This window comes from Acanthopagrus latus, chromosome 1 (assembly GCF_904848185.1).
Source record: "Acanthopagrus latus isolate v.2019 chromosome 1, fAcaLat1.1, whole genome shotgun sequence".
Lineage (NCBI taxonomy): Eukaryota > Metazoa > Chordata > Actinopteri > Spariformes > Sparidae > Acanthopagrus > Acanthopagrus latus.
The window spans coordinates 31,600,665-31,651,386 of NC_051039.1; the positions used below are offsets into that span (position 1 = coordinate 31,600,665).

Here is a 50,722-nt window from a genome sequence, read left to right on the forward strand (position 1 = left end):
GTAACTACATTCATTTCAAAACTTTAATTCAGTTTTTTTTATTGTGCGTGAAAAGAACTGTAGACAAAGTGACAATAATTAGACATAAGTGTGTAAAACTGACACTTATATCTAAATTGAAAAGCCAAAAGGTAGACAGAAAAAACACATCCTTGGTCTGAAAAGGTCACTACACTAGTCAAAAAGCAAGAGTATATCCAGACTATATCTATGCATAAAACATTAGGAATACACAAAATTCTTTACCTATTGTTTTTACAGGGGTTTGTGTGGTAAATCAGAACTCCACTAACACTTTACATTGAAGATTAAGCATGATAAGAAAAACTTGTGCTATGACTCATTTTGAAAATTTGAGTGGATTTGTGCTTTCCTCGGTTAGCATTTTAGGCGCTGTAAAGGAAATGATAACATCCCAGTGTGGCCATTTAAAGGTAAATACTTTCACCAAAGACAGTGCATGTTCAATGAACTGCATATGTAATTTGTCCTCACAACCAAAGGTTGCAGCTGCTTATTTTCTCCTGCTTGAAGGATTTATATTGTAGGAGAAAATCATCAGAAAAATGACTTTGTAGTGCTTTGAACAGAATCTGTTATTGTGCATACTATCTGCCACAGAAACAAAGATTACACAGAACAAGAACAGAAAAACAAAGAACAACACCTTGCTTAGTTACAAATGACAGTATAGGCCATTCGCTCAAAAACCTAAAGCAGCACGTTAAACATACATTAAGAACTGTTCTCTCCATCAAGTCCTTTTTACTCCAATAAGCCTCAGCTGCTCACCTGCCCTGGCTACAAAGCCAGCAGAAGTATCTACCTCACCCCGTGCTCCAGTAAAGGTCACGGTCCAGCTGAACAGCCCCAAAATGTTTGGGCGCCAGCCATGCGTAGGAGCCCACAGTTGATGCTATTTCAGTGAGCTTTTCTCTCTCAGTCATTTCCTGCATGGAAGATATTTCCCACTAGCGACCACTCAGGCACAGGAATACATTTTTGGTGGTGAGGGCAAATGTACAACAGATTAGTGGGGGTAACACTCTTCAGTTGTGCTCTTTACTGTCACTGTCCAGGTATTATATTACATGATAAGCCTTAAAGTTTAGTGAAACTGTACTTTATGATACCAAAACCTCATTGTACAATATCACTATGATAAATATTGCACGATACGATATTGATCACAATAATAAAAAACAAATAAAAAGATGACTTCAGTAATGTCCTGATGTGTACAGCATCTTTTATGCTTATACAATTTTATTTTACTTTTGAACTTGAGTTACCTCTGCTTTACTCCTATAGTGAAATAAAAGTTGGTGGTCATGACCTAAGCATGTGCAAAAGTAGCCATGAATTGTCTTTGGTGATGAACAATTGGAGTATGTACACTTACAATGCAATAATCCGGCTAACGACCAGGGCCAGAAAAATCTCTGTCAGCGTCACTGACACGTTATGATCTATTAACTGTATGTTCAGTGTTTGGCTGGTGTTAATGGGTTTATATTGTGCGTTTTTCTCACAGTGGGTTTGTAAAAACAAACAGCCAGTGGAGGAGCTGATACAGCGTGCTGTGAGATGTAGTTTCCCTGCTGGTAAACACATGGTTGGTTAGGTAGGGCAGACAGGCCAGCCATCCAGAGAGCTGGCTCTGGAGAATGAGTGAGAGCAGGGGGGGTTGTTGTGTTTACGCACAAAACTGCAGCTCCAACACCACCGAAAACAGAAATTACCAGATATACTGTTTGAGTTAACAGTTTGTGTGAAGCATACAGAATGCAAATAACAAAGCCAACTAGTGTCTCTCTCTCCCTCCCTCTCTCTCTGTCTCTCTCTCTCTCTCTCTCACACACACACACACACACACACACACACACACACACACACACACACACACACACACACACACACACACACACACGGAAAGCATGTTAGTGGACAGATAAGCTGCCTTTGTTGGCCGGCTGACACTTAGATACCATTAATTAGACTGGGCCCAGGGAAACAAGTCAATGACCTAATGGCTAATGTGTGTTTGGATCTGGGTATGTGTGTCTGTGTGCAAGAATGTGCAACTGTGTTTCTCCCTTTTATGTAAATCTCAGAGAGGAACTGAATTTAGTTTGGACATGAATCTGTCTGTAGGCAATCATTTACTGTAACTGTCATTTTACAGTTTGTAAGTATGTTCTACCTCAAGTGCAATATGTAAAACTTAAAATGTAAAAAAACTCAAATTAAAATTGACAACAATAACCAACTGAATGTGGAGAATTAACAGTTGCCATTATGTCAAAGACTTCTGCCTATTGTGTGACAGAGATAGTTAGTATGCGATATAGTTAGCCCGTCTCATAAAACCACTCAGTGCCTCACGAGTCGAGAGTCAGATAGTAGCTATGACAGTAACTAATAGCTCAGGTTTCCCACTGTATAGTTTGAGTTTAGAGAATTGTTTGAGTGGTCAGTTTGCTTCATTCCACAAGCTCCCTCAGCTTTTTTAATATAAAAAAAATAAACAAAATAAACTCACAAATTGTCAAGAAAGGAAATAGTCTTAACAGCTATTTACCAGACTAACATAAGTTTAAAATCCTCGTTAACTCATCTTAAAAACACACACCTTTAAAACTCAACAGAAGCTCCATTAAAATCACCAAAATCTTAGTTTGGCTTCCCTCTGTTCAAACAATCACCAACTCTGAGTTGGTCCAAATAAATCCCTAAGTCAGTTGGATGAGAAAATATTCTGGCCCTGTCTGATGTTTCTCCCCACTGCCTGCTGCTAAATGCCTGATCCCCCTCTTGCTCCATTGCCACTTCATTCTTCTCCTGTCTCCACCCTAGCCCAATGGCTTAATTTACCTGGGAGTTAGAAGCGTGATTGGTGTGGCTGCAGTTTACCTTGGTACTGCATTTCTTGTCATCACACTGGCTTCCGTTGATCTCACAGAGGCTGTGTTCGATAATGTTCCAGCAGTGTTCACCGACAGACTACTGAGCCGGTTCCATTTCTTAGACACAACCAATGCAACCTCCAGCTCTGGCGCTCATTATGGCACTGTGCCCCTCCAAGCTTTACTCACGGGTTCCCCCCTGCCCTCTGCCTGAAAAGTTCCTTTTCCTGGTGGGTTGAAAGCATCTGTGCTACAGGTGTAAACACCCCCCCATTGGTGGACAGCTAACTGGGCTAACTGGCCAGCAACAGCAATCATGAAAGAATAAAAAGTATACAGTTAGGAGCAGTAAGCTGTTATTCTGGTGAATCGCTACACCCCCGCCCCCCCCCCCTCTTGTTTGGAGTTTGAATTCAACATGTGTCTATATACTTTCAACCTTTAGAACTCAATGTTCAACGCTGTAATGATTTGACAGACAATACAACAGATGAAAGTTAATAAACATTAAGTTAATATGTTGTTGTGGTAAGTTTAGCTGCTGTTCTCTCTCCCTGCATTTCTACAGCTCTCAGTTACATAAACAACAAATCCTTGACTCAACATTGACCTCTTGGTTAGGCAATTAATTGTGCACACACACACACACACACACACACACACACACACACAAACATTTATTCACAGCACATCCAAGGACTAATAGCTCAGACCCCACACAAACAGCAGGTCAAGGTTCTGCGTGTGTGCGTGTGTGTGTTTGTGTGTTCATCCCTCAATGTTTGTGTGTGTTCCCTAATTGGAATGCTATGCTATGGTCGTGCAAATCACAGTCCTCTAAGGAATTTGGGCTGATATGAAAATAATTGCTCCTCTTTGGCTTGGTCAGACATTGTAACCAGTCGAGTGTTTTTGCAGTCAAAAATGTAACACAATATGCTCCAATGTTTATGCTCAAACTTGTTTTAACCTGTACAGGCTGTTTTTTTACATCTTGTGCTTAAAGCGATATTCCAGTGTAACTTTAATCCATGGTCACACCAGGGAAGCCCTGCAAGTCGATTACCGAGTGCAGTAGAGTTCCGCAGCTCAAGGATGAAAATGTATGATTATCACTCCAAGGAAATGCAATCAAAGTTCATGTGTGTCTTGACTACCAGTTCATAACAGTTATTATCGAGAGCAGACAGGGAAAAGAACTAAACTGAGCAATTCTAACCACACTCGGTAATCAACTCGCAGGGACTTCTCCACAACAGTATGCTGCGGCAGGAGAGTGGTGAGTTGTGTTCACTTTACAATAGCAATCCGGCTAAGCTAGTGGAGGTTTGATGCCTCGAACTATGTGCTGAGACCCTATTTGTAGTGTTGCTGAAGTTTGGTGCTGTTCTGAGCATTATTTGTGGCTTTTTGATGGCGGTTTCTTGTTGGAGGCATATACTGCAATGTATTTTTGTCGTGCGGTCATTTCTGAGTTTGCTAAAACTACGTAAACATGGACCAGGTTGAAATAGAGTTTGTCAGTTCATTGTGACATTTGCTCTGCCATCAGATGTGTTATCAGGCTTCCGTGACCACCCACCAAGGAGCACGCAAAACCCTGGTAACAACCCTGCTGAAGTTTGAGGTGTCTGAAGTTGGAATGACAAAACAGATCTTGGCTGTCAGTAGATTTATTATGGGCTATGTACAGGTTCATAGGACACGATGCCAAAAGTACTTTCAAGATAATAAGGCTTTAGAGACACCAACACGGGCCTTGCAAACAGTTTTAATTAGGGATGAAACGATACACCGAATTTAACAACATCGCATGTCAGTGATGCTGAGAGAGATTGTTGTGCACCTGGTCATCTGCCGGACAACAAGATGGAGGGAGATCAGTGGGACCCGCGACTGAGTGCCTGTTCTTGGCTGTCCCGGCTACCTTTATTATACAAAATCAGATGGACCTCAAGTAAAATGTAAAAATAAATTGTACGTAAATAATAAATGTTATACACATCATATTTATTAAAAGGACATTGTTCAAGCCTTTTTTATCTTTATTTTTTTTAAAATAGCTGCTCCATTTCAGCTCCACTGGTGTAGACAGGAGTGTGTGTCTTTTGCTATGTCTCAATTCAGGGTCTGCATCCTTCGAAGGACCCGGCCTTTGTGGTCTTCAAAGGCAAGTCCTTCAGAGAGACCTTCAAAGACCACATCAACCATTGTCAAATGGGATAGTCTAGCTTTTGGAGCATTTCCTGGTTGGGTCACCAGATGTTTTACCCTTACCTCATGATTTCTGCCGCCCAGGCCTGCAAAAGTGACGATCTACGTCACGTGATATCGCCATTTTCTCACTCTCTTTCTTCTTTTTCAGGTGCGCAAAGAATCTTGGGACCTGTAAGGCCATAAAGAATAGTAGTAGTGTGTCCTCCAAAAAGAGGGGAAAGGAGGATGCATTTGAAGGCTGCATTTGGAGGAGCCTTTAAATTGGGACAGCCTTTGCGCAGGGTAGTGACATAATTGGACTTCAAATGTGGCCTAACAGCACTAGTCTCCTTTTTCTTAAGCCAAAAATCAGGTTTTGCTGACGTTTAGCAGTAGATGTCTGGGAGTGCTAGGTTTACGGTGTGAACAGGAGGGCGCTGAGCACACAGCCCTGGGGGACTGGTGTGTTGTGCTGTGACTACCAATCTGAACTCTCTGGGATCTGCTTGTGAGGAGGCCCAATATCCAGTTGCAGAGTGTTGTACTCAAGCTCAGAGTGTTTAGTTTTCCAATCAGCTTCATGGGTGAGATTGTGTTGAACGCTGAGCTGAAGTCAACAAACAACCCTGACCGTAATGGTGATGTAAATGCTGAATGGTTAATGGACTCGCATTTCTATAGCACTTTCCATTCAGAAACCAGTCCGGCAGGGATGTTGTCTATGATGTGCTGGGGAACCACTGCATCAGGATTGGGGCGAGAGCCAGAGTGTGGTGGTCATTAAGACTAGACACGGCAGACTTCTTAGGTACAGGAACAATAATGGCTGTCTTGAGGCAGGAGGGCATAATCTCCTGAAAGAATTAAAAAAAAAAAAAAAAAAGTTACTAATCACATCAGGTAGCTGATGTTATCAGCTGATAGTTTTACAAATGAAAAATCTAAAGCAGCAGTCTGAGAGGGAATAAAAAATCAAAAGAGTGGATTAAAACTATTTAACTTAAGTAATGCTGACCTTGTCCTTGTATGGCATTTTTTGAGTGTATTTTTCTTTTAAAGCTCATAAACAGCTGCACCTTGTCACCCATGGGAGGAAATGTGGAATGGAAGTGACACGCCAACAACAGGAAAAAAAGCCTAGAATTTGAGGAATTTTCTCAGACATATGGAGGTGTCACAGTGCAGTAAATTGATTCTGTTTGCCATGTGTGACACAATGACTGACATTGGGACCATTAAAAAGAAGAATAGTCTCTGACAAACAACACCTGCTGTGTGTGTGTGTGTGTGTGTGTGTGTGTGTGTGTGTGTGTGTGTGTGTGTGTGTGTGTGTGTTAGAGAGAGAGAGAGAGAGAGAGAGAGAGAGAGAGAGAGAGAGAGAGAGAGAGAAAATGCCTCAAAAACACCTGCTGCCTTTATGACCAGCAAACACATCCTGTGGCCTCTGAAAGACGCAAGTTCAATCCTGCGTACTGTCAGACCACAATAGGATCAAGTTGGATGCTTATAGCCTCAGGCAGAAATAGATTTTGCGACCACCTGCAAACAAGGTGTATAGAAGGAGCAGTTTCCAGTTCAGTCTGAATTGAGCATTTTATTTTTTCCATCACTTCCCAAACTTCATGACTTTAGATTAGTGTTGGATTCATCAGATTCAGGCTATTCTTCTTCTTCCCCACAACAGTCTGAGAAACAGTTAGGGCTGGAAATATTTGAACAGTGACACAGTTTTCATAATTTGGGCTCCGTATGCTACCATAATGAAAAATGAAATAATAGAAATAAAATTGAAGTGCAGACTTTCAGCTTTAGTTTGAGGGTATTTACATTAAAATTGGAGGAAGGGTTTAAGAATTGTAAAAATATTCATACATAGTCATTTCAAGGGACCTAAAGTAATTGGAAAAATGAATATAATCATAAATAAAATGTTCATTCTTAATACCTAGTTGAGAATCCTTTGCAGGGATGACTGCCTGAAGTCTGGAACCAATGGGTATCACCAAACGCTGAGTTACCTCCTTCGTGATGCTCTGCCAAGCAACTGCAGTTGTCTTCTGTTGTTGTTTATTTCCAGGTCTTCCTGTCTTAAGTTCTGTCTTAAGCGAGTGGAATGCATGCTCGATCGGATTGAGATCAGGTGGTTGACTCGGCCGTTGTAGAGTATTCCACTCATTTGCCCTGTAAAACACCTGGTTTGCTTTTCCAGTATGTTTTGGTTAATTGTCCAGCTGCACTGTTTAGCCGTCGAATCAACCTTGCTGAATTTGGCTGAATGTGAGCAGACAGAATGATCCTACTTCAGAATTCATGTGGCTGCTTCTGTGTCTTCTGTGTCTCCTTTCTATTCTTGAGGCTTATGAATGGTTTGCACCTTGTGCTGAAGCCTCTGTATTTTACACTACTTCAGGATTCATGCATACCTAACTAACTATAACTAACCAAACTCTATGAGACCTCCTTCACCTGGGGCAGAGGCTCATTTCCAACCTTTTTTTGAGGCCATGTGTAAAGTTTGCAGGTGACTCTCCTTGATATGTGCTTTGATAAAGTAGATAATACTGCCATGTTTGAATGTCAAACCCACATAAATAATCTTGATGCTGCCTAGACTAAATAATTGATGATATTACTTCAATGGTACTCAGTGAAACATTGTGAATACATGCAAACTGTACAGGAATCTGAGGCAGATAAACTGAATTTGTCTATTTGCTTCAGATGTCAGCTGTTACAGCTGTAGGTGTGTTGTGTGGTTGTTAATCATCTCAAGAACTCAAATGGTCTTACTTCAGTGGCAAGCAATTGACAAAATGTACTTTTTCTATGAGTAATGGATTTTGTTCTTTGCAAAATATCCTAAATTAATCCTAAACTGATTTGAAAATAAAGTATTCACACCCTGAACATGTGGTCGATCTTTTGCTCCTGTCTAAGATGGGATGTGCACTAATGCTTTTAGCTCAGCAGCTACAGTGAAGATTTCAGCTTAAAAAGGGTGTAAAAACTTATTTTCAAACCAGTTTGGGATCTCTGGGCTTCCACAGACATGGATTACAGCAGACCAGTTGAATGGAGTCATTTTATGTCTGTTTCCATTTTAAAACAAGTCTCCAGCTAATTCAATTGTTTAGGAGAATCCTACAATGCTGTTTTGCTGTGAAGTTCTAGAAATGTTGTGTGGACTCCAAAACTTCAACCAACTTTCCATTGATGTAACTGAGAGTAGGTGATGACTGAATTTTCTTTTTTGGGCGAGCCTTTCCTTTAACAACAACTGCATTAATTGTTGGAACAAAGTTGGCCCTGCAGATGTTCTGAATCATAAACTAAGATCTCCAACAGTTCAGTTACATTCCTGCTTCTGTAAAGCAATATCAGAGTGACCTTGGTTGACTTTTGTACATTTTTCCTTTGTTTTCAAGAGTGAACAGCTGGCAAACACAGAGGAAAACAGATGGGAAGAGCTGAACAATTGTCATACATTGCACCATCAGTGACACCACCGTGTTAGCTATATGAGGTAATATGTGGAATATGTTACTTAGCCTCTAGAGTCACCAGGACAAATGAGCTGAGTGGTTCTCTGTGCAACAATGGTTGACAAGGTTTTCTTTGAGTGTGCACATTAGGAATTTCTCAGCTATGAAGCCTTCTCACTATTTATGGAACAATGGGAATCAGCATTAGGGGCTTGGCTTATACAATGTTATCATAGGAAATATCATCGGATACAGACGCAGTATCTCAATGAGTCATATTAGTGTTCCACTTCCGATCAACTTGAATGCACACATATAATTCTTGCGCAGTGTTCTGGTGAGATGAGTCATAAGCACCAGCAACAATAGCATATCCCTCTGCTCCTTTGGTGCATGCCAACGTGAATTATGCTGGGGTTGACTTATGTTTCTTCTCAGAGCTAACATAGAACTGGGGACTGTGATGTTGTCTTCAAAAACAACTCTGATTGGCACAAAGTGGGCCTTCGTTGAGCTGCTTGTGAAGTGTTGTTTGATGTGTGAGCTGGCTTTGAACTACAACAGTGGCACTGAGCTGGTGTGAGTTGATTAGCTCAGTAACAATATTGCCATTCAGGAACTAGCATCAGCTGATTGTGTGCAGTATTTATTTTACCCTGCTGCTAGGTGAAAGACTGGGAAACTATTCCAAAACACTGTCAGTGATTAGGAAACTCAAAATAAGCTGTTGAGGAACAGAAGTGAGTAAATTTAAAAAAAGTATTTTTCTTACACATTTTGAACACCTTAAGGCCTGTACACACAGCCGGCCAAGAAAAGTTTATTAAAGGACATTATGAAGGCTAAAGAAGAAGAAGAACAACAACAAAGCTTTTACCACAATTTATGGACTGTGTCTTTTGCAGAACCAGAACAGACATGCTCATGCGCACTCCATATCCCCAAATCCATCAGAAAGAAGTGTTGTTTTCCTCTCCACGTCTGCCTGCAGTTCAGAGCACATTACCTCTGACTTGCGAAAAGATTAATGATTTTTACAGTCTGCACTGAGATGGCCATCACTATTGGTTATTTAAGTTCAGTGAGGGGCAGTAGCTTGACTCAGATTGTCATATATATATATATATATATATATATATATATATATATATATATATATATATATATATATATATAGATATATATAGATATATATATACTGCCACCTTCTGGCAAAGTGAAATTCCACCTGCATACATTAGTTGCAGTATGACCTGTTCCCTGGGAATTCTTAAACTGTTGAGAACTTGTAAAGCCAAAGACACAGTTGTTGTGATCATAAGTGTACACTTGTAAATAACATGTATATGAGGGCAGTTTTCAGTTCAAATGATTTCTACATCTCTCAGCAGATTTTCTGAAGGCCTATAACGAATTAATGACCGAACCATACTTAATGAATGTTTTTTGTGACAAAATAGTTTTTGTTCCACTCATCCATCACAGAAAACTGAGAGCTGTAGAATCATTGGGCTGCCATAACAAACATGTTCTTTACAAGTGGATGTACTTTTGAACACGACTGTACTCCATTAAAATAAACTATATGCTAACATATAGTTTATATTTTCAAGTTTTTGCTAAAAAAATAATGATTTCCGGTGTGTGCAAAAATGTAATAGCATATTATACAAATCCTGCTTCATAAAACAAGATGATGAACTCATCATCAGCAATGGTAGTCTTATATCATCAGTGGTGGATTATTGATATTTTACTTGGCCTTCTTTCAGTAAATGATTCTGATAATACTTACATTTTAGTAAAATTCTGAACACATGGCTTTTACTTGTTATAGAGTAATATGAAGTTGCTGTGTTTCTGTACTGCTCTTAGTTGTATTTAAAGATATGAACACTGCTTCGAACAACATCTGTAGCCTACATGTTGGCTGTGTTACTGTGTAGCCTACTATTGTTTTACTTTTGCTGATAGTTTCTACCAAGTGCTCTAACTCAAGTACTTTTCTTACAGGTACAACACGGAACTGGTTTTAACTGGTTTTAAAACAGTTTAACAAGTTAAATAAGCAAGCAAGAATATCAATAAGAGGATGTCTATTTCTATATAATTAAAACAGCGATTCTTAACGCCCGTTAGTGGTTCAGATTCAAACCAAGGGTGGATAAATAATAAAACAACTTTCTATTGTGGAATACTGAGGATGAATTGGGCAGTCTCACAGCATGAGTATACGGTATAACGCTCTCCTCATAGTTTCAGGTCTTCAGACTGCGCAACAGCTTTGCGCCTACCCGGAAAAACACAGGCCCACGTGTGGTGGATGTAGCAGCCAGCTGTGTCAACTTCACAGACAGGAATGGTTTCGACCGGAATATGAAATCTTTGCCTTCAAAATAAAATATAGGAGGCCTTCGGTATGGTGACATTTCCAAACAAGGTACTAACTGCAGATGTATCAGTTTAGGACTTTTTAATTTGAGTTTATTTTTTTGTATAAGTAAATCCCTATTGTACAGTAATTTAAGATGCACGACCGTAAATGAAGCTTTTATTGTAAAAGTTTAGAAACGGAAGTAGTTCCGTCCATTTTGAGTTTACTTGTGAGCAGTGTCTTGAGGTTCTTCGCAGCACGCACCCAGAAGCCTCACAAACAAACAGGTAATAACTCTAATTAACAACAAAGAAACATTGATACTGTGCACGTATATTGTAAGTGGAAGCTGTCGGAGAGGAGCCCTGCTGGTCCACAGCTCCTGACTCCACCTCGGAACTCAAAACACTGACGCTGTTACACCTCGTTAGCTTTTGAGCTAGTTAGCCGAGTGATGCTCGCATGGACGTCAATCACACTTAATTACATCTCCTGTAGTCACCTTAATTGGTTCATACTGTGCTTTTACTCATATGTCGCCCATTACTGGCCAGTGCTATTTTTAAAAGAAATACATTTCAATGTGTCCATACGTTAGTTTTCAGAAAGGAACTAAATATGTGTCCATGCTGCTTGCCTTATTTGACCCTGTATTAACAGCAGATTACGTACTCAAACTCAGGGTGCCATGTTTAGTGGTTGATCATTTAACATAACCCCCTGTAAATTGCAGATGGATGAAAAACTATCAGAAGAGAATGGACAGACATTACCAGCGCACAAGGAGGAGGAAGAGGAGATGGAGGTTACCATGACAACGCAACTAGAGTGTCTTGTTGTAACCCCAGACGATGCAGACACCTCATCAAATACTCACACACATGGAGAGGAAGCAGAAGATGTACAGGCGGACTCAACAGCAGCAGCACCGTCTTCAGTCAGTGTGTGTAAGACAGAGGACAGTGATGACGATGACTCTGAGGATTCAGACAGGTATTTCCACAGACACTATGCTGCGATAACAGGCTCGTTGTTTTTAGACCACTCATAGTAATTTTGCTCCATTTCTCATCTTTGTTTTTGATATTAATGAAGTTCTTAACAGGAAGCAGTAATGGAATGGAAACAAACGACTGACTCTGATTCTCTCTCTCTCCTGTCCTCAGTGACAGCTCTTCCTCCTCCTCCTCTTCATCATCCAGCTCTTCCTCTTCTTCACCTTCTCCCCGCATGTTTGGGAATGATGACGATGACGAGGGTTTCAGCCAACCAGCCCCCATCAAAACTAGAGACGAAGTCTTGCTCGAGGTCAGTCTGTGATTGTATTTTTGAGGAGTTGGAAGGTTTTCCATTCAGGGTCTACTTCACCAAACGATATTTACTTCTCATTTTTAAAGGGTAATTCCTCTATTTTTAATCCTGGGTCCTATATTTTCATGTTTTGTTGTGGAAAGGATTCATACTCAGCAAAAGTTCTGGAAACAGTACAGTAGATCACTTCAGCCAGCAACTGCTTCATTACTGCAACATAAACCTGTGGGGCAGCTCCGACGGTCAAGTTATGTCCACTTGATGCTGTCTGACTCTCAGAATAACAACCTCAGCCTGTCATGGACAAAAACAAGCACTTTCAGTGGATGATGAACTGTGACAGTCGGAGTTTCCCCAAAGGTTTACATTTACTAACCACAGTTTAATATACACTTGTGGCCCATCAAATTTTGCATTACTACTGCCCATACATTTCTCTCCAAATTGTCTCTCCGTGTGTCAGAGTCCTGCAGTGACAGTGGGCTGATGTGTAACCAGAGAATACCCCTCCTGCAAGTAAATGGCCAATTACTCTTTGTAGGCAAAGGTGCTGGAATAGGGTAGACTCACAGCAGACAGCATAGTGACCACAGTTTAGAGGCAACACTTTGAGGACATTTTGGTTTTGGTGTTACATACAATGACAAGGGATCAAAAACATCGGACAGAAAAGTTATTGTCAGCAAGCAGTGCTCACCTCGTGTCGCTACAATGTGGAAACACTTCAAAGATGAGCATGCACCTGCACTGCTACAGCCACCCAGCAACATTGCGGTGTGGAAGCCGGAGAGCAGAGCAGGTAACGCCATCAGTGAAGCAGCAGTTTCTCTCTTGTGGCTTCAAGCAAACCTATACTACCGCACCAGAAAAACACAAAAAACACCAGTGCAGTTGGGACCTTCATTGCTAAAGACTTAGTGCCCTTCTTCAGTGTTGATGGATCTGGGTTCTCATCCCCTAATAGACGCAATTGATCCATATTACACTGGCCCCCTATGCATTTCTCAGAGGCCAAGTTATTCCGAACTCTATGAAAAGACACACAAAGCCATAGAAGAGGAACTGGATAAAGCACAGAGCCTTGCAATCACCAAGGATAGTTGAAATTAACTAAATAATTATACAGGAATAGGTAGATAACTGATATTGTGCTTTATATCCTGAATGTAGTAAGTATTGTATTCTTATAATAGGCTGAGCATTAGCCATTTCTGAATGTGTGTTTCTCTCAGATTATATATGGGGTATCAGCTGTGAGCTGTCAGGACAAAAGTGTTTTTTACTTTTGAAATAATGTCATGTCTTGTGGCCTACTGACTTCTGAAACAGATTCTGTTTCCATAAAGAATCTATAATAATAAAGAAAATAATGGTAAAAAAAAGCTCTCTTATACTCAAGAGGTTAACATATTTTCAAGCAGCAAGGTTACCGACTCCGAGCACAGCTGCTACAAAAAAATCTAGGGGAAACACTGTGTTTTAAGAATTTTGGAAGTGCAGGGCAAACTATTTCTTTCTTAGCTGAAGCTGACAATGGGACAAAATAAATGTATAGAGAGACCTAGTGGAGCCGTATATTTTCCTGCTTTTTTGTTCTTTGCCAATCACACCTATGATATGTGTTAAATGATAAAATAAGGTGAATAAAATAAAAAATTAGGGACTTCCTGGATCTGTTTGCTCACTCTTCTTCATTTTTTTGTGTATTATAGAGGTATCGGATCGGGACTCGGTATCAGCAGATACTCATAATCAAATGATTCAGACTCGGGGCACATAAACCTGATAGGGACATCCCTACTTCAAATTGTTTTTATTTTTTCAGAAGTTTATTTATGTGCCATTATCCAACACACCAGAAACCTGAGACACTTAAAGTTGTTGCTATAAAGCTAAATAAAGAGAGAATTTTTGATAATAATATTGTAGATTTTCTTTGTCCTCATACAAAAAAGGCCTACCAAACCAAAACTGTAATCGCACACCGTGGACTAACTGTATCTTTGCACCCCTAGTATGAATCATGTAAACATCAGAACATGTAATTAAAATTTAAAAAGAAAATTTTGCAGAATTCCCCTTGTAGGTTTATAGCCCACCTTTTCTGTGTTTTGTTGCATGTTAAACCATACAAACAAATGTACTTTTACACCACGCTGACATGTTGTGTTTGTTGTAGGAACTGCCCTCGGTGGAGGAGGTATGTATCTCATTACCAGAAGATTCAGAACTCCAGCCTGTGGGAACGGTCTCCAGTATTATACAGCAACTTGGTAAATATACACACACACTTACATTCAGGTCACACTTCAGCTTTTATGGATGGATTTCTAACCTGGAAAAACAAACTGTTATTTGTGTGTCTCCAGTTATCATCCAGTCCCTGAAAGACATGCCAGCTCTGACTGATGATAGTATCCTCTTTAGATCTGATAGGCTGGCTTTGGGAAAGGTGGGTGAACCAGCACAGGCTGTCTGTATGACAACCTTCACCTTTGTCAACTCTGCTTTCCTGCATCAGTTTGTTCTCATCTTGTTGGTATCCACATGTCAGTGTATCTGTTTGTGTTTCAGGTGTTCGATGTGTTTGGCCCAGTGTCCAGTCCACTATATATTTTGCGTTTTAACTCTGAAGACCATATCAACAGCAAGGGGCTGACGGTGGGACTGACAGTTTATTATGCACCAGCCATCAAAGAGTGCACAAAATACATCCTCATTCAGCAGCTCAAACTGTAAGTATTGCATAGAGCACATGCAAGCTTTGTTTGTTAAATAATAGTCTTCTAATTATGATGAACTGATATTTGTTTCTGATCACACCTAACTAATACATTACTTTTTTTCAGCTTAAAAGGATCTGATGCATCCTGGAAGAATGACCAAGAGCCACCAGTGGAGGTAAACACACACACAGAATGAGCAAGACATGGCATCATTGGGTCAGTCTGTGTCAAAATGTTATCATTTACATTTTAGATTTCTGTTTCAAACTTCAAACTACTGTCTGTTTGATGCCAGAAAAATGTACAGAACTTTGAGAACTGCATAGTGTTTGGGTAATTTTCAGATCCTTGAAACGGTCTGAGATGGAAATGATTCAGTATGTTCAGAAACATCAGCTCATTGGGCACCCCGCTGGCTCAGTTGGTGGAGGATACGTCCCATGTGCGACTTGCAAGACTTCTGCAGGACTTCTGTCCTGCAGCGGCCCAGGGTTCGAGTCTGACCGGTGGCCCTTTGCTGTGCATCATTCTTCCGGTCTCTCGACCTTTTTCCTGTCACCTCTCTTTCAGAGCCAAAACATACCTTTAAAAAATTAATAAGAAAGAAAGATCAGTTCCTCACAAAAAGTTAAAACATTAGAACATACTGAAAGCATGTGCCAGACAGAGATATTACAGATGGGAGCACATCAGATACCACAATCTCATAAGAATAAATGGACTTCTGATTGACTCTCCTCTGTACACAGATGTATGTGGAAACGGGATGTCAGGGGTAAAAAAACAATTAACTATGCAATTCTCGAAATCCAGTAAAGACATTTACAGGAATAAATAAATGGCATACACATACAATTTGAAACGAAAATGAAAATATAACTAAAAACTTCTATTGATTCTACTATTTGATTTGACACGGAATTACCCCATGCATGATCAAAGAAAGCTGTGATTGTGAATGGGGACATTTGGTGGAAACCTGCAAAAGCTTTAGTAAATCATGTGGTGACTATTCTCTGTTCTTATAGACTGGATTATTGTTTGTTACATCAGCTTAAGATCAAACCGAGTAAATCTGAAAAAGTGATGGTTTAAGACTCCTCCAATTTTGGAAATTTGATAGGGAATTTGCCCTTCTTTACAAGAGTCACTCTCAGTCAATCTGTCTCTCTTCTCTCTAGGCTTTAGATTATAGTGATGACGAGAAGGAGCAGGAAGCTAAGAGGAAAGTGAAAAACTCCAAAAAGAAGAGGGACAATAACAGTCCAGGTATTCACACACATCCAGCAAATGTATTCTCAATAAACAGCAATGTTGACATGTTTGGATAGTTTTAAGGCGTTAAATTTGAATGGGCCCCCCCCCCCCCCCCCCCCGCACACACACACTTCATCTGCTTTTGTTTCTCTCCAGATAATCCTGACCACATTACCCAGGACACCATGCAGCAGCAGCAGCAGCAGCAGCGTAACATCAGGGTTTTCCCACCAAGACATGCAGGGCCTCCATTCAGGCATCAGAACCCAAGGAATAATTATCCACCATTCCAGCATACACACACTCCACCCAGACAGATACACTCACCATCCAGACACACAAACATTCCTCCCATTTACCTCCCACCTCCCTGCCCTTATCCTCTTCCACCTTTCCCACCACCCAATTTCCCCCTCTACCCCCCTCCTCCCTCTTTCTTCAATCCATCTTTCTCTTCTCCTCTCTGGTCACCAAACTCTGTCCCCTTTTCTAACCTCCCTCCTCCTCCTCCACCCCCACCCCCTCCCCCTCCTCCTCAGTGATGCCCAACACATACCCTCTGTACATGTAGACAGTCAGGCTGGACAGCTGGACAAATCAGTCACATGTACTTATCACTGCCGCTGCTTGTCAGCGGTGTTAATTAGGCTTTGCAATCACTGATTATAACAGAGGTCGTTGACTTTCATAGCTGATGGAGCGACATGCTATGACCAACCACATAACCAGCCTTTGTGTTGTTTTTATGATTTATATATCATTTTGACGATATCAGTTTCTTTTTCCCACAGCTATTGATAATAATCAACCATTTGCACCCCAGTCAGAACCTCCTGATGGAATGTCGTCCCTAATCAAAATGGTAATGGTAATTATCACTTCCATCCTGTTCACACATAGAGATTAATACACCAGAAAAGCAGGCTGCTATTCATTGTGAAGTGAACCTCAAAAACATGTTGGCACCATTCACTGTGACTCAAGACTAAGAAGGTTGAGAAATATTCAGCTTGATGCAAAAGTCTTGGCAACAGGCAGTTGTGCTTGTTTAGATTTCCTCGTAAACAAGCGCACATTCTCCCCGAACGTGTCTGCGTAACAGGACTTTGCACAAAGCTGATCGTCACTGTCAATGGCTTCCTTATTGTTGGTATCATTTTATTAAGCTAGATGGACCCCTACTCAGGGAATGAAATATTTCCTCTTGTGCCAATATCTTCTCATGATTATCTAATGAGGTCGTACCACCTAGTAGTTCCAATTTTGTAAATTAGATGCCCAGCACATAATATTAGGGAGCCTGACATGTAAAGTCTGTGGGCTCTGGTGAACACTTAAATGATGTGTTTGAATTTCACCATGAAGCATGTGTCATTATTTGACAGCAAAGCCAATCAAGAGAATATTTATGCAAAGCTTGATGAGTTCTGATGAGTTCTTGATGAATTCTGTGCATTCTGAGCACATGAATTTATGGCAAATGTTGTATCCAATGAAATCAGTTTGTTGTGCACTAAGAGCAACATGTGATCATTCAGTTTCCTACAAACTTCTGGTCAAATATGTGTATGGTGATGATGTATACACACAGACATACAACTTAAATGCTATTTGAATTCATGTGGTTTTTCTGTTGCTCACCAGTCATGTCAGTTTTTTTGTTTCTTTCATTATAGTTGTCTTAAAAAATGCAGCACAATATGATCTGTTGTCATCCGTATGCTGTTGTTGCCTTCATACAGTCCTGTGTCCAAAAAATGGAAGAGCAATATGGTGGTTTTTAGAAAATTGACTATTGGAAACAACTTTTTAGGATAGATACCAGCAGCCACATGTCTCCAGACCTGATATGATATGAAGGTGAGAGGATGATTGGACTTGAACTGATCTTTTCATTTCACTAACTGAGCTGTGAAACCAGGACATGTCATTGTCTCTCATTTGCAATGCTGTAAATATGTATTTCTTTTACCAGTATGCTTTGTAAATGTCTTCATTCATCTGATGAGCTGTGTCAATGTCAAATAAATGTCTTTATACACGCTGAACAGGCAGTATTTTCAGCCACATTTGTTTGTGTAATGTGTTTTGCTCACACTGTTGTGTGAAGCTTTGTGTTCACACTCCACCACATCCTTTTCTCAACACACTTAATGAAACTGCAGTCTGGCACGAGACTTCCATAACCACAAGCCCAGAATGTTGAAAGAGCATTTTATTTAATCTAAAAGTCTAATTTAAACCATAAACAGAGAAAGCAATCATTATACACAAAATGGTCAAACTGTTAAAAAAAATCTATGTAAAGATTCTCCAATTGCACTAAACAACCATAAACAAATAGTTTGTTACAAAACCAGAAAAAGAATCCCCCTCCCCACAGAGACACACACACAAACAAAAGAATCAAATCCATTTAGTGTTTTTAGGTTGAAACATTCGATGGGGCTGCACTTCCTCTAAACTAGACAGGGGGCAATGACAGGAAAAGAGGCATGTGTTCAAGTGCTGCACAACAGAAGACATCAGAAGAACTTCTCACTGCAGCAACTTCAAAATGTCAGCGTTCTTTCATTCAAGTGAGTCTGATGTCCACATTGAAGTTGGTGAGTATCAGGAATTCCCCAAATCTGAGTGTGCTGCTGTGGAGAGCTCTCCGAAGCCAAGTAAGTAATCTTATGTTATTTCAGGGTGGTATCTACGGGTAAATAGAGATAGAGTAATACAGTTTTTTATCCAGTAGATGTCACCATAAGACTTCTGTTGGTGAATTTAATTTAGATCTGGTGCAAGAGTTCTGAAATGATTTTTTTTTTTTTGTTTCATTCACTTGTCAAACTCTATCAATCCAAAAACACAGTCAATAACCATAAAAAAACCATCATACCCCCTGTAAAAACCTTTAGATTATAGATAGTGCTGCTGAAGTGAAGACTTCTGTCTCAGAGGAAAAACTTTAAGATAGATTGTCAAATTCCATAATTCATGTATATCACTATGAAACCGGCAATAATAGTAATACATTTTCATAAAGACGGTTAGCTTTGTATGGCAAACTTTTTGATGTTTTATGTTCAAATATGCAAATTAGGGAGTTTCCAATCAGCATGAATATTCCACTGTAAAAGAAATGAAATCTGAACAGTGGATGAAGCCAGGTCCAAAGTGTTTGTTTTATTTGTTTTATGTTGTTGACATGTTAGGGTCAAAGCTTTGGACAGAGGGAATTTTGGATCTCTCTTTTATCATTCATCTATGTTACTAAGAAATATCACAGTGAAACTTCCCCAGCAGATATTAATATGATTAAATTTGTATCCATGGTTTTCTCATTTGTATCTTTGTGTTCCAAAGATCTGGTTAAATATGTGCTAATTTGCATCAATATGAAAAACATAAATCTGCACTTTTTAAAGTATACATCAGAAAACTTCATTTTGTTTAGTCGTTGGTTTTATTTTTTCTTTTACACAGATAGACCTCAACTCATTCTTGAGCTCTGGGGTTGATTCCGATGTTTCAGATGTAAAAGTTCTGTTCTCTATATATCAGCCAATAAACAGACACTTTTTAATCTTGATGCTCCCTCAAAAACTTGTGGCAAACATGTAACAAGAGGCCGGATATTTTATGGATAAATGATTAGCTTTGTGACATCGGTGCACCGAAACAAACTATGGTGAATTTCATAATTGTAAATCAAACCAAGAATTTTTTTCTGCATTATAACTTCTAAATTAATATTCTGTATGTGCAGACAGCAATGTGTGTGTAATAGGCCAGTTGAATGATAATATCAGCCAACTGATCTGTTGGTCAGCCTGTAATACCAGATATATTCTTGAACAGGGAAAACATTGAGCTGATAAAGTGTTCTCCCTCTCCCTCCCTGTCTGTGTATGTGTTGTACAGAGTTAAGACATCTCAGCGTGGTTCTGCTGAGCTTTGGCGTGCTGTGTGTTCTTCAAGCGATTCTGAACATCACTCTGAGACTTGCTGTGGGTGAGCCCACAACTAAAGGTAGACTGGCAGACAGCTCTATCAAACATTTTATTGTCTTTTAGCTCATTATTTTGGCTTCACATCCTCTAACTTTATTCTTACTACGCAGCACCAATCACCAGAAAGACAAAGATGACTAAAGAGACACAAAAAGCTATATGGAGTCACAGTGCACACTTGTCATAAGGGTAGAGTTGGGAGGTCAGAAGGGTTAGGGTCAGGGTTGTAAGGTTGGAACAGAGCGGTACGGTGAAGTGTAAAGGTTACATGGCCCTTCAAACAGAGGTTTTAAGAGGCACACTTTAAACTAAGTGTTGCTTCTTTTCTTTATAGGAAACAAAAAACAATCACCACTGGTTTGCCGATGTCTTTGTAGCTAATACTCTAGCTAACATTACATTGTTACTGGTTGTCTGTGCATGGCACTCCTGTATTTTGACATATTTTAATGGTGCATTCCCCTCTTTGATGTTATATAACATCCAAAATATATCTTATGTCCCGCGGTGACGTTGTTGCTCTTGGTACTGCTCCTCTAATATCAGTGCAGACTGCCAAGTCAGGAGCACGGCTTGCTAATGTTGCTCTGTGATTTTGGGATGTGTAAATAGGCAACTGTTCACCATTACAACTTCATTGTTCAAAGAGTAAAAGATAAGTTGTAATTACTGTAAATATGCAGTATTTCAAGTCTATACAATTATATATTGTGTGCACTGTATTTAGAGAGTGTAATATAGTTACTGATGTAGTATAGTACTACCGGGATTAAAATAATAAAATGTATATACAGTAGCAGTATGAACAGTAATTTGATCTGTCCACATGTCCAGTAAATTGCTTGCTGCAAAGAACAACATTCTGGCTGAAATATAAATATGAACTAGTGATATTTAAAGGGCCACTTCACCCAAATGACAAAACACTGTACATATATTTCCCTCATTTACCACTCATGGTCTGTAGCAATGCAGCAACTTTCCACAAGCGATGTGAACAAATTAAAAAAATAAAAGGTATTTCATATTACAAAATGTGTGTATTTTTATGTGAGGTTTAAAAAAAGCTTCCTAATAGCTGTAACTCTGTTCTGCAGTACAATCAGTATAAACTGCTATGAACTCATGCAAGTTTGATTCAGCCACATATTTCACATATCTTTCATGTAGCTTTGAGCCTTGTTGTGCTCACGTGCAGCTTCCTCTTCTCTGTTGCATCATGGCACTGCTCTGTCCACATGTTCAATATTGTGACATGTTGTGTTTGGACATACTGTCTGTGTTTCCGTGTTGAGGTGAGAAACAAGAAATTAGCTGTCCACAGGACTGGATGATGTTTGGCTCCAGTTGTTACTACATTTCCTCACAGAGGAGTAACTGGGACAACAGCCGGCAAGACTGTCTGCAGAGAGAAGCTGACCTCGTCATCATCAACAGCAAGGTGGAACAGGTACCTATATATACCTGTACACCATTGCAAATTGAGAACTTCTACACTTTAGAAGTCAGTAAACAGAAAATTCCAATGTTAGTACAAATGCACACACATTAATAAGCATTCATACACACAAATTCACAGGTGTCAGTGAGATGAGATGGTTGAGGTGAGTATTGACAGGGGTCACACAATACATTGTTAACAGGACTGAAAATGAGAACAGTCAGTGGTTTGAGTTCCCAGCTGCTGAAGGCAGGAAAGGTGATAATGATGAGGTAGATAAATGTGTTTTGCCTCCTAAATGTGTAGAGGTAGGTTGTTACAGAGAACTGGAGGTCTGTGAGTGAAGGTTCTATTGAATCAGGGAACAGCAAACTATCTGGCATTAAGGGAACGCAAAGGTATGAGGAGAAACAAGGCTGGAGATGTATGAGTGCATCAGTCTATTTAAGGCTTTATAGGTTAGGAGGAGGGTATTGAATTTTTGATATAAGTGTATGCGTTATATCTTGAAACTTCTTACATTATGGGAGGACTCTGAATGCTGCGCTTGGACCAATTGAAGTGCTTTTGTTGCTGTTTTAGGTAGACTAGAGTACATTACACTAATCAATTGTAGAGAGTGTGAAGGGTGTACAAGGATTTCAGCATCTGATTTTGTTAAATTATGGCGTACTCTGGCTATTTTATGGAGGTGGAAGAAGGCAGTTCATGTTATATGCTTGATGTGAGGTTCAAATGAAAGAGACTTATCAGAATACTTTCCCTAGGCTTTTTAACTGTATGGGTCTGAGAAACTGTGCAGCTATCAAGGCTAATGGTGAAATCAGTGAAGAATGAGATGAATCTGTCTGGACTATTCTGAGCAATCAGATGCAGGAAATTCTCACACTTCCAGTGCTGGACCTCTGACAGACATGATTAAAGCTCAACCAGCTGGGAGGACTCATAAGATGTCAGGGGAAGATATATTTGTATCATCTGCATAGCAAATGTACATTATGTTGGGTTGTTTGAAGATGTGACCCAAGGGCAGCATATAGACACAGCACAAGAGAGGACCCAGCACTGATCCCTGTGGAACACCAAATCTGACCTCTTAGCAGGAGGACATGATATTATTGTTTGTGACACTTGTGTTGTTTTTTTTTTTCAAATCAAGACCAATAAGAAAGGACAATGTTGTGTTCCACAGTGTCAAAGTCATGTAACAGCAAGACAGATGAGAGATCCATGGTGGCTAGTAGTTCATTCCCAAGGGCATATTTTTATTCAGTGTGACAGTGTGTGTCTATCTGAGGCTGTTGTTTATGAGGATGTTGATTTCTTCCAGGCCTTCCTCACTGGATTCACTATGGCAGCGTGGGTTGGTATGACGGACAGGGAGGAGGAAGGATCTTGGATGTGGGTTGATGGGACACCAGTGAACAAAGACAGGTGAGATTGATGAACATATAGACAATTATCCTCAAATATTCTAGTCTGTTCATGCAAATCTGCTGCCACGTTGATCTGAACAGTGCGCTCAGTCACACAGGATGCTTTGTTCTGTCTGTAGGTTGCAGTGGGCCAAAGGGCAGCCTGATGGAGCATTTGGAGGAGAAGACTGTGGTGATCTTCGCGCAATGATTAACTTCACTGGCTTGAATGATTATAACTGCTTAGCTAGGAGCAGGTGGATCTGTGAAAAAAAAAGTAGAGTAGCTTAACTTGTGTGGATATGTTCATTGCTCCTTCACTTTCCTTTGCTGTCACTAGTCCAGATCTTGTGTTGGTAAAAATAAAAGAAGCACAGAGGGAGCAGCAGGGATGCTTTGTTGATGATGATGTGCTGTCATTAACCAAGTAAGAATATATTAAAAGCTGCTTACTATGTCTTTGAAATGTAGCTGTTCAGTCCATCTATCCATTTTCTGCATCCCACAGGGGAAGGTCATTATAGATCCATATCTGACAGTTATAAGTTTCTCTTGGGTGCTGAGACCATGAGCTGTAAAACAGCATCTGCCCTCAGTCGGACTACAGCAGCGATGTTCATTTATTCCAACCTAATAACTCCCTGCAGATCCCAAGTCTCTACATTGTGAGTGTGACCAGTTGTGTGTGATGACTGACAAACATCATACCATCAAATGAAAAGCAGAAAGTGAGGGGCTGGCGATGTTCTTTCTTTCTTCTGGTTACACTGGTCTTACACTCTAGGTTAATCAGCTTGTTAGGCCACCAGGATTTCTCATTTCCAGACCGGAGCCAGGCCTCGATCAAACTGTCAAAACCAAGCTGTGGTTTTCAAATATAACTGAAGAATCTGTCACTGCTATGACGTTAACTTGCCTCAGATGTTTTCAGAAAAACTTAGTTTAGTGTACTGATTAGCAGAAACCAATGGACCTGGTTGTGTCAGACAATTTATGTCAAAATGTTTGTTCATGCAGCAAGTCTTTTTGTCTGTGAATACTGCACTAACAAGTGAGTATAAGACAATACTGTTGTGGACATTAGTAACAGTGTGCCCAGTCATTCTCATTGCTGCCCTGAGTGTGGTTTCAAAATGACATTTGTCTTCCATTTTTTAGTGGCTGCTAATGATTGGCTTAGATTATTTCAGGGTGACACATTTTGGATATAATAAATATTTGATCCATTGCTCACTGCTTCTTCTTCCACTGCTGCTTATATAACAGGATCTGGTTAATATATATATAATATTTCTTTATCCTCTTGTAACCCACATTTGCAGTAATTTACAGATTTTGTTGAAGTTCAGTTATCTACTCATCATCTACTTTATCCTTCAGTTTACTTGAAACTACCTCTATCCCAAACAAATGTCTTATTGAGCTTTGCCAGACCACAAATGTCCAAAACGCGGCTAGATATCCAAAAACAAAAAAAAAAAACGGATATGCCAAATAATACTGTGAACTACTTATTCCAAGATGATGATAAAGATGAAGAGCTTCATCTGAGAAGCGCAGAGGAGATGTCAAACTAAATCAAGTAAGAGGAAACAGAGTGCCTTCCTTGTTCTTCCTCACTTACTCTACGCCCTCTAGTCCGTCAACTTCTTATCCTTAAGGGCTCCTCTCCATCTCTCCTCCATGGGACTGCCTGCCCTCAAGATCTCTTCTTCATTTTCAAACATCTGTTTCATTCTTATCTGTAGCTAAGAATTATATAACAGCGATGTACAGTGAAAATAATAAATGACATTGTAAAATAAAACCATAAGTAAGTCATACTGGTTAACATCAAATACACTCATGTGGTGCTGGTATTTCCTAATATCACATATGTTAAAGGTTATCTCATCAGATAGCAAATTGGTATCCTGTAAATTATCAGATTTTGAAGCAGAGTGTTATGATACCAAAACTATTACATATTCTGAAACAGAAGACATATATTTACACATTCAAGTCGACAGTTGATGTAAAATAAATGTAAAAATATCTGTTTAAAGGTAAAAAATACAAGTGTTATCAGTAGGATGTACTTAAAATATCTAAAGGAAAAGTACTTATCGAAAAATACAACATTATTACAGTGTTAATATTGTCATGTCATCATCTCTAATCACTTTATGCCTCTGCCAATCCCAGCTGTCTCTGGGTGAAGGCAGGGTACATCCTGAAGAAGTTGCAGCTCATTGCAGCCCCTCACTGATGGCAGCTGCACATCAGGAGCAATTTGGGGTTCAGTATCTTGCTCAAGGACACTTTGACACGCAGCTCAGCTCAGCCCGGGGGGAGCCGGGATCAGAGCCAGCGACCTTCCAGTCACCAGCCGACCTGCTCTATCCGCTGAGCTACAGCCACCCCCACAGTGTTAATATTGACATATTTAATTGTTAAGTAGTATTTATAGTTTAATGTGGTTTCAGATGGTTTACTCCAGTATGCATAATACAAATCTAAGTGATTGGGAGGTAATTTACAGCAGAGGAAATCAGAAAAACACTAAATTATCAAAGGTGAAAGGAAATTCCTTCTCTGAATCTCTACTTGATCTTTGCCTTTGCCTGAAATATTGGATCATTTGAGCACTGTGGGCCTCAAACTGTTGAAATGAAACCGTCTTAAAAAATGTACAGGTGCCCTACTGGCAATGACTGACTGGTAATCTGGAAATTGGGCAGATGCCAGAGGGGCACTCATGGGTCGTTTGGGCCAGCCGACCAATCAGAGAGCAGCCTCAATTGTGTCTCTCAGCCCACTTTCAAGCGTCAGTAACATTCTTGCACTAAATTAAAGCCAAATTTCTCCAATTCCTTCACATTAATAAGAAAAGGAATCTAATCAGTATTAGTAGTAGTATACGCCACATTTGAATATCTAATATCATGGTCATGGTTACCTTTTATAGTCACAAATGTTTGTATCAGTCTGCATTGTTTTGTAGCGAAATTTCTTGTTCAGATGTTCAAAAGCGTGCATGGTTTGAAATAAAACAAATCTACCTGCATTTTTTTATTGATTATTTGTTTGCAAAAGTTAAAATGAAGCGATGCCTTCGGGGAATTTCGAGACTGAATCGAGTAGACTGATTGTCGGAAGACTGAGATGAAGCTAGCAAAAAAATAATCGAGGCATGAAGTGACACAGGGTGGGAGCAGAGAAAAGAGAGAGAAATATAAGAGAGCACTGTTGGATGACAGTGCAAAATTCTGCAAACTGACTGATTCATTTTTAAAATCAAGTGCAGCTTCAGCTAGCACTAGCGCAAATACTGCTAGCACTAATGTTAGCGACACGGTTGAGCCAGGACACCAGGGAGAAAGACAGGACAGTGAGGAATCTGAGCAAGAGTAGGAACAAAGCATGAGCAAGAGGAGGATTAAGAGGTAGACATGGATAACTGTGTGATGGTAAGACATGTTTTTATTATGGAGCGGCTGGCTCTGATGATTTATTCATTTATTTTATGCATTGGGGTTGTGCATTGCTCTGGTGCAGTTGTTTATAGCATGGGAGTTTATGTTATCTATCAACAGTGCGTGTTCTTTACATTTGTCAAAAGTTTGCTTGTTTTTCCTTCCTTCCATCCCCTGGAGTGGAACAGATTAGGGCAAAGAGGAGGATACATAACAAAAGGACCTAATGCCAAAATTCAGGAGTAATACAGTAGATAGTGGAATATCAGTAAGTATGGAGTATCAGCAGTAGATACAGAGTAGCACATAAAGACAGAAATCCATGTTGGAGCGCGCATCACGCACTGTGTGTAGGGCACCAAGTGCTGAGGGGGCACCAAGAATGAGGAGGATATGTCTGCAGACCTGGAAGCTGCAGACTCAAACCCACAGTTCTGGGAGCACAGTTCTAGGGAGGAGATGTCTGCAGACCCGGAGGCTGATGTTCAGAAACAGCAAAGTGTACTTAGCATAGTGTCATTTAACAACGCATATTTTGGTGTTTGCAATGCATAATAAACCCACGACCATCTTTAGTATTGTCATCTCTCTTTTAAAAAGCAAGAAATATGTGTGTGTGTCTGTCTGTGTATGTGTGCCTCAAATATCTCTGCAGATCAGGATCAGACTGATCTGAGAGTTTCAACATGGCTGCTGTGTGGTTCAAGGGTGTGCCACGCCTTTTTGCAAAAATTGCCGTCACGTTTGGTTTGTGTCTGGTGCAGGAAGAAATGGTAAAAACAGTGTTTTGTCACAAAAGTGTCCGCAAGCAGCAAGTTTGGTTGCTGAGGAACAGGAAGTTGTGTGAGGGACGCTGGTGGTGATACCAGACATCGACAGAGATGGCGAGTTTTGAGAGCTGAGAGACTTACAGAGACGTACAGTCACACATGTGAGGTTGTGCTGTAAGTAATGACATCAAACAAGGCAAGGTAGATAGTTTTTAAGATGAAATATAATGGTATAATCCCTGATGTCCCATCTTCAAACACAACCTCATTTGGCCAGCCATGAAAAAGCTACTTCACCTCCCACTTTTCTATTGGAATACATGCTTCCTACAGGCAATGCACTAGTTCAGTAGAATTGTAGGCTACAGTCTCTCACACAAATTAGGTGAGGTGCGGGATGTGCAGTGCGACAGAAACTCAGACTTTTAGTCACTGCTATAGCTAGCTTAGTTACAGCTGAAGTTGACAGAAGCTACATGACAAAATGAACTGGAGTTTTGATTGCAGTTATGTCAGGATGCAAAGGCACGGACGATACACTAGAAAAACATCATGAAGGAATTATGCTTAGTGCACCAAAATGGCTAGCAATGGCACTGAAGAGGATGATAACTGACCTGCTCAAGAGGTCAGTGAGGTTAAAAAGTAAATCACTGGGGGGATGGTGATGGGAACGGGAGTTCTTTTTACTGTACTGAATCTCTAGAATCCATTCATTAAAATGATTTGTTCAAAAGATTTGTTCACCGAATCGTTCAGTGCTCTCCAACTAGTGATGGGAACGGCAGTTTTTTTTACTGAACTGAATCTCTAGAATCCTTCAGTAAAGTGATTTGTTCAAAAGATTCGTTCACCGAATCGTTCAGTGCTCTCCAACTCCCTGAACTGATAAGCAGCCAAACGATCCGTCACTCAGTTAATAATTCAGCCCTGAGGTTCACGTTCACTTACTGAGGGACGGTGTGCAATCATTCGCGGGAGACGCAGCGCTGCTCTGAGTGGTATACATGCACTAAAATTATTACACGGTGAAAGTGTCCTCTGTGCACAGTAAAATCACTTAACATGATGCTACACGGATGTTAGCAACACAACGCTAATTTTAGCCGTACAGTTACTAAACATGAATCATGAGAATCATGAGTGAGAGACACAGCGCCACTTTCACCACACGAGAATCACGTCCTCAGCGTCAGTTCGCTGCCTGCAGTAGGTTCACGAATCATGAACGAATCACAGCGCGAACGTGATTCACGTCCTGGCGTCCCTCGTTCGCGAACAACCTGCTGAAGACATGAATCACGTTCCCGCTGTCACTGAATCAGCGTGAATCAGTAAAAAGCGTGACGTTCGCGACGGCAGCTGCTGAGAATTACATTCGCGAACGTGAGTGACTTTTACTGTGCAGTAAAATCACTTAAGATGATGCTACACGGATGTTAGCAACACAGCAATAATTTTAGCAGTACGGTTACTGAATGTGAATCATCTCCTCTGCCCTGGGTGAGTGACACAGCGCCATTGCCAGCACAGTACCTGGACGAGAATCACGTCCTCACAGTTCTCTGATTGAGTCGCGGCAGTTCTCGGCCAGCATGATCGCGGCTGAGCTCAACCGAACTGAGAAAGGAACAAATCAGTCCATGAAGTGATCCTGTTCACTTCATTCACTTAAAAGATCCGTTCGTTAGAACGACACGTTCGCGACCGACACAACACTAGTGTCGCTGCTCTGAGCTCTGCTGAGTTTACACAAACCTTCTACATTAAACACTACAATACCTTTCACTTCTGGTTATTGATTGATTGAGTCAAACACAGATATGTAGAATTATGTGTTTTTTAATAAAACAAACTGATTTAGATGTTAGCTTAGCGTCGCCATTTCTAATGTTGCATTAGCCAGCTAACCAGCAGTAAGTTACAACATCACAATACACTGTCATGGATGCTAACAAAGCTAGCCTGACAGCTATCAGTGCTAGCAGCGGCTCTGTTGGTAGTTTCCGTTCAGTCAGATAATATGAGGTGTTTACTTACAGGTGAATGAGACGTGATGTAGCAACTTGTTGTTACCTGTTGTGATGAAAACGATGACCTCATACTCCCGCTGCTCGCGAGGACTCGGACTCCCTCGGCGGTTTCCGGCAGTTAGTATCGGGGATTCTAGACCGGAAGTTACACGCGGAAACAACATCATAACATCCGGTTACTTTTCAGAATACAACAATCCGTGTCGATGCCAGCGCAAAAAAAAAAAAAAAAAAAAAAACATTTTGGGTGAACTTATCCTTTGATACATCAATAATTATAATTAATATAAATATATATTTTGATGAGAGTACTTTCACTAAAGTAATATTTTCAATGCAGGACTTTTACTTGTACTCGTGTTTTTACACTGTTGTTTCACTATTTTAATGAAGTAAAGGATCTGAGTATTTCCTCCACAACTGAGAAAATACAACAGAGTAAAAATGGTTTAAATGGTTTTACTTTACATCACTACCTGCAGAAAAAACTTCAACCAGACTGTTAAAACACACAGTGTCAGATTTTCCATAAAGAGCAGCTGGTAACATCCACCACAAGGTGGCGCAGCCTGCACACCAGGCTCCACCTGTGCTGTAATGCATCAGTGTTCAAACAGGCAATCAGGTGCAAATACAACATTACAGGAGGTCTTTCTTACAGTAATAATTCCTCCTGTGTCAGTAAAGATCTCTTCCTTCCATTGATCAGCTGATTGTACGATCCTTCACATAGAAACAATCAAACACAGACAAGTAGATTTATATGGTTTTAATATGACAAACTCATTATAGGTAACACATTATAAAAGTGCAACAGAGAAACCAGACAGTCAAAAGTACATTCAAGAAAATATTCTGAATAAAAAAAGGTAACAGGAGATAAAAAGTTGAAAATTGTCTCTGTTGTGTTCACGATGTCTCCATCATCCACCTCAGACAACAAACTCCTGAGCAGCAGGGAGACTCCTCTCATCTTCTTCTTTTACATTAGATCATCTTTACATTGTTTGCAAAGTCATCTAGTATCATCAGCATGGAAGAAGATATTCACAAGTCAGTTTTAAGCATTAATCTGCTGAAGGTACTTGAAGTTTCAAAAGTAAAAGCACAGGTTCTGCAGTCAAATGACCTCTGAGTAGCTCAAGTCTTACAACATGCTTTAAATTCTCAAGAACAACTAACAAACATGACATTATTATCATTATTATTATTATTCATTTATTTATTTATGTAAGTTGTCAAGGCTGTTTAGTTAATTGTATTTAAGGTTTTAATGCAATTCTTTCTGATATGCCCAAATGTGATTATGGAAGGCCTTCCAGACCCAGATCAGGAACCAGTACCCAGCCCAAGCTCTCTAAGAAGACGAGGGACAACTCCCCATGTTCAATTCAGAGAGAGATCCCCTCTCCACGGACGGCTGGGTGTCCATGTGCATTTGTTCTGGGATGTTTGTTTTACACACTTGAGCGACATTTTTTTTTTTTTTTTCTAATTGAAGAACTACTTCTTAAATTAAAATTGGTGAACCGGAGCACCTGGAGGAAACCAGTTGTTGCTCAAGGAGATCAAATGCACATTATTGACCTGAGTTCCTGAGCTGTTTATTTAATTATATTTAATTTTCATGCTATTCTTTTTGTTATGCCTAATTCTTTTTGTTATGGAGGGCCTTGCAGACCAGTTCAGTTCCTGAGAGTGAATCAAGCCAAACAGAATAACCTCCTGAACCAATTCCTCTTTCTCCTCTGCTTGCTCAGGAGATCTTCCAGCTGGGACTTCATGGAGCTTTCTTTCTCTTCCCACTCCTGCTGCTTATCCTGCAGCGTCCTCCGGAGATCCTCTGTGGCCTGAATGAGGGATGTCTTTTCCTCCTGCCATTCCGCCTGGTGACTCTCCCGCCTCTGTTCAACATTCCTCAGAGCAGCTGCGAGAGTTTTATTCTCGCATTTCTGCTCATCAGGCTGAGCCTGACAGAGAGCTGTAGACTTCTCCGTCTCCTCCAGCAGTGAGAGTTTATCCTTCTGCCAGCAGAGGTGCTCAGTCTCCAGAAGATCTTCTGCCTCTCTCAGGGCAGATGTGATTTTCCTGGTTTCCTCTCTGTGCTCCTCAAGCTGGGCTTGATGGGAAGCCTGAGATCTTTCCACAGCCTCCTTTGCTTCCTCTTGCATATCATGCACAGTCCGCTTGAAGTCCTCTGTGGCCTGAATGAGGGATGTCTTTTCCTCCTGCCATTCCACCTGGTGACTCTCCAGCTTCTGTTCAACAGTCCTCAGAGCAGCTGCGAGGGTTTTATTCTTGCATTTCTGCTCATCCAGCTGAGCCTGACAGAGAGCTGTTAGGTTCTCTGTCTCCTCCAGCAGAGAGAGTTTCTCCTGCAGCCAGCAGAGGTGCTCAGTCTCCAGAAGATCTTCTGCCTCTCTCAGGGCAGATGTGATCTTCCTGGTTTCTTTTCTGTGCTCCTCAAGCTGGGAGACTTTCTCCTTCTGCCAGCAGAGGCGCTCAGTCTCCAGAGAATCTTCTGCCTTTTTAAGGGCAGATGTGATCTTCTCAGTTTCCTGTCTGTGCGCTTTAAGCAGAGAGATTTTCTCCATCTGCCAGCAGAGGTGCTCAGTCTCCAAAAGATCCTCTGTCTCCTCAGAGAGAGGTTCGGATTCCTCCAGGTCCTCAAAGACAGGTTTGGATTGCTCCAGGTCCTCAAAGAGAGGTTCTGGTTCCTCCCAGTCCTCAGAGAGAGGTTCTGGTTCCTCCCAGTCCTCAGAGAGAGGTTCGGGTTCCTCCCAGTCCTCAGAGAGAGGTTCGGGTTCCTCCAGGTCCTCAGAGAGAGGTTCTGGTTCCTCCCAGTCCTCAGAGAGAGGTTCGGGTTCCTCCCAGTCCTCAGAGAGAGGTTCGGGTTCCTCCATCTCGTCCAGTGACTCTCCGGTATTATCGTCGTAGTCTTCGGCCTTCTTGCTCTTCCTTCCTCTCATGGTGACGGTCTGATTAGAAATGATTTGTATGTGTAAGTCAGACCACCTCAAATGTTTGAACATTCTAGAATTCATGACATCACCGGGGCTTTGATATGTCTTCTTTGATTTAATGCTTGGGTGTTCTTCATTCTGTTGCTATAGCAACAATGACACTGTATGTTGTGGTTTACTATAATCTGATGGTGGCTTTTGTCTGTTATGTCAAAGTGTAAATATTTACATTCTGTATTCATCACACACACACACACACACACACACACACACACACACACACACACAGATTTTATTTCTCCTTGTAATAAGCAAACTATCCAGTCTGATCCCAGTTTTGCCAAAAAATGTCAAGCACTTTCAAGTGAGGTTTTAATGAGATAATAACTTTAATCAGGAGCATTTAATTCATCTGTCCTTATTGTCTGTCTTCAGGTAGTAATGCTGAAAAGTCACAGTGTACAAAGAGGATGTGTTAGGAACAATGGATAGAGTCAGTGAGTTTATTATATGAAGAGAATACATATTATTATTATTATTATTATTATTATTATTATTATTATTATTATTATTATTAGTGCCATAATGTGACATTTTCTATCTGTCTCTATTCTTTCTATCACATGTTGTTATGGAGGTGTATCAGTGACTCTTGTCTCCTCCATCTTCTTACTTCCCGTCCTCTCTTTAAATAATAAAAGCATCAAATGTCAATTTGTCAATGCACCTGTAACATTCCTGTGTTACAGCCCTGAGGGGCAGCCTGGACCTGGCTGGAGTCAAAATACATAAGGGTTGTTTTATCGAACAGGTGATGAAGATAAATATTAGGAGTATAGTCGGGTGAGGTGTTGGAGCCCTGACTCTCAGTCTGAAGCTCACATGGAGCTCTGACAGCTGACAGAGTACATGTGCATGATGTATCGATCAGTGAATGGATGATGCAGGCTTTCTCTCTCTCTCGCCCTCACACACACACACACACACACACACACACACACACACACACACACACACACACAGTGTGTCAGATGGAGTCACTCAGCCGCCTGCAGCCTCGCCGGGACACGTGTCAGCCTCCTCTGCTCTGTTTCCTGCAGTAACTCTGGATTTTACAGAGTTTATTATTGACTGTGAGGCTTCTGCAGGTTCACTGAGGTCTGCAGAGAGCAAATAGTGACGTGACAGCACGCACAGCTCCGAGAAATGCTGAAATATCGCTGCAATCCTCAACACAACACACCCAACATGTGCGTCTGCTGCTGGGGACACACGGGCGAGACCAACTCAGTCCGGAGGGGTGGCCCGCTGTCAACATGTCGTTTAATTTACAAAATACTGAGTAAAGTGGGTCAGATTCGATAAATGTTGAGTGAGAATACATTCTAACTTTTATGTTGGTACTTATAAAAATGTAAAACTTGTGATGTCACTTCTTTAGGTCGCTGCTTTTAAATGAACAGTTCAATGAAAATAAATTAAAATAAAATAAAACAAGTAAATAAAATAAAGATAAAAAATAAAAATATATAAATTGTGTTAAAATAAAAAAGTTAAATAGAAAACAAAATAAAAAAATCAAATAAAGATAAGATATAATAAAAATAGATAACATGATAATAATAAAGTGAGATCAAATATAACAAAACTAAAATAAATACTTGACCATCTTCACTGTGTTGTTGTCCAACTACAAGTGGATTATAATAAACTATATCAGGTACTGAATTTTAATTGGGTATTTTGATTTTATACGTACTTTTACTTATTTACATTTTTTTACATTGATTTATACAAAATATAAATCAATTTATAAAGCATGTATTTTATAGGTTAAACTCCACAGCAGTATATAAAGTAGCTTCAAAACAATTATCTTCACCTTTACCAGCTGCAACATTAGAAATTAGATAATTGACAGTAGTAACGCTGCAATAAGCTCTGTTGACAGTTTACACATTTACAGACACATATTTAGATTATTCTTCTCAGCACATAGAAAACAATGAAAAACAGATTTGTAGAAAAATATATATTTGATAAGACTGATTATTATTGAGTGACAAGTTATTAAAATACAGGAAGCACAATCATTAACATTCAGTTCATTAGTGCATCAGATTAAAGTAAAATGTGTTTTACAAACGTCCTCAAACCAAATAAGTTGCGACGTGTCACACACTGTAAAAACGACAACTAGTAATTGTTGATTTCATTTAAATTTTCAAATTAAACTGACTCAGAAATAAAACTTTCCATTTACAACCAACGAAAACTTGTCTGCCCAACAAATTTCTCTCATTGTTGTCCTAACTAAGATTTTCTAAACAGCACAACAAAGACTATCAACTTTTGAGTTGAATTTTTGAGAGAAGTTGAGAACCAGTGGGAAACCCCATAGATGACTGACGTGCGCATGCTCACATGGTCTGAACCAGACCTAACGGACCTTCTAATGAGCCTGAGCAGAGGTGAGCCGTGTGATGGTGGCCCATAGACAGCAAGACAACTTGACCAAACGTGGCCAAAGTTGTGTTTGGACATTTTCTGGACAGAAGCGGGAGCTGACGAACATTTTGCCTGAGCAGGTAAGCTAATTAAGTGTGTTGTTAGGGTTTTCTACAAGCGCCTAACAATATTTCCAGCCATTCACCTACTTCTGTGCTAAGGTTTTATTTCAGAGCATCGGCCCAGCTCGTTCGACCCCCGCAAAAAGTAATGTTTTATACTGTTTAATGTTAATCACGTCTGAAATTCAGATACAGACTCTCATCACTAAATGACGGCATCTCACACTGGCTTTTTTACTGCACGTCTGCCGTGGTAAAGCTTATTAGCTTGTTACCTGCTTTGTAATCGGTTTTAATATTGTCCTTGTGTGGAGACATGATTTTAACATTGACCAACGTGTTGCATGTGCTGAATAAATGGCAATATTTTGTTGATTTTCTTGTTTAGATATCTGACGAATTTCATCGGATCACGAGCAAAGACCTCCTGGGGACTTTCAATGCATCCCTTGACAAATTTGTGCCTGGCCTGCTGAAACTGTACCGGTCTAAGAAGGGAGCTCTTGGTGAGAAGATGGAAGACCTCCTGGATAAACTTGATGAACAGGTGAGTGAAGTGCTCCTTTGCCTGACATTTTTAGAAGAGTATGAATATACTTTTCTCATAAGAGAAACAGAAAAAGATGTTGGCAAAAACACATTACTGGTCTGACCTGTACTTTATCTTCATTACTATAAAAGAGTTCTGATTTTGCGTTGTGTATAAGTAGACTATGTTACTATGCTAATTGAAATGCTTGTTTTCCACTGAATACTACTTAGACATCTGACATTGTGTCCCACCGAAAGACAGCAGCACTGAGAGGCCTGCCCATTTTCCTCCGAGAAGATGCAACAAAGGTTTTCCTGAAGTGCTTGGTAAGTAAACTTTGTAAGAACTTTTAACTGCTCTAGTTCATCATAGTTATGCCCATGTAAAACTTCAGTGTCTGGGTACACAGCCAATCATCTGTGGCACTATTCTATTTAATGTGCAAGTGGTCAAGTTCAGCTTTTACAAGACAGTCAAGGTGTATGCATGAATGTGTTGCTGGACACTTTTTTTTCATATACTTTGTTTTTCTTTTTTGATTCTGGACTTCAATTTTAATGTCTCTGCTGCAGTGCTCAAAGCACCCAAAAAAAGAAAGCAGCAATACTTTTTTACAGAAATTGACCCAACTACCCATGACATTCTGAAATGTACTTGAAGCAGTGTTCAACAAAATAAAAAAGATTTCAGATAACATTCAGCTGTGCTTTGTTTAATTCAGTATTTATTTATTGAGCATTTTTCAAATGTAATTACATACATTTTCCTTTATTTATATAGGTACATTTTCAACTCACTGGAGTAAGAATTGTATGATTATTCAGCAAGAATATCTGTGTTTGGTGAAGGCAGAAATACATGGCATTGAAATCAGAATTTCTTTGTTAGCCTTCCAGGATTATCCTAATTAGGTGAACAAGAAGATCTAAGTTGGCAGAACTCTTGTCAGAACTTGAAAACCTTAATTAAGTCAACAACAGTAGGCAAAAGTTGAGAAAACTCAAAAATCTCTTGCATCATGCTGCCTTGATATTTTACGTTTTCTCAACTTTTTTTTTTTTTTTTTTACAGTCCAGTAACAACAGTCACTTCTGATTAAACTTAAGTTTCATTTTCAGCATTAAAGAATTTCTCAGTATAGTGATACAGGACTGGCAGCAGCAGACAAGATGTCCAGAATAAACCAGGAAGTAGGTGTTGACAGGTACAGGTGAGGCTTTCATCTCACCTCCATCATCAGACTTCTGGGTAGTTGGGAGATTCATTCATAACCTTTTTGTAAAAGAAACACAGGATGTTATTTTAAGTCCAGTTTAACAATTTGGATACAAATGTTTATCATATATCAAGATAACATGCTGTGAATTTGTCAGTTTAATGAAACTTATTAAATATTTTTTTGATTGCAGTTATCTATGAATGTTTGGTCCCAAGTCTCATATCATTGTTACAACACACAATCACATCCAACAAGAAGAGATGAGTCTACACAACAAAGATGGTATCAGGCCGGTTTTAAAGCAACATTATGTAGAAACTGGGCCAGTTTTACATGCATCAAGAGCAGTTTGTAGTTAAAATAGACAAAATAGTCAGCAATCTAACAAACTATATACTAATATCATAAGCTCTGTATGTGAGTGTCAAATGTTAATGAATGTATGTTGATAAAAACTTACCTGGGAGGAGGTTGGTCTTCTCTGAAATTAAACCAGGCACCTTTTGATGACCTGTAGGAAACAATCAGCACTGTTATCAGGCTACATCATCAAAAATCAACAGGATTTAAATGTGACAGTGAGGAGTGTGAAGAATAAGGTGAGAGGTTGTACATGTAGTGCAACTATACAAAACATTCAGTTAGTAAAAGCTTCCTTCTTCACCACAAGCTGTAAAAATAATAAGCTCTGTGTGTGTGTGTGTGTGTGTGTGTGTGTGTGTGTGTGTGTGTGTGTGTGTGTGTGTGTGTGAAATGTTAATGAATGTATGTTGATAAAAGCTTACCTGGGATCAGGTCGTCCTATTTTAAATTCAATGTTGGACGCTTTTGACCTGTCAGAAGATAACAAACATGAGCTGTTGTCAGACAGAGATTCCACAACACTGTGCCGGAGACAGCAACTACAACAACACAACAGTGAAAGACGACAAACACATGTGAGTTCATGTGTTTTGCTCTAAATCTGGTCACATAATCATCAGCAGTAAACTACAGGAGCTGCCCGGCTTTCACTGCTGTTTTTAGAAGAAATGTGATAAAGAGTCGCTCAGACACATTTTGTGTTTAGTAAATTCTGTATATTTGTCCTCATTTAAGATGCTGAAGACACGACCTGCTACCACATTACTGTTGTTTGGTCCTGTCACGTGTCTTTGTGGGTTGAAGTGTGGAACATTTCTCTTTTATTGGATGAGTGAAGGATCTGTTGAGCTGTCAGACTGAACGCCATCAGACCGACACACTCCTGACCTGCACTGCTACCAGTTTATCCATTCACACACACATTGTCTCTCCTCTGTTGCTGCTCTGATACTACGTCTGCTGGACGATCAGAGGAGGAACGAAGCCGTTCACACAGACGGTGAGGCAGAATAAAGGTGTGATATTCCACCTTGAAAAGACAGAGTGAATGTGAATGGGGCTGTAGATACTAAAATTATAAAGTAACAAAATAATGACTTACCTTGTACGCTGGCAACCTGATCGAACGCCTGACCCGTTTCTCTCTCTGGGTCTCATGACTTTTGAACGGTCTCGGCTGTAACACAACACACACAGTGTGATGACTAAAGAAGGTGGAGAGCTGAAAGCTGATCTCTGGGTCAGTTTTGAATTTTAGACATTATCATTTAACTTTCAGTCATTGCAGTGTGTCTTGACCTTTGACCCTCTTGCTCCTTCACCTGCTGCAGCCTTATCAGAATCAGAATCAGAAATCCTTTAATGTCCCGCAGACGGGGAAATTTGTTTGTCACAGCAGCTACATAATTAGTGTGTGACTTTAGACTTTGAATCAAAGCTACTCACACATGAACTCACTGTCACTGTCATTATGTCAAATGTCTGTGTTCTCTCTCCTTTGTGTATATTTTCACGACACACTGTGACTTATGTGACGTTTCCTCTGCTGCCCAGAGGATTGTGGGTCAGAATAGCCAGAAAAGCATGTTGGCTTGCACACTGTAAAATGCGACCAGGTGTAGTAGGACATCCTGGTGTTTGTGGCATATTGCATTTAACATCAAACTTCATATTGGGACAAACCATAGACACATACAGACGCTGCACTGACTCACTGGACTATATGTCCACGTTGATGCCATGTTGGACGTGGCAGGTCTGTCTTATAAACAATGATTTTGACAAATTTGTTTTTATATTCAGTGATTCACTGACAGAACATGAACAAAGTCTTCAAATGAAAATAAGACACTGCAGCTGCAGTGAAGCGAGAAACCCCATGACTGAAGATTAGACACTTATCATATTGTATAAAATAAGATATGATTTCATTTTCTGTCTCAATGATTCTCATTATTAGAACTTAAATCAATATAAATCAGGAGGGACTCTGGAAGGAAGAAGCACAGACACACTCACAACAAGTGTGAGTAAGAATGTAAAATAAGGTTAATTCACAGATAACTATCATCACTATCTGATGCATCACACACATTGTGATAACAGTGTGAGGAAGAAGATAAAAGAACTTGTGTATGTAATGTGTGAATGAACAAAATGTTCATAGCTGCAGGAACATTTTAATGATGTAAACACTTTGTTTTATGAGAGGAGCATGTTGGAGGATCATCTAGTGACTAGTGACGCAGCATGATCAGAATTGTGACTCCATTATCTAACTCTGGTTCTCTTCACTGATCTGTCTGTTCTGTGCAGGTGAACAGGTGTAACAACCTTCTTGATAATCAATTATTCATTAAAGTATCTTAAACAGAATACAGAATTTCTCTCTGGACACACAGAAACACCAGCATCACATCAGCTCACATATACTACAACTGTAAAGTAAGTTAATAATTACTTACTGTGCCTTACTCAAGAAGATGTGTCTCAACAAATTACTTCCCCAATCCATTCTCAGTCACGTTCAGTCTGATCCAGAGATCTTTATCTCAACTCAGAGTTGGATCTGTCTGCCCTCCTGCAGCTGTATGAACAGATGTTATTAATGTTTCCATTTCATAGTTTTAAATTCAGAAAAATTCATACGTTTATTTGGGCGTTTTTGTTTAACAGGCTTGTCAACATTACGTGTATAAAAATGTAAAAACAGAAACGTCATCTTACTTCTATGACTTTAACACAAACCAACTTCTGACCTGTTACTTTGTTTGATTTGTAAATTAAACGACATACTTAATAATAAGTATGTTTAAAAATAATATTAGTCACATTTCCTATAGCTGGATGTTAAAAAAAATGCATCACAGATCAAAATAAAATTAAAGTGAACTGCTTTTATCAAGTCTCCAATTTCTTTTGCTATAGAATGTTCTTGTCGCTCCAAGTAAGAACAAACTAAACAGGCAGACTTTCGACAGAGGAAACAACATGGCAGCCACTTCCTTATTTTGTTTAAGAGCCGTCAAAGTGGAAGTGAAGCATTTATTCAAGTCCTAACTTCTAAACAGAGTTTACAGCCCTCATGCAGCTTCTCTGCTCACTTTACACTCCTGTAAGATTCCTCTTCCATGAACTAACGTTGTCAACTTCAGCAAAAGTTCCAAATAAAGTTTTCAACAGTATTTCACATGAGAGTCATATCCTGGTCTTTATTATAAAACTTCTACTATTGAACTTCAGTAAATTCACACTGAAAAGAAATACAGACTATTTATCATATTTTGTACCCAAATCTCTTTTTCCCTTTAGCTGCTTTCTTTTCTGTCGTCAGCTCTATTCCACAAACCTGCAGCTCAAAGTCGTCAGCATACTTTTTTTTCATTCATCAAATTCAATTAAATAACTAAAGCAATGAATGATACATTAAGATCAATTAAAATATATAAAGCATGTGTTACGATACCTTGAAGTGGTGAACTGCGTCTCACAAAGACAAAAGTGAAACTGCAGCTCTCATGCGATCGGCACCCACAATGATAGAAGAGGTTGTCTCTGAAAACTACTTACAGGAAGTTCAACATGTGTTGTGTGTTTCTTCTTCTTGTGTGTTTCTATTGTGTCACTGAAATCCCATCATATGATATTTTCAGTCATGTGTGCAGGTTTTTATGAGATCATGTGATATATACTTTTATTTATTTATGTAAGTTGTCAAGGCTGTTTAGTTAATTGTATTTCATTTTTTAATGCAATTCTTTTTGATATGCCCAAATGTGATTATGGAAGGCCTTCCAGACCCAGATCAGGAACCGGTACCCAGCCCAAGCTCTCTAAGAAGACGAGGAACAACTCCCCATGAACCTCAAAAAGCCTTTAAAGGACATGGGAAGAAACCTCGGGAAAGGCAGTTCAGAGAGAGATCCCCTCTCCATGGACGGCTGGGTGTCTATGTGCATTTGTTCTGGGATGTTTGTTTTACACACCTGAGCAACATTTTTTTTTTTTTTTTCTACTTTAAGAACTTCTTCTTAAATTAAAATTGGTGAACCGGAGCACCCGGGGGAAACCAGTTGTTGCTCAGGGAGATCAAATGCACATTATTGACCTGAGCTCCTGAGCTGGTTATTTAATTGTATTTAATTTTCATGCTATTCTTTTTGTTATGCCTAATTCTTTTTGTTATGGAGGGCCTTGCAGACCAGTTCAGTTCCTGAGAGTGAATCAAGCCAAACAGAATAACCTCCTGAACCAATTCCTCTTTCTCCTCTGCTTGCTCAGGAGATCTTCCAGCTGGGACTTCATGGAGCTTTCTTTCTCTTCCCACTCCTGCTCCTTATCCTGCAGCGTCCTCCGGAGATCCTCTGTGGCCTGAATGAGGGATGTCTTTTCCTCCTGCCATTCCGCCTGGTGACTCTCCAGCCTCTGTTCAACATTCCTCAGAGCAGCTGCGAGAGTTTTATTCTCGCATTTCTGCTCATCCAGCTGAGCCTGCGAGAGAGCTGTAGACTTCTCCATCTCCTCCAGCAGGGAGAATTTCTCCTTCTGCCAGCAGAGGCGCTCAGTCTGCAGAAGATCTTCTGCCTCTCTCAGGGCAGATGCAATCTTCCTGGTTTCCTCTCTGTGCTCCTCAAGCTGGGCTTGATGGGAAGCCTGAGATCTTTCCACAGCCTCCTTTGCTTCCTCTTGCATATCATGCACAGTCCGCTTGAAGTCCTCTGTGGCCTGAATGAGGGATGTCTTTTCCTCCTGCCATTCCACCTGGTGACTCTCCAGCTTCTGTTCAACATTCCTCAGAGCAGCTGCGAGAGTTTTGTTCTTGCATTTCTGCTCATCCAGCTGAGCCTGACAGAGAGCTGTTAGGTTCTCTGTCTTCTCCAGCAGAGAGAGTTTCTCCTGCAGCCAGCAGAGGTGCTCAGTCTCCAGAAGATCTTCTGCCTCTCTCAGGGCAGATGCAATCTTCCTGGTTTCCTCTCTGTGCTCCTCAAACTGGGCTTGATGGGAAGTGTGAGATCTTTCCACAGCCTCCTTTGCTTCCTCTTGCATATCATGCACAGTCCGCTTGAAGTCCTCTGTGGCCTGAATGAGGGATGTCTTTTCCTCCTGCCATTCCACCTGGTGACTCTCCAGCTTCTGTTCAACAGTCCTCAGAGCAGCTGCGAGAGTTTTGTTCTTGCATTTCTGCTCATCCAGCTGAGCCTGACAGAGAGCTGTTAGGTTCTCTGTCTCCTCCAGCAGAGAGAGTTTCTCCTGCAGCCAGCAGAGGCGCTCAGTCTCCAGAAGATCTTCTGCCTCTCTCAGGGCAGATGTGATTTTTCTGGTTTCTTTTCTGTGCTCCTCAAGCTGGGAGACTTTCTCCTTCTGCCAGCAGAGGCGCTCAGTCTCCAGAGAATCTTCTGCCTTTTTAAGGGCAGATGTGATCTTCTCGGTTTCCTGCCTGTGCGCTTTAAGCAGAGAGATTTTCTCCATCTGCCAGCAGAGGCGCTCAGTCTCCAAAAGATCCTCTGTCTTTTTCAGGGCAGATGCGATCGTCCTGGTTTCTTCTAACAGAGGTTCAGATTCCTTCCGGTCCTCAGAGAGAGGTTCGGATTCCTCCAGGTCCTCAGAGAGAGGTTCGGATTCCTCCAGGTCCTCAGAGAGAGGTTCGGATTCCTTCCGGTCCTCAGAGAGAGGTTCGGATTCCTTCCGGTCCTCAGAGAGAGGTTTGGATTCCTCCAGGTCCTCAGAGAGAGGTTCGGATTCCTCCAGGTCCTCAGAGAGAGGTTCGGATTCCTCCAGGTCCTCAGAGAGAGGTGTGGATTCCTCCAGGTTCTCAAAAAGAGGTTCGGATTCCTCCAGGTCCTCAAAGAGAGGTGTGGATTCCTTCCGGTCCTCAGAGAGAGGTTCGGATTCCTCCAGGTCCTCAAAGAAAGGTGTGGATTCCTTCCGGTCCTCAGAGAGAGGTTCGGGTTCCTCCAGGTCCTCAGAGAGAGGTTCGGATTCCTCCAGGTCCTCAGAGAGAGGTTCGGATTCCTTCCGGTCCTCAAAGAGAGGTTCGGATTCCTCCTGGTCCTCAGAGAGAGGTTCGGATTCCTCCAGGTCCTCAGAGAGAGGTTCGGATTCCTCCAGGTCCTCAGAGAGAGGTTCGGATTCCTTCCGGTCCTCAGAGAGAGGTTCGGATTCCTCCAGGTCCTCAGAGAGAGGTTCGGATTCCTCCAGGTCCTCAGAGAGAGGTTCGGATTCCTCCAGGTCCTCAGAGAGAGGTTCGGATTCCTCCAGGTCCTCAGAGAGAGGTTCGGATTCCTCCAGGTCCTCAGAGAGAGGTTCGGATTCCTCCAGGTCCTCAAAGAGAGGTGTGGATTCCTCCAGGTTCTCAAAGAGAGGTTCGGATTCCTCCAGGTCCTCAAAGAGAGGTGTGGATTCCTTTCGGTCCTCAGAGAGAGGTTCGGATTCCTCCAGGTCCTCAAAGAAAGGTGTGGATTCCTTCCGGTCCTCAGAGAGAGGTTCGGGTTCCTCCAGGTCCTCAGAGAGAGGTTCGGGTTCCTCCAGGTCCTCAGAGAGAGGTTCTGGTTCCTCCCAGTCCTCAGAGAGAGGTTCTGGTTCCTCCCAGTCCTCAGAGAGAGGTTCGGATTCCTCCCGGTCCTCAAAGAAAGGTGTGGATTCCTTCCGGTCCTCAGAGAGAGGTTCGGGTTCCTCCAGGTCCTCAGAGAGAGGTTCGGATTCCTCCAGGTCCTCAGAGAGAGGTTCGGATTCCTTCCGGTCCTCAAAGAGAGGTTCGGATTCCTTCTGGTCCTCAGAGAGAGGTTCGGATTCCTCCAGGTCCTCAGAGAGAGGTTTGGGTTCCTCCAGGTCCTCAGAGAGAGGTTCTGGTTCCTCCCAGTCCTCAGAGAGAGGTTCTGGTTCCTCCCAGTCCTCAGAGAGAGGTTCGGATTCCTCCCAGTCCTCAAAGAAAGGTGTGGATTCCTTCCGGTCCTCAGAGAGAGGTTCGGGTTCCTCCAGGTCCTCAGAGAGAGGTTCGGATTCCTCCAGGTCCTCAGAGAGAGGTTCGGATTCCTTCCGGTCCTCAAAGAGAGGTTCGGATTCCTTCTGGTCCTCAGAGAGAGGTTCGGATTCCTCCAGGTCCCCAGAGAGAGGTTCGGATTCCTCCAGGTCCTCAGAGAGAGGTTCGGATTCCTTCCGGTCCTCAGAGAGAGGTTCGGATTCCTCCAGGTCCTCAGAGAGAGGTTCGGATTCCTCCAGGTCCTCAGAGAGAGGTTCGGATTCCTCCAGGTCCTCAGAGAGAGGTTCGGATTCCTCCAGGTCCTCAAAGAGTGGTGTGGATTCCTCCAGGTTCTCAAAGAGAGGTTCGGATTCCTCCAGGTCCTCAAAGAGAGGTGTGGATTCCTTTCGGTCCTCAGAGAGAGGTTCGGATTCTTCCAGGTCCTCAAAGAAAGGTGTGGATTCCTTCCGGTCCTCAGAGAGAGGTTCGGGTTCCTCCAGGTCCTCAGAGAGAGGTTCGGGTTCCTCCAGGTCCTCAGAGAGAGGTTCTGGTTCCTCCCAGTCCTCAGAGAGAGGTTCTGGTTCCTCCCAGTCCTCAGAGAGAGGTTCGGATTCCTCCCAGTCCTCAGAGAGAGGTTCGGGTTCCTCCCAGTCCTCAGAGAGAGGTTCGGGTTCCTCCATCTCGTCCAGTGACTCTCCGGTATTATCGTCGTAGTCTTCGGCCTTCTTGCTCTTCCTTCCTCTCATGGTGACGGTCTGATTAGAAATGATTTGTATGTGTAAGTCAGACCACCTCAAATGTTTTAACATTCTAGAATTCATGACATCACCGGGGCTTTGATATGTCTTCTTTGATTTCATGCTTGGGTGTTCTTCATTCTGTTGCTATAGCAACAATGACACTGTATGTTGTGGTTTACTATAATCTGATGGTGGCTTTTGTCTGTTATGTCAAAGTGTAAATATTTACATTTTGTATTCATGACACACACACACACACACACACACACAGATTTTATTTCTCCTTGTAATAAGCAAACTATCCAGTCTGATCCCAATTTTGCCAAAACACAGAGTTATAATGTCAAGCACTTTCAAGTGAGGTTTTAATGAGATAACATTGTACAATCAAACACAGATATGTAGAAATATATTGTTTTAATATGACAAACTCATTATAGGTAACAAATTATAAAAGTGCAACAGAGAAACCAGACAGTCAAAAGTACATTCAAGAAAATATTCTGAATAAAAAAGGTAACAGGAGATAAAAAGTTGAAAATTGTCTCCGTTGTGTTCACGATGTCTTCATCATCCACCTCAGACAACAAACTCCTGAGCAGCAGGGAGACTCCTCTCATCTTCTTCTTTTACATTAGATCATCTTTACATTGTTTGTAAAGTCATCTAGTATCATCAGCATGAAGGAAGATATTCACAACATATAGTTTCAATATATTACCCACTTTCCTAGGCGCTGCTACAGCTGCACTATATGAAGATTTAACACGTTGATAATTTGTATGATTGATACTTCATTGATAACATAAGTTTGATTATCAGCAAAATCCAAAAACCATCAGGATGAGAAGTAACATGTTGGATATAAAATACATTTTAAGGCTTTCTTTATATCAAATATAGTAAAAAAAAAAAAAAAAATGGGGTGGTCTAAAATATTACCCCCCATGTGAATTTTTGTTTTCAAAACACACCTAATTAACCAACCAGCTTTCAAACCACACCTAATTAACCAACCAGCTTTCAAAACACACCTAATTAACCAACCAGCTTTCAAAACACCTGTGCAGCCAGTTGGCTTCCTAACAACACCTGAGCATTCAATCAGCATAAAAGGACTCGAAGGAACAGGGCACCTGTACACATTATTGAGAGGGACTACTTTTACTCACTATGCCAAAGACAAAGGAAATCAGTCTTGAGCTTAGAAAGAAGATTGTGGAGGCTCATGAGCGTTTCACAGTGTCTAGAACCGCTGTAAGTTGCATCATTGCCAAGTACAAGGAGACAAATTCTGCACCCAGGGAAAGTAAGTCGTTAGCTATCCAGCTAAACAAAATGTCATGAATGTACTGTCATTTGAATGTAAAAAGCTTACTGGTGGGAGGGCCAGCCTCCTTCAGAAGTGGGGTTAGGGGTTAGGGTTAGGGAAGTGGGGCTGATCTCTCCAGCCTGATCACTCTCGGTCCTGCTGTTATTGGGAGAAAAGAGAAACAGACCAGCAGGAGAGAAAGTCAGTTTTTAGCCATCCAGCCACAAGAATCACTGGATTCAGAGAAACAACCAAGAAGACACCAGAACAGTTCAGCAACATTACGCTGATGTCTCTGACCTGACATGTTTCTATCATGACAGGAAAATGATGTTCACGGCTTCACCAATAAGTGTTTCAACAAGTTTGTGTAAGAATGTAAAATAAGGTTAATAGATCTGACTCACAGATTGTGTTGATCATCATCAGATGCAGCGTACTCCTCCTTCTCATCTGAAGAAATTAAATCTGACCTGATGAACCTAATCAGCAGCGTTGAGATGTTACTTCATCAGAATCAGAATAAACATTCAAACAAAAGCAGCAGATTTGTATATGATAACAGTGTGAGGAAGAAGACAACAGAGTGTGTTCATGTGCTGTAAAAACTACAGCAGTACTTACGACCATGCTCCTGTTAGACTTTTATGACAAACAAGTGTAATTTACTTGAACGCACCATGACTTCTCTGTTCTCACACACACACATCCTTTGCAACACAAAGTCATGTAGTGTAAGACATTCTTTCTGAACACACAGCAATACCAGCACCACATTAGCTAAATTACACTACAACTGCAACGTAACGTAATATTTACTAACTCGGATTCACTTTCTCCACAGCTCGGTGTTGACTCGCTTGTTTTCACAACCATTCTCAGTCCCGTACAGTTGGATCCAGAGATCTTTATCTCTGATCAGAGCTTGGGTGTGGCTCTCCTCCTGCTGCTGTATGAACAGATGTTATTACTTTGTCCATTTTTTTTAATTCAGCAAAACACTAATGACCAATTAATCTTTTAACAGGCTTGTCATCCTAACATATTTCAAGATGTAAAAAACAGAAACGTCATCTTACTTGTATGACTCCAACAAAAACAAAATTCTGACCTGTTCCTTGTTCGTTTTATAAATGAAATGACTCACCTGAATAAATAATGGTAGTTAGATTATCTTAAACTAATGATGAACTAACCCTTTTGTAAAGCACGAATCAAGGCTTGTGTCGATGATGTATGTGGTGATGCTGCAAAAATAATGTGAAATGGATCGATGCAATGACAGAAAGTATGCATGTCTGTAGATATATGTTCATACTGTTTTTATGCAATGACTTGGTGTGTGTGGCTGTGTGTGTTTGTGTACTGCTATACGTTTCTATTTTTAAACACGCGCACTTATTATTTTTTCATGTTTTCTAGACTCATGAATAATGAACTGACTGGAGAGCTCTTTTAAATGTCGCTGTACCTGTGACAATGACAATAAATACGTATTCTATTCTATTCTATTCTATACTATAATCACTCACTCTGCCTGTTGTACTTGGTGACACAGTAGATCAAATGAAGCACCATCAAGCTTCGGTCCATGAGTGAACCAATTGTATGGAAAGCTTCAATGCCTCATGAAGGTTCATCTGGTCTTCAACAGCAACAACAGCTGCTTGCTGTGACGCAACTTCTGGCAGATCAAAGGCCGTTGTTCACTGAGTCTCTCTCCTTGTTCATCTGTCTTAGCTGTTTATTCTAGTGATGGGAACGGCAGTTCTTTTTACTGAACTGAATCTCTAGAATCTGTTCAGTAAAATGATTTGTTCAAAAGATTCATTCACCGAATCGTTCAGTGCTCTCCAACTCCCTGAATTGATAAGCAGCCAAACAATCTGTCACTCAGTTAATGATTCAGCCCTGAGGTTCACGTTCACTTACTGAGGGACGGTGTGCAATCATTCGCGGGAGACGCAGTGCTGCTCTGAGTGGTTTACATGCACTAAAATTATTACACGGTGAAAGTGTCCTCTGTGCACAGTAAAATCACTTAACATGATGCTACATGGATGTTAGCAACACAGCGCTAATTTTAGCAGTACTGTTACTGAACGTGAATCATGAGAATCATGAGTGAGTGACACAGCGCCACTTTCAGTACAGTATGTGAACGAGAATCACATCCTCAGCGTCAGTTCTCTGCCTGCAGTAGGTTCACGAAACATGATCGAATCACAGAGCGAACGTGATTCACGTCCTGGCGTCCCTCGTTCGCAAACGACCTGCTGAGGACGTGAATCACATCCACGCTGTTCTGAATCAGCTGCTGAGAATGACGTTCATGAACGTGAGTGACTTTTACTGTGCAGTAAAATTGCTTAAGATGATGCTACACGGATGTTAGCAACAGAACGCTAATTTTAGCAGTATGGTTACTGAATGTGAATCATCTCCTCTGCCCTGGGTGAGTGACACAGCGCCATTTTCAGCACAGTACCTGGACGAGAATCACGTCCTCAGCGTCAGTTCTATGTGTGCAGTAGGTTCGCGAATCATGAAGGAATCACAGCGCAAACGAGAATCACGTCCTGACAGTTCTCTGAGTGAGTTGCGGCAGTTCCACTCCCAGCCGGCATGCTCGCGGCTGAGCTCAACTGAACTGAGAAAGGAACGAATCAGTCCATGAAGTGATCCCGTTCACTTCGTTCACTGAAAAGATTTGTTCGTTCGAACGACACGTTTGCGACCGACACAACACTATGGGGGGATTCTGGGATGCCTTGTAGCTGAGCAGGCATGCCTGAACTGAGCTCTCCAACTTATTCTATAATTGAACATAAAACAACGCCAAATTGGACCATGGAATGGGTAAGGACAGCTGGTGTGGAATGGATACTTGACTTTGAAACAAAGACCGAAAGAAAGAGAAAAAAGAAGACAAAGCTGTTGCTAGCAAAGAAGGAGTTGTGACTAAAGCTAACACTAGCCGCAGCAAGACAGGGATGGCTGAGGTCAATGTGAATTCAACACTGTGCAAATCAGAGGATTCTAAGGAAATTTGTGAGTCTCTCTCGGAGAAAATTGACTTGAACTCAGCACAACTCCAAATATCCATCAATGCGGTGAAGGCTACTTTGGATAACGTGCTAATGAGGGTAATGGAGGCTGAGAACTGTATCGGTGACACTGAGGGCAAAATATGTGAGATTAAACAGCTGACGAAGCAGCTAAAAAGAGACAACAAATTCCTCAACATAAAACTCGACCAGCTCGAAAATCACAGCAGAAGGAATAATGTTCGTGTTGTGGGACTAAAAGAAGACACCGAGGGCATGGACCCTGTTAAATTCGTCACAGATTGGATTCCGGACATTTTGGGGCCGACAGCTCAGACACAGTGCCGCGGACTAGGTGAGCCTCCTCGTCTCAGCCCCAGACCTGTTTTGATCCATCTACTTCGACTGCAAGATCTTGAAAAAATACTGGCCCTAGCCAAGAGGAAGGGGAATATCTGCTACAACAACTTGAAAATTAGCTTGTTCCCTGATATGAGCCCGGAATTAACCAAATGCCATTAACAGCTCGTCCCTGTGCTACAAGCGATTAACGTATGGAATTAGATTTGTGTCTTTACTGCAGAAAATAAATGATCTCAGAGAAAAAGTAGCAAAAAAGCATTTCATGAGAGAAAAAAAAATATTTGAGAGAAAAAGTTTTCATACCAATAGCAAAAAATGATATTATTTGAGACTAAACAAAGTTTTGAGAGAAAGGATTTTCTCATAGAACATAAAAAATATAAATTTGAAATTCTTAAAATTATTCTGAGAAAATAATCTCTCAAAATAATTTTAACTCTCAAATATATATTTCTTCTTTTCAGTGTGAAACATTTTCTGTGTTTCTTTCAAAACATTCTTCTTCTCTCTCTCAAAGCCTAAGTCTTTGCTCTCGATGCAATTTCTTACTCTCCTGTCAGGATTTTGCTCTCGCTGTGAAATGAATGTCATGGGCGGGGCCACATTCCTATTGGCCGGTCAGGTGAGAATCATCTTGGGAGTCAAAATGAATCATTATACCATTGTCGATTCACTGGCAATCAATACAAACTAGATTCTGATCACTATTAATCAGTATTTGGAGTTCACGTTAGAGCTATATTGTGGCCACTATTTAATTTTTTTTTTTTGACCAAGTCATATCTGGGGCTCCATATTTTTGCTATCAGTGTGGTAACTTTTTCTCTCAAACGTTTTTTTTTTTCTCTTAGATCATTTATCTTCTCACATGTAATAAAGACACAAATCTAACTCCATATTAAAGCGAGAAACATCGCCTGCTACCTCATCTATCCTGCACGCCTGAAGGTCAAGTTTTTTTTGCATCATTTAGTTCAAAGTCAAGAGGTACAACGAGTTTGCTGCATAAAAAAAGTCCCCTTTGTTGCTACTAAAACTGTATCTGACTCTTCAGGTAGATATATCATGGTACAAGGGCAAATGTATTCAGAATCCTGGACCTTCATTAACATTTATGCACCTAATTTTGACGATTGTCTATTTATGCAGTAGATCTTTCTTCAGATCTCCCAAGCGCCTGGGTTTCATTTGGTCGGCTATCACTTTTTATTCGAAATTCGAATATTCGTTCGAAAGTGGGGGGAAAAGTTCTCATTCGAATGTAATGACCTGATCGAAATCAAAATGT

General features: G+C 40.8%; 3 protein-coding genes and 1 long non-coding RNA gene across 5 annotated transcripts; 2 read left to right on the top strand and 2 right to left on the bottom strand.

Moving 5' to 3' along the window:
• The first annotated feature begins 11,098 nt into the window (after window positions 1–11,098).
• Window positions 11,099–18,316, top strand: naf1 (nuclear assembly factor 1 homolog (S. cerevisiae)). The gene is made up of 9 exons (XM_037108284.1): window positions 11,099–11,245; window positions 11,692–11,951; window positions 12,125–12,266; window positions 14,449–14,542; window positions 14,639–14,721; window positions 14,844–15,004; window positions 15,119–15,170; window positions 16,177–16,264; window positions 16,409–18,316. The coding sequence occupies exons 2-9, from the start codon at window positions 11,692–11,694 to the stop codon at window positions 16,792–16,794; spliced, it is 1,266 nt and encodes a 421-aa protein (XP_036964179.1). The 5' UTR covers window positions 11,099–11,245; the 3' UTR covers window positions 16,795–18,316.
• A 212-nt stretch (window positions 18,317–18,528) lies between these two features.
• Window positions 18,529–23,805, top strand: LOC119025016 (CD209 antigen-like protein C). Of its 2 annotated transcripts, none has more exons than XM_037108297.1 (5): window positions 18,529–18,918; window positions 20,165–20,272; window positions 21,549–21,703; window positions 23,025–23,128; window positions 23,250–23,805. In XM_037108297.1, the coding sequence occupies exons 1-5, from the start codon at window positions 18,810–18,812 to the stop codon at window positions 23,398–23,400; spliced, it is 627 nt and encodes a 208-aa protein (XP_036964192.1). In that variant the 5' UTR covers window positions 18,529–18,809; the 3' UTR covers window positions 23,401–23,805. The 2 variants fall into 2 exon arrangements, with proteins under 2 accessions (XP_036964192.1, XP_036964200.1); XM_037108305.1 differs by having other exon boundaries at window positions 21,549–21,694.
• Window positions 22,939–29,976, bottom strand: LOC119025029. The gene is made up of 2 exons (XR_005076670.1): window positions 29,411–29,976; window positions 22,939–23,372 (listed from the first exon to the last, which is right to left on the bottom strand). It is a non-coding gene; the product is annotated as an uncharacterized LOC119025029 (long non-coding RNA).
• Window positions 29,977–36,134: 6,158 nt separating this feature from the next.
• On the bottom strand, window positions 36,135–42,706 carry LOC119027658 (cingulin-like). The gene is made up of 7 exons (XM_037113044.1): window positions 42,307–42,706; window positions 40,481–41,952; window positions 39,480–39,601; window positions 38,117–38,191; window positions 37,437–37,484; window positions 37,112–37,162; window positions 36,135–36,704 (listed from the first exon to the last, which is right to left on the bottom strand). Exons 1-2 carry the CDS (start codon window positions 42,481–42,483, stop codon window positions 41,239–41,241), a joined length of 891 nt encoding a protein of 296 aa, XP_036968939.1. The 5' UTR covers window positions 42,484–42,706; the 3' UTR covers window positions 36,135–36,704; window positions 37,112–37,162; window positions 37,437–37,484; window positions 38,117–38,191; window positions 39,480–39,601; window positions 40,481–41,238.
• Between the last annotated feature and the right edge of the window lie 8,016 nt (window positions 42,707–50,722).

Excerpts from the sequence above, each read along its gene's own strand:
- naf1 (XM_037108284.1), top strand. The coding sequence starts at position 11,692 with ATGGATGAAAAACTATCAGAAGAGAATGGACAGACATTACCAGCGCAC. Across the intron at positions 11,952-12,124 it reads GACTCTGAGGATTCAGACAG|TGACAGCTCTTCCTCCTCCT; the intron begins GTATTTCCACAG and ends TCCTGTCCTCAG. Across the intron at positions 16,265-16,408 it reads GAGGGACAATAACAGTCCAG|ATAATCCTGACCACATTACC; the intron begins GTATTCACACAC and ends GTTTCTCTCCAG.
- LOC119025016 (XM_037108297.1), top strand. The coding sequence starts at position 18,810 with ATGTCAGCGTTCTTTCATTCAAGTGAGTCTGATGTCCACATTGAAGTT. Across the intron at positions 20,273-21,548 it reads GGGTGAGCCCACAACTAAAG|GTGAGAAACAAGAAATTAGC; the intron begins GTAGACTGGCAG and ends TTCCGTGTTGAG. Across the intron at positions 23,129-23,249 it reads ACACCAGTGAACAAAGACAG|GTTGCAGTGGGCCAAAGGGC; the intron begins GTGAGATTGATG and ends TTCTGTCTGTAG.
- LOC119027658 (XM_037113044.1), bottom strand. The coding sequence starts at position 42,483 with ATGGAGAAAATCTCTCTGCTTAAAGCGCACAGGCAGGAAACCGAGAAG. Across the intron at positions 41,953-42,306 it reads TCACATCTGCCCTGAGAGAG|GCAGAAGATCTTCTGGAGAC; the intron begins GCAGAAGATCTT and ends GCCCTGAGAGAG.